Consider the following 69,566-nt stretch of genomic DNA (forward strand, 5'->3'; position numbering starts at 1 on the left):
TGGATAAATGGATGGATGGATTGTGATGGATGGATGGATGATGACAGATGAGTGGATGAGTAACTGTCAAGAAGAAGGAAGGAAGGAAGGAGGGAAGGAGGACAGGGGAGGAAAAGGGGAGTGGCTGAATTCTGTCTTAGTCTAGCAGGGCTGTCCTATCACAGAATTCCAAAATGTCCATAGGCAAGTGGCTCCAGGATGAAGGAGAACTTGGTCTTCTCGGACAAAGGGACGTGAATGGATTTGTTACTAGCAATCCTCGCAGGGAAGAACGGCTAAAGGGAGTTCCCCGAGGAGAGAGAAGCAAGACAAAGCCCTGGAGCTTCCTAAAGGAAGGAGCATCAGGCTGGCAAAACCCGGGTGAAGCCACGAGACCAGCCTCCTTGTGAGAGGTTTCAAATCATACTGATCATTGAATCAAAAATGGTAACAACGAAGAGGGGTAGGGTGGAGCTCAGCGCTGGAGCGTGTGCTTGGCCTGCACGGGATCCCGGGTTCAAGCCTCAGTACCTCCGCTTAAAAAAAAAAAAAAGGAAACAATGGTAACAATGCTTTGAAAATCATACCAATGTACTTATTTACCAATCAGAAATAGTCTCACACACATAGAAGACAAACTGATGGTTCCCAAAGGCGAAGAGGAGGGAGGGATAAATTAGGAGTTTGGGATGAACAAATGTAAAACAGATAACCAACAAGGAGCTAGTGTGCAGCACAGGGGACTATGTTCAGTACCTTCTAGGAACCTGTAATGGGAAAGAATCTGATAAAGACTAGATTTACATGTATGTACGTATAACTGAATCACTTTACACTTGAAACATTGTAAATCAACTATACTTCACTTTTAAAAAGGGAAAAAAATGGTAACAACGTCTGATGTGTTCGATGGACGGACGCAGAGGAAGTACTTACTTAAGGTGGTGGTAGTTAGAAAGTGGGGAGGACAAAGGATCCATCCATCCATTTATCCAGCATCAACCCTCCTTCCTTCCTCCCTCCCTCCCCCTTAACTTTCTTGATAACTGCATGTGTGTGTGTGTGTATGTGTGTGTGTGTGTGTGTGTGTGTGTGTGTGTGTGTGTTGTGACATGCAGAGGACAGCCCCTAAGAAAACTCTCCCCCTGGCCCATCCTTCCCTCCCTCTCCCCCTCCCCTACTCCTCCCCCCCGCCATTCTCTGTCTCTCTCTTTCTCTCACTGTCTTTCGCTGTCTTTCTCTCACTCTGTCTCTCTCTCTGCTCAGTTGCAAAAGATACACCACCCCTCCCCATTCCTAGAGTGGAGCCTACTTTCTGGTGACCTTGATAGCAGGAGGTGGGTCTGAGCCCAAGGCCGGCTGTCCTACCCTCTGTAATGGGATGAGCCATTTCTACATCCGTGGTGGCCTTCTACCCACCCACCCTTGGGACTTCCCCTTCTTGTGGGTCATTTCCAGGTGGTACGTCCTCATCCAGAAGGGGGAAGGTGAATCTAGCACTGGATGGTGACTGTAGACATCTCAAGGGAATTCTTGTCCCCCTGGGTTTTCCTCTAGGCGACCAACCCCGCTCAGTCCCAGAACGTCTCGGCTGGAGGAAGGCACACAGGGCTGGTGGGTCAGAGCATCCTGGCCCCTGGCTGCTGAGATCTGGCAGGGAATGAAGACTGGACGTGATACGTGTCCACCAGACCCAGCTCTGGGACACTCTTGCTGGAGCTGTTGATGGGAGAGAACGGTGTGTCACCCCTGCTGAGACAGCAGAGAAGCCGGAGCTGCTGGGGACCATCTTGTCATCACAAGGAGAGACAGAGAGGAGTGACGTCCGATGCTGTCCGGATCCCGGCCCCACGGGCCACTGGCCTGGAGCGGTGTAGGGGTTCGCACTTCACAGGCAGGAACCAGCCTGAAGAGAGAGTGCGAATCTCCCAAGGCTGCCCTGCCCCTCGGGTCTTTGACATTCTGCTACTGGGCTCTGACCACTGAACAAGCTTGTTCAATTGAGCCTTCTGCCCTGGTCCTCCTACATTATCTGACCCCACATCAGTGGTGTGGATTTAAAGCTAGAGCTGCCAGATAAAATACAGGAGACCAGTTACATTTGAATTTCAGGTGAACAATGAATACTTCCTTAGTATGTCTCAAGTATTGCATGGGACACACTTATACTAAAAAATTAAGTAACAGATATTGTGGATCTGAAATTCAAATTTAACTGGGTATAAATTAGGTGTTTGGGATTAACAGATACATACATTACTATATATATAAAATAGATGAACAACAAGGACCTACTGTATAGCATGGGAAACGTATTCAGTATCTTGTAATAACCTACAATGGAAAAGAATCCAAAAAAGAATATGTGTGTGTGTGTGTGTGTGTATAACTGAATCACTATGCTGTAACCTGAAACTAACACAACCTTGTAAATCAACTATACTTCAATTTAAAAAAACATTAATGGCATGCTGAGTTTTCTTTGCTAATATTGACAACACTAGCTGAGGCAGGGAAGGGAAACACAGCCACGGGGTAGGGCCACCTTCCTATGAGGAGGCAGGGCAGGGGGTGGGTGCTAAGATGCAGCCTTAAAAAGTAATCTTCCCCATTTCTGGCCAGAGAGCCCACAGTATCCATAGAGACAGTCATTATGACTTTGGCAGCCCGGTGAAGAGAAAATGTGACCTGGAGCAAAAACATATTAACCTCTCACATTCTAGTATGAATTACTTTACAATGTTGTACATTTACTCATTATTGTCAGCTGTGCTACAGGGAGGGGACTCCAGAGAGGAAGGCACTTCACTTTCCCCTGAAGTGTTTGTCTCCAGAGTACAAAGGATTGGATGTTTCTCTGTGGTTCTCAACCTGGGTTGCGTAGATGAACCACAGGAGAGCTTTAAAAAATCCTTAGGTGGAGGCCACACTCACTCCAGTGAAAACAGGATCTCCAGAGGTGGGGTCTCATTATCCTACCCCAGGTGATTCCAGTGTGCAGTCTGTCAACTGAAAAAACTGCACAGCCTAGCAGTTGGGAAGTACGTTTTATTCCGCAGGCTCTCTGAGGACTTAAGCCTCTCAGATTGCTCTGAGGGACAGCTCAGAAGAGGTGAGGGAGGAGCCAGGAGATGTAGGAGTTTTTGGGGAAAAAAAAAAAGCCCAGGTAGGCACATCAAAACATTAAACATCAAAAGATTCCTGTTAATTAAAGAAAAACCCGACATCTCAAGTTAAAGAATTTAGCGCTTTTCGATGTCTGGGAAGATGCAAGAGTCTGGGCTCATTGAAATCGTTCCTTTGATGTGCACCTCAACTCTCTAGGGCCAGAATCCTGCTTTTCTCCATCCTCAGCCCCCTACAGCTGCAGAGTTGGGGTGGCTGCAGTGACTGCTGGCTTGGCCGAAACATCCTTTGTTTACTGATAATGGCAGGTGACATTCCCTCAGCCCTAGCCGAATTTGATAACCAGTGGAAATAATTATTCAGGGCGGAGAGTTCTAGTCTGGGTGAGGGCTGCTGTTGCTGGCAGCCCATTCTGTACCCGGCACCCTGCAGACATAATTCCTCTTGATTTTCCCAACAGTCCCTGCAATGCAGACATTGTTTATCTCACCCTTTGTACAGGGTGCAGACTCAGAGAGGTGACACGACTGATTCAAGGTCACACACCTGGTTAACAGCCTGAGGATTCATTGCCGGGATGGCCTGACCCCGTACTCCTCCCGCCATGCTGCCTCTGGGCTGTGCAACTTTGGGTCAGTGTCTTCCCTTCTCGGGTCCTGCACTCCTGCAACCATAAACAGGGCTAGAGGACGCTGTGTCAGCAAGTGTCATGCAGTCCTGCCTGCCTGGGACGGCAAGGACATTGAAGAGTTAGAGGACATCTTGGTGAGCAAACAGCAGGGGTCAACTCTGGGCACCTCGGGCGTGTCATCAGCGTGACCGATGGTTTAAAGGGTGGGCCCCCTTGTTGGTGGGGTGCGAGGTTCCTGGTGAGATGGCTTTCATAGCCTTTAACAATGATCTCAATTGTTTAGGGGCCGAGCTAAGCACCTGGTAACCCCCTGCTGAGCGAGGGCCGCAGACCCTCGTCCTCGCCAGGCAGCGTGCTGCTGTTCTGTCCTCGGCCCGTCCTGGGCCCACTTTGCAGATGAGGAAATTGATGCTTAGAAGAATGAACAGCAAGGAGGTGGGGGATCTGCCGAGCCTCTCAGCCTGCGCCATTAGCCAGGCTGCCTCTGTGGCCTGGACGGGCTCTCAGGGGGAAAGCGATGGTGGTTCTGATGTTGCCAGAGAACAGGTTGTTTTTGCTTTGAGGTTTGGAGGGGTTATTTTTTATTTTGAAATAATTGTAGATCCACAGTAAGTTGCAGGGTCGGTACAAAGAGGTCTTTTGTCCCTTTGGCCCAGCTTCCCCCAACGGATACATCTTAAGCAAGCCTGGCTCACTGAGGCTGAGCAGGGCTTGGGGACCAAGGCTCCCGGCTCCTACCACGTCCACTGCCTCCACTAGCCTATACGGTGCCTTTGTAACTGAGGACAGGGCATCCTAGCTCTGGGCAGACTCAGCCCCGCACCTGGCATCCAATTCGGTGGGCAGGCTGGACTTCAGCCGAAAGAGCCCTTGTGCAGGACACAGCCTGCACAACTGTACAGGGCAGACCTGCCTGGGCTTGTGTACAAGACTGTGCACTCATGTGCATGCATGCGTGTGCGTATGTGTATGGAACGTGTATCAGTCCAGTATGTGTGTAGTTTTGTCATTTTACCCCATGTGTAAATGTGATGCAACCACCTCGTGAGTTGCAAAGTGGACCCACCATCACCTTCACAGACACACCACCCCAACCTCTGGCAGCCCCTAAGTTAGTCACGACTTTTAACACTCATTTCAGGTGCTGATTCCACATCCCTGTGCTTGCATTAGGATGTGGATCTTGTGTAACGTCATCCCATGGATAGATACCATGCCACTGGCCCCTTCTTTTTTATGCTAACAGATCCCCTCTTTGGTCAGAATGGCAGCGTGTCCCACCTAACACCTGCTTTCCCAGCCTGCCTTGCAGCTGGGGGGCATCGTAGCTCATTGGAGGTTAAGTGGCACCTGCTGGCAGGTCTAAGAAAGCTTGTGTCTTTGCAGATAAGAGGCCAGTGCAGCAATGACTCCTTGTTCCCGGCTTGAGAACCGCACGTTTCAGCTCAAGGCACCGCAGCTGTGCTGAGACCACAAAGCCACAAGACAGAGACCCCAGCAGGGTGACGGAGAACACAGCCTGGGTACCCTGAGGTCCTGAACGATGTCGCTGCCTGCTTTCACACTGGACAAAAAGAAATCCTGCATGTTTAGGCCAGTGGCTCTCAATCAGGGGTGACTTTGCCCCTCAAGGACACGCAGGAGCATCTTGTCACGCTGGGGGGGGGGGGCTACCAGCATATAGTGATCAGAGGTGGGGAAGCTGCTCTTTATTCTAGAACATTCAGGAGCACCTGTCCCCAACAGAGAATTACGTGAGCAGGATGACAGACACCTTGACTTAGGCCACTGTCAGCTGGGGTTTTCTTCCTGCAGCTGAAGACACTTGTCACACAGTGGCGTCCTTACCACCGACTCTTGGCAGAGATGTGGTGGGAGGAACCTGGCACCCAGGCACAAAGGGCAGCTGGGTCCAGTCCAGGCTTTTCTTTTTTTTTTTTAAGAGTATTTTTATTTTGTGGGGGGGAAGGAATTAGGTTTTATTTATTTTAACGGAAGTACTGGGGATTGAACCCAGGACCTTGTGTGTGCTAAGCACAAACTCTATCACTGAGCGCAGTCCCAGACACAGCAGACAATCAGAAAGTCACCCCCTCGCCCCCGGCCTTCCCCTTTATCCCATATAAATATTCTAGTTGGATAACGGAATATAATTTTTGATACAAACTTTAATGTAGAAAAAAAACCCCTCATGTACATACATAAATACAATTTGGGGGTATAAATAAAGTAAGAAAATAATGAGATGTACATAGCAAACAATAAATTACTCATAAATATCCTGCTGGAAACCAAGTGCTGGGGAATGGACTTGATCTTCCTGCTGCTTTCAGCTCTTCCTTTTCCCGGCTTTTGAATGAAACATTCAGCTTTACCTAAAGGTGGGAGGCTGCCAAGTCCCGATTCACAAAATGACCAGGGCAACGGGCTGGAAAGAGGGAGGCAGCTCCTGGAAGAGGGCGGTCTGCTCTTTTCAGGTCAACATCCACAGCTGCTTAAGAAAGGAGGGAGAGCCAGACCTCCCCACCATGAGGCGGGAGAACCAGGAGGGGGTGGGTAGGATGTGGGGGTCCCCTCTCCAGGGGCCCTCATGTGAAATCCACACAACTTGAAATCTGATTCCCTGGAAACCCCGGTCACAGTGGTAAGGCAGGACTGCTGAGATGGGCTGTCCCTCTTGAGCAGGTAGCCATGTGGCCATTCACTTTAGAGGAACCAGCACAAGCCTGGGCAAGTGTTGGCCACATGCAGGGTACTGGTTGTGGGGTGGGGATGGGGAATAGCTGCTCTCTGCCTTGCGCGGAGTCCAGCGGAGGTTATCCATCCCAGAACCAGCCATCACAGAGCTCTTAAGATCTACCCAGGCTGGAGGGAGCCTCTGGGCTCCCCCTGCTCCTAAAGCCTGTGGGCAGTGCCTGCACCCAGTTAGTTCTATCCTGGAGGGAACTGGAGAGGGCCAATGGTCCCCCTTGGAGACACCATCTGGAGCAATTCTAAACTCCAGCAGAGTCAGATTTACCTGGGGTTTCAAAGTTGATCACCTGTACATAAATTTAGAATGCCTGTTTTCTTCTGGTTGCCCCTGCTTGGAATTGATGGGGAGAACTGCAGAGAATGTCAGCTTGGCATAAGAACTGCACCAAAGGTAGTGAGTTCCCCATCAGTGGAGGTATTCAAGGGTAGTACAGCAACCTCTCCAGCAATGGCAAAGGTGTGGGGGAGGGGGGCTCTGGGGTAGGGAGAAGCTGGGCGGGAGGGGGAGCGGCTTACAATTTTATGATCATACAAGTCTATCCACTAGAAACTGGCACCGGCAATGCAAAACTTTGTATATGTACAAGTTCTAAATGTTTCTTCCTAAAGCTAAATAGAACATGGATTCAGGATCCTACTTGTAGAAAATCCACTCTTCGAGCACCACAGCCTGGGGTCCTGGTCTCCAGGGGCCGAAGGGAGGACCGAGCCTCCGTTATTCGTGGAAGCTGGGACTCTTCACCACTCCCAGTTTGGTGGCGATCCCAAAGGGGTCCATGCTATCTGTTTCCAGGGGCAACGGAAACAAATTGGGCTCCAGGTGGTCCTGGAGTTCCTCGGGCTCTGCTGGGATGCTGGAGAGCATGGGCAGGAAATGGGACAGGGGCAGAAAGCCCTTGCCCTTGTACAGCTGCCTCTGCCTGGAACTGCTCAGAGAGACAGGGAGATGGTGTTTCTTGGACCAGTACACGTTGTAGCCATCGGGGCGCATCTCCTCCTCGAAAGCACAATCCTCGGCCGAGTACTCAGTCTGCAGAGCAAACAAACAGCCTGTGAGCAGCAGTGAGTACCCACAGGAGTGTGATGCCAGCAGAAGTAGCGGAGAGACGAGGCACAGGTAGTCGTGTGTGCTACATACTGCTGCTCGGGTCTACACCATACGCCGTGTGTATGTGTACGTGTGCACATAGTTAAAGGTTATAAAGTATGAAGGCATATATGGTACATATGTATATATATATAAACTTATATCTATTTAGTATAATGTTTGATATACACATATATAAAGTATAAAGCAAATATTAGAGTAATATATTCATTAAATACATTACATTGTATTAATACATAAACATAATAAATTAAATAACATTAAATACATGTTCAAACATTAAACATAATAAACATACGCTTTATATATAAATATGTGTACTTTGTATGCCTTTATACCTTATAACCTTCAACTTACACACACACTTCAGGTATATTTCATGTGTGTTTCATGCATATACTCAGACATACCTCGTGCAGATCCTTTATTTTCTTCACTAAACCATGTCACTTTTTAAACTTAGACTTGTTCTGAGCAGTAGCCATTAAAATCATAGGCATGGCAGGCACACATGCTTCCCATAATTATTGACATTAAGAAGTCCCTTGTATCCACTGGCACCGGGAAACACTGCTAAACTGTGTTATCCTTTTAGGATCAGGCTTTTAATTAAGCAACACAAGTCATCCAATCTGGGGCCCAGATTAAAGAATCCATTCCCCACTTAGATCCAAATGACTGAGCGGTTCTGAGCCTTTTTTGTCTGGTGCCCTTGTCAGAAACCTCAGCCCCCCCACCCCCGGCTTCTTCATTCAGTAGCTGGGGCCCTCCAGGCAGCCTGCCAGGATCAAGATAAAGGCAGCCCCCTCCCCCCAGGCCAGGAAGAAGCCTGCACCCCGTGGGTGGCCGGAAATGTGGCCAGAAGGACGGAAGGAAACCAGTCCGTGGTCCCAGAACACTGGTAGCTGAGATGCCAGTGAGAAAGTCATGTCCCAAACTGAGGAGGGGCTTGACATCTTGGGGACACATGGAGGACGGCCAAAGGCAGGGAGCCAGGAGGACTGGGCCGTAAACTATGCTGGGAGGCACCCGGTCTCATTTCTGCCCAAGCCTACAAAGGTCGCTGAACTGCAGGTGGGTGAGCACTGTGCTGATAAGGCCCTGATAAGGCCCGCATCTAATGAAGCAACACGCCGGGCTCGCGCTCAGGGAAAAGGTGGCCAGACAGCAGGGGAAATGCAAATTCATAAACAAGGGAATTAAAGCCAAGTGGGGCGACTGTTTCACTCTGCTGGTTCTTTGGGAGAAATTAGCATCTCATTTTCTTCTCCACTGAGAAAATGGAAGGATTTCGAGTTTCTAGGAGAAGGTGGAATTTGGTGGTGTTTTTTGTTTGTTTGTTTAATACTCAAGTTTTGCTAAATCATGACCATGGGATCTGGAGGCATAAGAGAATTTTAGGTGAAGAGACCCTTGCCCCACAGTTTGGACCAAAATAGTAGGTTAGATCCATCTGCTCCTGCAGACACGCCACTGGTGCCCCACCCATAAGTAAATGTCAGGGTAACAAAAGTTGCCATTGCGGGTTTGCAGTGGCTCTGGGTATCAGCTTTCAGCAAGAGCCCATCTCCTTCCTTGTCCTTTTCACTCAGGACTCTCCCATAAAACTTGCAACAGACATTCTGGACAAATACAAAAAACGGCGACCTAGAGCCACAAAACAGTATTGAGACACTAAAAAGATTCGTGCTGCGGAGACCCGGCGTCTGCATCTTTTCTGGAGGGCGGGGCATCCCAGAAGGAGCGGTCCCCTCCCTTCCCCCTCGCCCCTGCGCTTCCATCTGAGCCCCCGGCGCAGCGGGGCTGCAAGGAGGCCCTGCGCAGGGCCTGGACCTCACACAGCCTTCTCTGTGCGCCCGGGGGCGCGGGCTCCCTTTGAACTCTCAGCCTTTGTTCTGGCGACCAGAGACCGAGCATCTGCACACTTCCTGCCCGGAGACCCCTGTGGTTACCTGAGCCTCCCCAACCCGCCCCCGCCCTCCCCCCAAAAGCCTTTGCACTACAGGTGAGCCCAACTCGAGGATAAGCACACCCCCGGATGTCCCCCTATGGCGTCTGCAAAATACCCGTTTTTCTAGTAGATGAAAATTAATAAAAAAAAAACTCTTCAATCCCAAATATGATTTTTCTTCTGACTTATTGGAAGATTGACTTAAAAAAAAATCCAAGTTGTGGCTACACACTTTTGCTCTCTTTCCTCCCTTCCTTTTTTTTTTTTCTTTTTCTTTCTTTCTTCTCTTTCCTTTTTTTAACACTGCAGGGAGGGAGCCGGAGGCGAGCACCACACATGCACCCGAAAGGCAGGAGGTGGGCTTCCCCGTTTAATATCGAAGAGCCTAGTAATGGGTTTCCTCCGTCCAGCTGGACCCGCCTTTGGCTCCAGTGGAAATGCAAAGGCGGGTCTCACCCGTTCTCCAGCCATAAACTTCCATATTAGAAAGCTGGACGTTAGCTTAATCCCGCCCTTGCAGTCTTCCCCTCCGATCTCCATGCGGGCCCCGGCGGAGGAAACGAGGAAACTCTGGATTCGTTCCAGAGTGCCCTCCTCCCCTGCAGGCTCCCGCCCGGGGACCGGCAAAGATCCCGCCAGCGCGTCTTGCCGGATGGAGACACCTACCAGCCCTTCCATCTTGCCGTCGGCGTCCATGCAGAGGTACCGGACGCTGCGGTCGCCCTTGATAGCCACGGTACGCAGAGCGACTGCCCTGATCTCCATCAAACCTGGCCGAAAAGACAGCAAAAAAACTGGAGCCGGGACCCGCGGGGCCCACAACACGTGGATGTGGTTGGTCTGTGTACGGGCCGGTGCCCCCCACCACTCCCCCAGTTTCTCTCGAAGTCTGGGGACCTAGGAGTTGGGGGGGGTCCAAAGGAACCCAAGGTGGGGCAAGGGGAGGGTAACGCGTGGGTGCAGTAGGTCCACGCGCTCATCTCCCCTTCCCCCAGCTCCTTCTGAGGCCGGGGAGTCCAGGAAGGGAGTAGAACGCAGAGGGGCCAAGACTTGGGGTTCCTGGTGGTGGGGAACTCGCGGGAGCCTAGGCAGGTAAAGGGACGAAGGGCGCTGTGGTGGGTGAGGGGCCCGGCGGGCACTCACTGTGCGCGCTCTGGCCCCGCGCGCAGTCCACGGCGCCGTCTGAGTGGATGCGCAGGAAGCAGCTGAAGAGGCCGTTGGGACCGGAGGTGTACAGGTGCCGGAGGCGGACGGACTCGCCCCAGCCGTAGTGCACGTGCGGCCCAGCATCCGAGAAGGCTAGGGGGCGCCCGGCTGCGGCCAGCCAGAGGCCGGCCAGGACCAGGGCGCGAGCCACGGCGCACCGGCTCGGAGGGCTCCGCATGGCACCTCCTTCGTGCTCGGGGCGCAGTTCTGGCGGCGGGGGTGCGGGAGAAGCTGGGCGGCAGCCGGGACGCTCTGCGGGGCTCAGTGCGGAGGCGGAGCGGCCGCGGCCCTGAGACGGCGGTGCGCTCCGGGTACCGAGGCACTCCTACTCCGACGGCGCGGCGGCTGGCGGCCAGCGACCTTATATAGCGCGTCTTGCCCCCGACACCAACCATTTCTTATCGGGATTGCATCAGCCCTCCGCCCCCCACACACACCCACTCACACCCCGCCTCCGACCCAGCCCCTCCCTGGGCCCCGCCCGGGTGACCCCGCCCTGGCCGCCCAGATCTGGGGCAGGAGGAGGCCCCGCTTCTCGGGAGGCTTCGGGGGAGCTCCTCCCCGCGGCGCGGAGGCGAGGCCGGCGGCCAGGTCGCTCTTGGCTGGGCGAGTTTGATTTTATGAAGGAAGAAGACAACAGAACCCGCCTCCAGGCCACGGGCTCCGCAGGGAATTGGCTCGTCGCGGGGCGCTAGCAGGGACGCGGAGCTGGAATCCCGGGACCTGAGGCTGGGGGCACTGATTTTTCCATCTTTCCCTCTTGTCGGAAAAGCCTCGCCTCGGCTTTGAGCCCTCTACCCTTAAAAGCCCACATCCACTCCCTCCCGCCAGGGTCCCAACCCTCAAGTCTCCAGAGGTAAAGCGGTCCATTAGAATTTCCCCTGCAGCTCAGACCCTCTCACGTTCTCCAGCTTCCTGTTCTCGCGAGCCCTGCCCGCACCCTCCCTTTTCTCCTGGTAAATTGTCCCCCGACTGGAGGCCGGGCGCGACCTCCCCTCTCGGGGAAACAATGGAGGCGCGCGGGCGAGCGCTAGATGGCGCTTCAGCCCGGGTTTCGGCCTGGGGCTGGCTCCGCGTCCCCTCGCCGCCCCGCCTCTGCCCCGGCCCGGCCCACCGCGGTCCCCGGAGATGGAGCCTGGGAGGGCGGTCTCGGGGAAGGCGCCTTTCGGGGACAGGGCGGGCTTGCGAGCTGCAGTAGGAAACCCTGAGTTTACAGGGCGCACGGTGCAGGGAGGCTCCTCTATTTTGGAGGTGACTTTTGTCGGAGATCCGGTCCTTGGGTCCTTGCGCGCTTCTCGGGTGCCAGGGTGCGATACTTGCGGAGGACCAGGGGAGCGCCTTACCTGATGGGCAGGGGCAGAGCAGCAATGATGGGCGCCGCTAGGGTCGGCACAGGCACCAGATGGGGAATTTGGGGCCACTCGACGAAGTGGCTCCCGCAAACCAGATACCTTCTCTGATGAGGCTCTGGGAGAGAGACAGCATCCAGAGGATGCTCGCTGGCGGGAAAGAGGGCTCCTCCTGGGTGCTTTGGCGCAACACTGATTCTTTCTCATTATTCCTCCAACTCCCACCCCCAAATCCTGGATGTGGGGCCCCAGGAGGCTGGCTTGGAGGGAAAGCCATACTGGCTCAGGGCAGAGGCAACGGAGGACAAACAGTGGAGACACACGGAGAGAAAAAGCGGTGCCAGGTCTAATGAATTTCAGTGAGCAAAGGCCATATTCATACCCCCGTCGGTGACTGGCGTTAATGATGGAGCGTGCAGAAAATGTCACCAGGAAAGTCTTTGCAAAAAGACATCATCTCGAAAGCTTTATAGACCGGGGACCCCCACGCGGCGTATCCTGGTTCAGAAAGCCGCGGCTTCTGTTAAATCTAATTACTTCCCCCCTGTGGCTTTAAATCGACAGCGGCTCCTATTAAACTTAATTACCCTCCCCTGCAGCTTTCCTTTTAAAGACCCTGGATAAATTCGGGGCACTGAGGAGGGTGGCAGAGGCTGCACTGGGGGCCGTGCCCCAAATCTGGCTGGGGGAGGAGAGCAGTGGGGAGGAAGGGGGGACGACAGCCTCTGGTTCCACCCCTATCCCTCTGCTGCCCCTCCTGAGGCCATGTGGGAAGAGAGTAGGCACAGTGACCAGGGCTCAGGAAGCTGGTAAAAGCGGCAGCTTCCTACGCCCGGGCCCTGTGCTAAGCACGGGATGGGTGTTCTCGGCTTAAACCTCCGCGGCACCTGCCCGCCGCGTGGAACAGAGGGGGCCCCAGAAGCGTGTTAGCGTGACCCCAGGCTGCACCACCTGTAAGTGGCGAACCTGGAATTTGAACCCAGGCAGTCGGACTTGTCAATCCAGGCCGAGCCGAGTTTCAGAGGTGGTGTGGCCTCCTCGCAGGGGCGCGGGCTCCAGGGTCAGACCCTGTGCGGCACAGATCCACGCCGGGCCACCCCCTGGGCAGGTCATGAACCTTCTGGGCCTGTTGCTTCCTCCTGCCCGCTTTCAGCCTTGTCCTGGGTCATCGGGGAGAGTGGACACAAAGTGCTACGAGAGGGACGGAGGAAAGGCGGCGCTGGCCAGCAGGGGGCGCCGCTGCCACTGTCGGGCTCTCCAGGTGAGAGCAGGGACCGCGCTGGAGGTGAGGACCAGCTCCAGAGCCGCTCAGGGCAGGCCCGCCTTCTGACTCGCGCTGGTGAGCAGAGCGGACAGCCAAGCAAGATCCAGTCACCCCGATGCCCCTCAGCCCACGCAGGGGCCCAGGGGTCTCAGACCCAGATGACCAGAAGGGCCTGGTTTGGCGGCTTTGTTCTGGACTTGACGTTAGCTGGGATCTTTTAAACTGCCCTAAGTCCTTCTCCTGGGGCTTCCCGCCTTCATCTGAGCTTGTTGGAGTTGTTCCTTCTGATCTTGGTGTAAATGAGAGATTCTCCTCATTTCTAAACCCACTTCCCCACAGCTAAGAAAATCTTGTTTAGCATCACTTCAGTCTTTGCATTGTGAAAGTAATGGCTTTTCTTTTCACTTTATGGTTGGAAATTTACGTTACAATGTCAGACGTGCCTTCTTAAGTACACAAGCACTTCCCTGTGCCCTTCCCAAATCCCCTGCCCCCGCCCCATGATTGAGAAGTATTTTGTAATTACACAAACTTCTGTTTTCATCAGAAAAAAAAAATACGAACTTTGGGGGCAGAAAGTACTGTGAAGACTTGGGTGGGGGTGGGGGCCATGCCATACAGCTAGTTCTTGGCCTCGCTGAGACTGGAACGTGGGGCACCTGGGTCTCAGCCCCATATTTGTGCTAGAATCTTCTAGAACATGCTTCATTTTCCCCAAAGCATTCTTCACCAAGGCCCATTTTTTTTTCCTCTGTTAGGATTCCTATTCTAAAAAGAGGGCATCCCACTAGCCCAGAAATTGGCAGAGGCCATGTCAGAGCAGAAAAAGGAGTCTCCATTTATTTGTGAAACAGAAAAACGAGTGCTTTCAAACTCCAGGAGAGTTAATATGAGAATGGGAAAAGATACGTCGCGAATGACTATGTATAAAACAGATGAACAACAAGGACCGACTGTAGAGCACAGGGACTACACTCAGTTCCTTGTAATGACCTACAGTGGAAGAGAGTCTGAGAAAAACGTACACATGCAGGTGTGTGTGTAACTGAGTCGCTTTGCTGTGCACCTGCAACTCACACTGTGCATCAACGACACTTCAGTAAAAAAAAATTTTAAAAATTAAAGAAAGAAAAGACCCCTCTATCGACTGAGGGATCGGTGTCTATGCAGGGCCCACCCCGCGTATGTGGGCATGTAACAGGCAAGGTATCTATTTACAGGCCGCCCTCTGGCTATCTTTGCCACATTTATTTATCTTAGAATGCAGGGGGAGGACATAGCTCAGCGGTAGAGTACGTGCTCAGCATGCGTGAGGTCCTGGGTTCAATCCCCAGGGCCTCTGTTATCAATAAATAAATACACCTAATTGCCTCCATCCCCCCCAACAAAACAAAGTTTTTTTTAATGTAATGATAATACTAGAGAAAAGACAAATCTAATGTATAGTGACAAAACGCTGGCTGCCCGGGGCGGGAGGTGGGTGGGGCTCTCCTGGAGAGGCCCAGAGGAATCTTTCTGGGCTGGTGAGAATTCTTTTTCTTGACTGCTGTGAGTAACAGGCAGTGACATTTGTCAAAACTCATTGAACGGTGCCCTTGAAATTAGGCAGCATTTTATTCTAAATTATGCCTCTGTAGAGTTGATTTTGAACATTTTCGTTGCAAAAGCAGAACTTGTTCCTGGCTGAAAGTTTGGAAACTTTGGGAAAGCACCAAGGACCGTTTTGAAACCTGGAGCGTTGTGACTGCGTTACTAGCCGCTGGCTACTTGGGTGAATTTCTTCCTCACACTTTTCAAAGTGTGTGTATATGTATTTTTCTTTTCTTTTCTTTTTTAAGTTTCTGAATTGTATCCTCCTCAGGCCCCACTTACTGGAAACATTTCCCATGGCATTAAAATAACCTTCTGCAGCAGGGTGAGCAGATCTGAGTGGGGTACCCCGCAGTGTGCAATCTGTCCCCTTCGGCCGGACATTTAGCTTGTTTCCGACTCGCTCTCCTCCATCACACGGGGGAGGACATCTGTGGAGGTACATCTCACCCCTGTCCACTCTTGGAGCAGGAGTTACTGGGCCTGCGGTCTCTCTCCCCACGTGGGTCCTGTCAGCACCAGCAAGCAGACACTAGATCAGGGCATGCCAGGCTGGCTTCTCCTGGAACTCGGAAACTACCCAGCTCTGTCCACACTGAGGGAGGTAGAGTGTCCTCCCGACTTCACTGGGTGAACCTGACACCATGTTTAAGTCCCAGCCACCAGCAGTCACATGGCGGGCACAGGAGCTGGGATTGACAGCCTCTATTGCTGTGGATTCAGACACCCCGCCACCGCCACCCCCACCCCCACCCCCGCGCCCCACCCCGACACCAAGTGGAGCCTGGGTGTGGCTGTGCTTCACTTTTGTCGTTTGCCACGACCGGAGTGGCCAGTGCTTTCCGGGGCAGATGAACTCCTGCCAATATATGGCCATAAAGCCGATTTCTGTCAGTGAATTCTATCTTCCCAGTGACTCATCATCAAAACAGAACTGTATTCCAGCGGAAAATACCTCGTCCCGTCAGTGCAGTGGTCTAAGAAGGCTGCAGCGCTGCAAAGGGCACCTCGCCAAAGACAACAAAAAGCAGCTGGATGATAAGCCATGGCCCCGCTGATAGGGATGCCCTGGAAATCATGCAACTGACATCTTCAAATCAGAAAGTCCTGAAAGGCCAGGCCTGCGACTTCCAACCCAGCCTCCTCCAATGGACGGTTCTTCAGACTTGCTGCCCGAAGTCGCTTGTTTTCTCTCTCCAAAACAACTTGCTACGCCGCGTTTTCTCTCTGCCCCCAGGGGTTGTAGGAAAGCCTGAGCCCCGCGGGGCCAGCACAGTCTGCTGGACCCTCGTCCTGTACGGATGCTGGGCTGTCACGATGCTGCTGGCGGCAGCGGTGACGATGTTGGCAGTGGCTGACCCTTGTGAAGCCCCTACTGTGTGCCAAGAAGTGTGCTGGACCCTCGATGCTGTCGTGTCTGACTTTCATGGCACCCATTTTAAAGATGTGGAAACATTTTAAAGATGTGGAGCTCAGTGGTAGAGCACGCGCTTAGTGTGCACATGTTCCTGGGTTCCGTCTCCAGTACCCTCATTAAAAAAATAAATTTAAAAAAATCTAATTACCTCCCCCCCAATTTTTTTTTAATTTTTAAAAAGATGTGGAAAGCAAGCCTCAGAAACTGCACTCTGCCCAAAGACACAAAGATAATAAACAGCAGAATTGGAATTTGAATCCAGTTCTGTCTGAAGTTGTCATTAAACTCTTTTTTTTTTTTTTTTTTTGGTAGGAGGGTAGGCAGTTAGGTTTATTTATTTATTTATTTATTTAACTGGAGGGACTGGGGATTGAACCCAGGACCTCGTGTACGCTAGGCATGCGCTCTACCACTGAGTTGTACCCTCCCAACCAAGTCATAAAATTCTTAATCATTACACTGTATTTTTTTATTTTTGGCCACAGCAGTACTATTTTTTAAAATTGAAGTATAGTTGATTCACAATCTTGTGTTAGTTTCTGGTGTACAGAGTAGTGATTCAGTCATATATACACACACACACACACACATATATATTAATTTTTTTCATATTCTTTTTCAGTGCAGGTTACTACAAGCCACTGAATACAGTTCCCTGTGCTACACAGTAGGACCTTGTTGTTTACCTTATCTGTACTAAACTATAATTTTTAAAAAGAAAGAAGGGAAAACCCAAACAGACTCTTAGAAAGCTAAGAGGCCCGGCCAAATTCAGAGCCGCGTCCTGGCGTCTCAGCCCCATCACCTGCCTAGGGACATCTGAGCCCCTGCATTGATTCCAGCAAGACGTCAAGAGAGGTACCCTCTTCCCAGGAGCCCCAGTTCGGTCACACCTGGCTGGTGTTTCTTGGTGTCATTATTGCTCTGCCACCTGTTTCCTCCGAGACACATCTCCTCGGAGGTGGGGGACGCATCTATATGGTTGGCAGCCGGGCCCTCGGCGCCTTGTGCAGATCCTGACACGTTGTCGGTGGTCAAGCAATACAGTGTGAATCACGTAAAGGAACCAAGGAGTGTTGATGTGGCCGTGAATTCACTGGATCCATCCGTTTGTCTGTCCTTTCCGACTTCATTCTGTCCATCCTTCCTTCCACCCTCCCCTGGCTTCCATCACCATATTGGTTTTTCATTGATCTGCCAAGCCTTTCTGATGGGTCAGACCTCAAGTGTTGGACCCTCTTCCTGCCCTGTGGTTCTCCAGAGGCAGGGCTCCCCGGGCTGGGGCAGTGTGCTTGGGGCATCCGGAGGTGCAGACAGGGAGGCCCCATGCTGGATGCTGTGGACCAGCGGGGCTAGCACAGACGAGAACTTTCCCCAGAAGCCCGAAGCAGCAGAACAGCCTCTGGTACCGTACCCACATCTCAGGCAGCACCGCTGGGCTCTGAAGTGCCCACTGTCATTTTCATCGTGCGCTGGGAAGTGCTGCCGTTCCTCGGAGACACGTCTGGTAAGAAGGGAAGACTGCTGGTGTCAGGAGAGGAGGGGCAGAGACAGTCAGACCCAGACACTTTGCTGAGGCTCACGTGTGAGATCTCACCTCTGGAGAAGGGGCTGCAGTGAAGGCCATCATTGCCCAGAATGCGTCCAGCAGCACCGAGAGCTCGCTGTTGTCCACTTGACAGATGAGAGACTGAGGCTCAAAGCCAGGCTGGCGATAAAGACCCACAGAAGTGTAAGGGAACAGGCTCCGGGAAAGGAAGGGAACCAGTCACCAGGGAGCGGACTCCTCCTGCCCAGCCCTGCTGCCCTCCAGGCCTGGGTGGCGATGGTCAGGCAGGACAGATACCCCCGGAGGCTAAGCTTTGTATGGTTGAAGGTACTTTGTACGTTGAAGGTACTATTCCAGGTCATTTGAAATGGATGGGCTCAGAATTCTAGGCTTGGACAGGACCAGCAAGATGACTTCCTAGAAGCCCCTTATCCCTAAATGAACAGAATAAGGACCAGACAGGGAAAGTCTTGGCCCAAAGACACCCAGCCTGTGAGCAGCAGAGAGGGGATGAGCACGCACTCCATTACAGCAATGTTCCCTCCCTGCTCACACACACACACACGCACAGAGTCCAGTGTGGCATTTGACCTGTAATAAAGTCTTTTTTTAAAGGAAGCTCCGCACATACTGAAAGCACCTCACTGAAAACACCTGCCTAAGCGGACCGGCCGCTGCGGGGCCGGGGACACGGGTGACGGGGACGGCGGCTCAGCGGAAGAGGGCTTTCCTTTCAGGGCAGAAAACGTCTGGAGACGAGGATCACGGCGGTTGTGAATGTGCTTTTGTGCTGTGTCAATTTCACCTCCAAAAACAGGGAGGAAAGTGTGAAAGGAAAGTGGACCGCTGTAAAGGGCATTACTGGGGCCCTCGGGGGAAGCTGACTGTGGACTGTGCGCTGGTTAAACAGTCTGCGGTGGTCAAATCCTCTGGGCTGGATCTTTGGATTGTGGTTCCGTAGACAATGTCTTTGCTTGCAGAGTATTTAGAAATGAAAGTGTCTCATCCACAACTAACTTTCAAATGGTTCGGGGTGGGGAGGATGTAGCTCAGTGGTAGAGCACATGCCTCGCACACATGAGGTCCTGGGTTCAATCCCCAGTACCTCTGTCAAAGAAATAAAGAGGTAAACCTAATTACCTCCCCCTGTAAAAAAAATAATAATAATGATAATAAATAAATAAATAAATTTGATGAAGTGGTTCAGAAAAGCAAATGTGTGTAGGAGATCCCAGTCGTCAACCCCATTTTCCAGAGCAGGAAGCTGGGGCCTGGGAGGCCGCGTGGCTGGCCCGCTGCACCCCGGCACAGCACCAAGCAGGCTGTGGAGAAGTCGGGCTATTTCGGGTTTTCCCGGGGGCGTGTCTCCTGGACGAGCAGGAGTCCTGTTGGGTCCCGATGTCACGGGCATGGACAGACTTTCTTTCCAGGCAGCCGCTCCCTGGGGAATGATCCCGGAGCCCCTCTGGTCCCTGAGGAACTCTTTCCCCATGCCCTCTGTGCACTGGACAGTGGCTCAGTCTGTCTTCAGCTGGTAGCTTCCTTTCCATCATGAGCAATGCCATTTTTATTTTTATTTATTTTTTAATTAAAAAAACTTTATTCATTTGTGGATTTTTTTTGCTGCATTTGCATTTTAATTTTACTTTTGGAGGGGGAGGTAATTAGGTATATTTATTTATTTTCTTGTTCACAGAGGCACTGGGAATTGAACCTAGGACTCATGCCTGCTAAACACACTCTTCCGCTGAGCTATGCCCTCCCCCAGTGCCATTTTTAGAAGTGGGAAGTCACTTTTACAAGTTTCCTGGTTGGGTCTCGTCCTGTATTGGACAGTCAGCCCTCCTTTTAGAAGAAGTCACTCTCATATCTGACCTGAGAAGCAAACCCATGCCCAGACCACAGGGAACAGCCGTCTCAGGAGTAAGAAGATCGTGAGAAGGCCAACTTTAGCCCAACGTTCCAGAACATTCTGCACTGTTTATTACTGTAGTCACCGTTGAGCTGAACACTGCCGGCGCTGAGCCAGACATCGCGTCTGAGCGTGTGCACGCCCATAAACGTGCATGCGTGTGTATGAGTCTATGTGTGCACAATGCGTGCACCTGCACATGTGTATCAGTGTGCATGCATCGCAGGCACCTGCACACACGTGCGCCTGTGCCCTGTGCCTCTTGCTGTGGCAGCTCTGAGGGTGTCGTCTCCGTTTCACAGCTGAGGAAATGAAAGGACTTTGCCTCTTTTGCAGAACTTACGGTAATCATCATCAAATGATGATTTGTGCGATTGGCTCAGGATTTCCCTCTGCCTGGTGTCTGTAAGCTTGGAGGTGTTGGTCACTACCGTACCCCCCAGGCCCAGCACAGTTCTGGCGTGTCCCTGGGGTGACAAATGTCTGTTAACTGAAAGCGGGGAGAGGAAGGGGGGTGAGGAGGAGGAGGGGTGAGAGCGGCCTCCCCAGCCTCCTGGGCTTCCAGCCCTGCCTTCCTGGCAGGTCAGCAGAGACCAGAGGTATTTCGGTTTTGAGGCATTTAAACAGATGCTCCGAGCTCAGTTCCGGCTAGGGTTTCTGGCTGCACATACCACAGATCAAGGGGGTTGGAGATTCCTTCCATAGGCTCCCGCTGTGTGCCTGGGGACCAGCACTTGACCAGGCTTCCCCATCCAGGAAATGGGACGAGACCCGGCTGCGGAGGGTGCATGACTACAGAGGGCTGGGGAGCTGCTGGAGGCTCCCACGGCCCCGGATGGGCCAGGGCATGTCTGGAGGGCAGGTCCCCTTGGCCCCTACCCAGACCTCTTGATGCACTGAGGCTGCCACAAGAAGGCGCCTTTTCCCAAAGCCCCGTCCAGGGCTGCTCTGGACCTGGACGCTGCCAGGCGGCTCCTTAACCCCACCACTCAGTCCCCTGGGGTTGTGACAGCCCTGCTGTCCATCCCAGGCTGGCCCATTAGCTCCTCTCAGGTGACATGCCCCCTCCCCTGCCCCCCTTGTGTCTGTTCTGATTCCTGCTTCCCCACTGGCAGCGGACACAGCATGTGTGCGGGGCTGACCCAGGCTGTGTGCTGGATCTCCCCACAGCCCACTCCGCAGACAAGGAGACCGCGGCAGGGGACAGCCAGCTGCCTGGCCCTCACCAGCGGAGGTGGAGGGGTGCCCCCAAGCCCTGCTCCTCCAGCCCCACCTCATTTCTCCCCCTCCCCTCCACTCCCCCCTCCCCTTGTATCCATCATTGCACCTGTCCCTGTTCTCACCCTTCCCCGCAAATATCCATCCAGGGCCCTTGTTCAAGTCTTGACGTCACCCTTGGGTTCCCACAGAACAGCACTGGTGAGTTTCTGGTCCGTGGACCTGGACCTGTGAGCACCCTGAGGTCTCACATCCAGCTTGTCCGGGAAGGGTTGACCCCTTCTCCAGGCTGCTCATGACCCTGGGAGGCCAGGTATCGGTCCTGAGGATGGACTGGTTCCTCCTCGCTGGAGGCTGGCCTTGGAGGGGGCCTGGCTGTGCCCGGCTGACTCCGGCCACTCCTCGCCAGCGGCCCAACTCCACGCCGGCGGGAGGTTGACTTGAGCCTGGGCGCGGCCGTGCGGTCACCCCAGCCACTCATTGTGTGAATTTCCCTGAGGGTGTGTGGATGTCGGGGTGTCCCCTGGGGAGATGCTGGCCACTGGGCAGTGGAGGGAACACGTAGAACACCTGGCCTCTGGGGGACAGAGCTTCCTCTTCCACCTTCAGCGTCTGAGCCCCATGATTTTGTGTGTCTTACTGGTTCCTTCTAGAAGCTTCCTCACAAGACAGTTGGAGTCACTATCTCTGTTCCCCTTGAACTCAGAACCAGTGACCCTGGATGTGAAACTGGGCAGAGCCCCGGATCCTCTGCCCCTTCCGATGTGGGGGTCTGTTGCCAGGCTGTGGCACCGCCACCTGCCTCCCACCAGGTCACAGGAGATATTTCCCAGGAAGTTGATTGGCCTTTGATCTGCTTTGACCACAAACTGCCACACTCCTAATGGCCATTTCTGGGCACCTTCGACATGCCAGGCTTCACAGCCACCTCGGGTCCTCACACCTATTCAAGGGCGCAGGTATCCCTGCTCAGGGCCACACTGCTTATAAGCGGTCTCTTGGGACTCAAAAACAGGACCGCTGGACTCTGCATGTTTCCTGGGGTGGCCAGAACAAATGACCACAAATTGGGCGGCTGACACACAGGAGTCTGTTCCCTCACAGTCTGGAGGCCAAAAGCCCCAGATCCACATGATGCAGGCTGGTTCCTTCTGGAGACTCAGAGGAAGGATCCTTTAAGGCCTTTCCCAGCTTTGGGGTCCAGGCGTCCCCAGGCCTGTGGCTGTTTCTCTCCAGCCTCTGCTTTCATTGTCTTGTGGCTTCTCCTCTTTTCCTTCCTCTGTCTCCAAGCTCCCTCTGCCTCTCTCCTATAAGGATGCCTGTCCCTGGATGGGGGCCCACCTGGGTAATCCAGGACGCGCTCATTTCATGATATTTCACTGAAGTCCACCTGCCAAGACCCTTTTCTAAATAAGGTCACATCATGCACCACTTCTGGGAGGAAATAGCTCCTGGGGACACCACCAGTGCCCCCATCAGGCAGCGCTATCTCCCGCTGTCCCGCTGCAGCGCTCTGACCCCCGGCTGAGGTGCCGCCTCCTTTGCCCTGAGAGAGGAGTAGTGGGTGGCTGGTCCCAGACTGTCCCCCAGCAGAGACAGGGGACACAGCTGTGTCGTGTGTCGGGGGTGGTAAAGGGGGTCCTCTGGGTGGAGGCAGCATGGAGAGAGCCAGCAGCCCCCGAGTGTGGCCACAGACTTCACCTGGGCAGAGGCCAGGGGTGTTTTTCAACACTGCTTCACTAAGGGGGTCCTCTCCTGGGGGCCGATGGGCATACTGGCTAGCTCGCCTCCATCCTGGCAAGCTCAGAAAGCATACTCCCCTGGCCCCCTCCGCCCTCAGCCCCGGAACATCACTGGCACAGTCCCACTGGGCCGAACCCCACCATTGGAAGCTGGACCCCAGCTTCCCACGGCAGGCAAAGCCTGGGGAGAGAATCCATGAGTCTGAGACAATGGGGAAATCTACGTATTTGGTGCTACAGATGCGGTCAGGTGAGCGAAGATGCACCCAAACTCTCGTGCCCCCAAATAAAACCCTCGCCATGTGAGGCTACACAAGACACCTGCTAAATACACGGCAACATTCTGATTGTGTGAAAGCAAAAAGGGGCGAAAAATTTTTAACGTGCATAGAGATTCCCTTTAAAAAATAATCCACGCATTTTATTTCTGTTTTTGTACGTCTCAGCTTTTCCCTAGCTTTTCTCTACTGGAAATGGAGAGCTTTAAAATCACAGCCCAGAAGCTACTGAGCTGACCAGCGCTAGTTCTGAGGCGCAGATTCGGGGCCCCAGAGACAAAGGACTCCTGCGGCATGCTTGAGTGGCTCCAGTCGGTCAACAGTGAGTGGCCACATGTGGGGACGTCCGTGCAGCTTCAGTGGTCAAAGGTGCGCAGACAGTGCGGTCTTACACGTCCCCAAGTGTCACCTTCCTCCCAAACAATCCCCAGGCTCTGGCACAATGGCCTGATGCTCGGGTCCCACCAGCCGGAACCTTCTCGATGTTTCCTTAGAGGGTCAGAGGGGCTGCCCTCTGGGGATGGAACCCATGCCCGACCGCCTGCCCGCCTGGCTGCCGGAGGCTGTGACCTCCATGCAGAGCCAGGCTCTCCAGGCCACTTTGTGCTGCCAAAGGGGGCTTTTAACTTGGCTTGCTTGCAGTTCACAACGATGCCTCCTCCAAAGGGCTCCGTGAAATTCTCGGAGACCCGTCACACCCAGTGAGTCCAGGAGCACTTTGATTTACGAGACAGATGCTTGCCAGCTGACACTTGGAGAGACTCAGGGAGGCGGGGAGGAATTAAATAAGAATAGGGATGTCAGCTCCCAAAAGGTGGCATATCTCTGCTCTCATCCCTTGACGCCCAGTGTGGTTCAGAAGTCGGGACCATTAATGGGCAGGGAACAAATTGGGGGCTGCCACCTGTGGTTCTCCCGAGGCGGGAGGGAGCACCCCCTTTACGGTTCTGGGGCCGGTTTACTGGGAGGCCAGCAAAGCCCAAGTGCCCCTGGGTGTGACGCTGGCCTGCTCTGTGATGCTCCTGCCTCTCCGAGCCTCGGTGACCTCCTCTGGAAAGCAAGGCTGCTCTGAGCAGGGAATGAATGAGCACCTGGCACATAGTAGGTGCTGCTGTTTTCCAGTCCTGTCTGCCAGCAACCCAAGCGGGCCGCTGGAGAGGAGCTATTGCCCTCCCCGAGGGCTCCTTCCAGGATGCAAATGCTTCTACGAAGGATGGATTGGAAAGACACCCGGGCCTTGGGAGGCTCTGTTTATCAGCTTCCCCGTCTCTGTGAGTCGAGGCCCTGGCCCAAGGCTGCTGTGCACAGTGGCACAGGTTGTGTGCTGCACAGCTCCACAGATCTCAGGGTGATACAATCTGGCAGCTCCATCTTAGATAACCAGGCTCAACCACAGAGGTGGGAAGGGGGAGAAAACAGACACCAGAACACCTTCTACCCTAACAGGGCACGACACGCCACAGCGTCTTCATCTGTATGTTCATTTACTTAGGATGTCTCCCCTGCCCATGACTGACGAGGGCAGGACCTGGCCCCCTGGAAATCGCTGTTTCCCCAGCTGTAAGGTGATGGCCCTGCTCTTCACCTGTGCCTGGGTTCTGAGCAGTCGAGGGAAGACCCTGGGACCCCAAGTGCAGATCTTCAGTGCAGAAGTGGATATAGAACGGGGCAGGGTGGGGGTGCTTCCAACTCAGGACAAACACACACCCAGCCTGGCAGGGAAAAAGGACCAGAGGAAACAGCCCGGAAGCACTGGCACTGGGTGGGGGACCTGTGGTGGGCTCCCCTGCCCTTTTCTCTTTCTTTTTTCCCAATTCCCATGTTTTCTCTGAAGACCATACACTACTTTTATAAAGTTTATTTTTTAACTATTGGAAGGGAAGGAAAGATCATAAAAATGTATAAGAATCTGCATGGGTAAATTGGTTAGTCTTGTTCACCATAGTAAAAATAGAAACCAACTTCAGTGTCCAGCTCTTAGGGACGGTTTGGCCCTCACACCGAGGGCAGCCATGCAGCCGGGAACAAGGTGTGTTGGCAGAAACTCATAGCCCTTCATCAGACCAGGCTCCAGAATGACACCCTGTGTTCTGTGTGCGTGAGCCTGTGCTGATTATAAAACAAACACGCTCTGGGTGGCACAATTAAACAACAGGGAAGGGCCCAAGCTGACGCAGAAACGCAGCCTCTCCAGCCAAGCGCAGCTGCTCCACGGCCAGCAAATTTTGGCCAAGATGTCTCCTTTCAGATATGTTCTCTGTACACACAAGCACTTTGTGGGGAGCCTTTGGTTTTGTATCTGTGTCGACACAGACTGCCCCCCACTATGATTTTTCAAAAACAGGTGGAGAGCAAAAGTTGGTCTAAAAAGCATGGCTGGCGTCCTTTGGTGCAGGAGGTGCTCGGTATGTCCGACCGCCAATTCCACTGCCCAGCGGACCGCCCTCCCGCGGGCCCGTCCTGAGCAGCTGCGTTCCTAGAGCTGCTTCTGAAACAGTCCAGAGGTCTCTCTCCGGGCGGGGGTGGGTGGGGGGGGGGACAGTCACGCCGTGGACTATTACACAGCAAAGCAAGATGAATGACCTGTAAGTTCATGCGGCTGCAGGAATAAACCTCACAAACAAAACGAAGAGGAATAAGGCAGAACACGGGGAAGAAAACTGGCATTAAGAAGCAAGTCCAGGTTAAGGCAAGGAGATTATTACTCTTTTTAAGATTTTTTTTTTTCTGTTAATGGAAGTACTGGGGATTGAACCCAGGGCCTCACTCATGCTAAGCACATGCGCTACCCCTGAGCTATACCCACCCTGCCCCCGGCAAGGAGATTATTATTGCAAAAGTCAGAAGGGAGTGGAGGCTGGGCGGGGGCCGGATCAAGGCAGGAGGAGGTTCTGGGTGCCGAGGGTCTACCTCTTGCCCTGCTGTTGATCCTGTGGGCCTTTGCCTTAAAATTATGAGTGAACTGTCCTGTTCTGTATGCACTTTCCGTATGTATGCTAGTTTCCACAAGAAGAAGAAGAAAGCAAAAGGGCCCAAGGAGAGACTCCAAATACGAGCTTGGCTTGTCTCTGGAAGGTGAGACGCTGGGCAATTTCCGCCTTCATGTTAATAAAATCATAACCATTCACTGAGTGCTTGACATCTGTCATCTAATTTAATCCTCACAACAATTTTGAAAAGCAGCTTTTATTACCCCCTTTCACACCAAAGAGAGTCTGAAGCACAGAGAGGCGGGTGGTAGTGCCCAGAGAGGCGGGCTTCTCGCTCCCATCCTTCTGGGGGGGCCACGGGCTCGGATGGCTTTACTTCAAAAATGACCGTAGGTGACTTCTGTCAACACTGCCAGAAAAGGGGCGGGAGGAAGGGCCACCACGGCTCGGCTGGGCTGGGGGTCCAGGTGGCCAGACCTGGGCTCCCCTGGCTGCCCCAGCCTAGGGGCCAAATGGCGGGGCCACCAGGCTGTCCAGGGGCTGCTCCCTTCCTCAGTGCTACAAGCAGGTTGTAAAGCACTTTGGGGGCCAATTGGCACCAGGGCAGGGAATTGCACCCTCGAGGTGGTTCGTGACCCCATAAATTGCCCCGAGGTGGGAGGCAGCTGGGAGGCCCCAGGAGCAATGCAGCCAGTTCACTGCAGGCTGTGACTCTTGGAGGTGCTGCATTCCGCAGGGCTATGGCTCTCGGCTCCGGGGGAGAACCTGGAGCAGAGGTGGACGGGGATCACCCTCTGCAGGAGGAGGGGTTGTAGACTGGGAGCCTCGCAGGGGGCACACAGATCAGAGGGACCACAGCAAGCACCCGCGCCTTCTGGGTGGTGTCCAGCTGACCAGGAGCGTGGGCGATGTTGCCGAACAGGCACCGACCGCTCCCACCTGCCCTGCCTGCTTCCGGGGCCCACAGAAGTACCAGCATTCCCCGACGTGGTGCCTGAGCAGCTCCTGTGTGCTGGGTCCTGGCCATCCTGACGTTTAAGGGATGGAGGGAACCTCACGAGCTCCTGTTTCCAAGCAGGAACCTGAGGCCCAGAGAGCAAGTCTGGCTCAGCAAGGTTGAGCAGGGCTTGGGACCCAAGGCCCCGGGTTCCTACACGGCCAATGCCCCCACTAGCCTATAAAGTGTCTTTGTGACTGAGAAAGGGGTGTCCTAAGTCTGGTAGACACAGCCCTGCACCGGGCATCCAGCTCGGTGGGCAGACCCGACTTAAGGCGGAGGAGCCCTTGTGCAGGACACAGCCTGTACAACTGTACAGGGCAGACCTGCCTGGACTTCTGTGCATGCATGCATGCACGTGTGCACTTCTCTGGACAGTCTGCTCACCACTTTCATCAGGTTCTCAAAGGGATCTGTGACCTCAAAAGGAGAAGGATCTTCAGAACCCTGGGGATCCTCGGCAGCTCCCTGAGTCAGTTAAGGTCAAGAATGCTTCTCCAGCCCTTGTGTCAGGCCTGCCTGGGGTTGGGCAGACATGGCGGCTGTGGACTGCCCACGAGCTTGGATTCCTTCTTCCCCATCTGTGAAAGAAACAGTGCACCATCGAGTCATCCAACACTTAGAGTGACACTACCAAACCGCACGTGCTGGGACGCCCCTCGGCTGGGAGAGAGGAGACTGAGGCTCGGATGGGGGGAAGAACTTGCCCAGGTCCAAGCAGCAGGCGAGCAGTGGTGACAGTCCCTGCCTCTTGCCTCCTGTCTGCACCAGGGGTCCCTGTGGCTCAGGCCGCCGGGGTCTCGGTGGCTCCAGAGCTGATGCCCACGGAAGTACACGAGGACACAGGCCTGCAGCCCGCCAGCCCCTGCGGGAAGTGCAGGGGGCTCCTGCACGTGAGAGCCCCTTCCCGCTTGGTCTGAATTGCCAGGGTCAGGTTTAAGAGCTGGAGGTCAGAGGCTGCCCAGGCCCCCATGCCAGGCCAGAGGGCTGACCTTTATGTGACCAAGTCGAAGCCTCCAGGGGCCTGAAGAGGGGCTTCAGACCCCTGGCCGCCATCTGAAATGCTGCTTGGGGGTTGATCCTAATCACCCCTAATTTAGGGGCCAAATGGGCAATTAAGGGGCCGTTTGAGAGTCAGAGAAGCAGAAGATGAACTGAGGAGACAGATGAAGCGCAGCTGATGTCCTGCTGCCCGAGCTGGTCACAGGGTTCAGCCCCGGAGGGAGGGCAGTGCCTCCTCCCCCAGCATCCAGGGACCCTGGGGGCCTGTGTCCCTCCCCCGGGGCTGCTGAGGGCCCTACGGGGCACCAGCATCCTGATGGCAGCATTCCCATGAGGCTCACTGCAAATCGAGCCCCCTGCTGCCTTTTGGCTTCTGTCCACTTGCTGCCTGCTCCGAACCCCCAGTGTCTGAACCCCCATCCCAGTGCCTTTGCTGCACCCAAGCCGCCAGGTGCCCAGACTTGTCCATCTGAACAGAGCAGAGTCTCTGCCCTCGTGGAGTGCCAGTTCTAACGTGCATGTGCAAGCGAGTGTGCATGGATGCTTGTGTACAAGAGAATTTGTGAGTGTGTGTGCAAGTGTATAGAGCACGTATGTGCGAGTGTGTGAGAAAATGAACGTGCGCATGGGAGGATGTGAACGTGTGTGCCCACATGTGTGTGTGTGGCAGTGGTATATCCAAGAAACAAACAACAAATCCACAATCCATGGAAACATCAGACGGTGCCACCCCCTAAACTGAGTGGCTTCATACCACCGCCTCTGAGGTGGAAATCCCGTGTCCAGGAACTGAGGACTCTGCCACGTCTGCTCACGTGGACCAGTGGGCTCCCCAAAGGACTTTGTGCACAGGAGGCTGGGAGGAGCCCATGGCCACCCTTGTGACCAGAGCCTGGGTGCCTCGGCCTCCCACCCCCATGTGGCCCCTCTCCAGCTGCCTCCCTTTCCAGGGCTTCGGTCTCCCCCTAGCCCAACCTCTTTGGACCTGAGCCCACATCCCGAGTGCTCAGGGCAGGGGCATGGACCTCACCTCTGGAGACCATCACCTCTGGAGGGCACCACCTCTGGAGGGCTTCACCTCTGGAGGGCATCACCTCTGGAGGGCTTCACCTCTGGAGGGCATCACCTCTGGAGGGCTTCACCTCTGGAGGGCATGGTGGGCATGTTAGAAAAAATCCACCCCAGAGAAGTTTTCCATATCCATGAGGGTCTGGGGCCCCTGGCGAGGGGACATTTGTGCAGAAAGCTGGAGGAAAGGAAGGGTGTGCCCTGGGGTGCCCAGGAAGCTGTTCCAGGGAAGCTCAGAGGTCCCAGAGTGGGAAGGGGGAGTGGGGAAATGGGGGGCGAGTGGAGAGAGGCAGGGTGGAAGGGGCCCAGGGACCAGACCTCCTCAGGTCTCTGAGGCCTTAGAGCATTGGCACTTGCTCTGAGGGAGGGGTCCCAGAGGGCCAAGTACAGGAGGGAGCAGGCTGGGTGGGGCGGGAATCCACAGGGAGGAGGTGCAGGTGGATGAAGGGGGCGGTGGTCAGAGGTCCATCCAGCTGAGGGCTGAGAGGGGCCACCGCACATCCTGCAAACAAGTGAGAAGCAGCTGGAGGAGGGGTCGAGGGGCTGGTTTGGGCTTCATGTGGGATGTCAGAGCAGGTCTGTGGCTCGGGACGTGGAAACTGGGGGTGCGAGGGAGGGGCAGGAAGGGAGCCGCGTCCTGGAGCCCCTGGAAAAGGGCTGCCACCAAGAGTGGCCACAACAGGGACAGGAGGCGGGAGGGGACGGATGGCGGGGAGTGACTGTACACAGGCTCTCTTCCAAGGGCACCGTGTTCTCCGTGAAACTACAATTGCAGTTATCAAGAGAGACTGAAGAGGGGAGGGATGATGGGAAAGACTCTTCTAGAAGGTTCTGTAGACCAGGATGCTTCAGCTCAGAGAGATTGCATCACTTGCCCAAGGTCACACAGCAAGGACAGCATGTGGGCTGGGCATCACTCTCCCAGCTGGGGAACTGTCCCTGGAGAGCTTTGGAGTGGAGCCTCGGAGGGATGATGGCGGATCCCCCCACCAGGCCCTCCTCACTGTTTCCCTACTCCTGGCAGGACCCCTGGCCTCCTCACCGCCCCCTGAGGCAGGAATGAGGACAACCAGCTCTGGCCATGGAGACTCCCAGTATCACCCAAGCGTGGAGGAAAGGGCAGACTCTAGCTGGGGAGCGGAAGGTTCTGGGCGCTCAGCAGGTGTGCTTGCCTATGCCACCCCATCCCTCGGGTGCCTGCTGGGCAGGCCCCTCCCGCGTGTGCGGGGGGTCCTGGGGCAGAAGCCACGGCATTCCCTGCACTGGCCTAGCCGGGTCATGGGCTGTGCACAGAGTGGGTGTGCACTGGGCGCCTCCCGAGTGAGTACATGAATGAATGGCATGGGGAGAGGGAGGGCTTGGTGTAGAGGAGGGAGGAGATGGGTCCCAGCTCAGCCACACTGTAGCTGTGTAACTTTGTCTCGGGTGACCAATTGTCAAGAGGGACTGAGGGAGTCCCCAGGACATGGGACCTCCACTGCTAAGACTGGGTTGACTCATCATCCTATTTGTGACATAGCCAATGAGACTCAGTGCTCCCCTGTCGTAAACCAGGGATCAAAGCCGTAGCCGCTGGAGGCCGTGCCTGTGAACCGCCTGCGTCTATAGACAGAGGGAGACCCGAAGTCTGTTTTTTTTAATCGAAGTACCATCAGTTACAATGTGTCCATTTCTGGTGACCAGCACAATGTCCCCGTCATGCACACACATACCTATGTTTGTTTTCATATTTTTTTCATTAAAGGCTATTACAGTTATTGGACATATTTCTCTGCGCTATACACCATCTTTATTGAAATAGAGAGGACACCTAAGTCAATGCTGAAACCACAGCTTGGCCAGGACACACCAGTCCCCTGCTCCCCAAAACACACACCCACTCCCAGCCCTGGATGAAGGCATTACCCTTCTATTACTGTAACAGGTGTTCCTCAGCCCACCTTGCTGACAGGGGTCTCAAGGGATAGCAGAGGCCAGGACCCGCCCCCACATCCCCGGGACCAGCAGGGTCCCTCCCACACCCCCCCCCCCCGTGGCTTTGCCACCTCGGGGTCTTAGCAGTTGCTCCTTGATTGAAAGTGATTTGTTTTGGCTGAAAGCAATTTGGTTTTGAGGTTAATTTGATTATCTCCTGGGGGTGTGTGTGTGTGGCTTCCTACCTGCCCCCTCCCCAGGCTGCTCACAATTACCATCCATTACCATAAAGACCCTCTTCAAAGGGCAGGCCCCTCCCCGCCAGGCCAGCCCATTAGGCTGAGCCCCTGCGGGCTGCAATAAACTTTCTGACGTTAAATGATGGCTGAAGTGTCAGACACAGGTGACGGGAGCTGCACCCTCCATGGTTTATCAGGGTGAGATGCCTGCTAACTGGGATCCCCAGGTTCTCTGCAGCTCTGTGCAGCCCCCAGCGCCAGACCCTAGAGGCAGCACACAGGATCGGCAGCTGACTGCCCACCGTCCACTATATCAGGCTCCCAAGTGAGCAGGCCCTCAGATACAGTCTCCTGGATCTTCTCGAAAACCTGTGAGGCCGGGTCATTTGTGCCCATTTCACAGATGAGGAAACTGAGGCTCAGAGAGGCCCTGCCCAAGTCCCCCAGAGAGGAAGTGGAAGATAACAGGATTGAGAGGCAGGGCCGAGCGCCCCACACTCCATCCCGAGACCATGGAAACAGGAGTCACCCAGTGTGCGCCCGCGGCTAGCTGGCCAGACCACTACAGTCCCAGCACCTCATGCAAATGTCAGGGCTCCAAAGGGATCAGGCCGCAGAATGTGGGAAGAGCCCAAAGTAGTTGGGCCTCTGTTAACCAGACACCTCAGGAGTGGCCAGGATCCCTGGAGGAGAGTGGCCTCGGGCGCTGGGAGGAGTTGTGACCAGGCTGGAGGACAGCAGTGTCTAGGCCCTGCCGGCCAGTGCCACCCACTCTGTGGCTGGGAGCACTGGGTGATGACGTCCGGTGCCTCCTCCCAGCTGTTCCTGGGGGGCACCATCCATCTTCTGAGACTACCTGCAGAGGCTTGAAGCCCCAGCCCCGGGTGACATTTAACTCTGTTCAAACCTCAAAAATCCACTAGAAAAAGGAAGGACAGGGAAGCTGGTCTGTTCTCCCTCGGCACCGAGTCCGCCCTCCACTATGGCAGCCACTGTTTGGGTGGTGCCCCGAGAAGAATAAAAACCTTTCATCGACGCACTGGCGGCACAAGCGCACTGGAGGAGTGTGCAAGACGTGACCTTTCGCAGAAATTCTCCCTTCTCCACCCGCCCAAGACTCTGCTGCCTTTTCTTGGGGCTTTTCCGGGGGTTTCCTTGGAACCACTTCTTTTCCTCCGGTTGGAACGCCTGGAAGGACAGGCCTCTCCTGTCAGGGGACCCCCATTGGGGGGCGCGGGCCAGGGACCCTCTCAGGTGTCCCCTCCTTGAAGATTAATTGAACCAGCGTCCAGCGTCAGCTTCCCATTCAGGGTACAGGTGTCCTCCTTGGAGAATCGAGACCCAGTGCTGCTGCCCGCCTCCCCCATCCCCCACCAAACAGAGCCTGCGTGGGTGGGGACGGGGGAAGCCAAATATACATAGAGGTGAAGTCTGGGGCAGGATGAAATCACAGTTACTTTCATTTTCTGGCCAGCTTTTAGGGTATTTACGGGATTGCTGACACTCTGGTGAGCTCTTACTACAGGACAGACCACCCCAGAGCTTAGCGGCTTAAACATCCCATCGATTCATTCACTGTCCTGCAGTCTGCGCAGGGCTGGGGGAGTCCTGTCCACTCCAGGAGGTGGGCCGGGCCACTCCCATGGGTGCCTCCAGTTGGGAGCTCAGTGGGGACTAGAACTTCCAGGATGGCTTGACCCACGTAGCAGGTGCCTCTGCGGGGCTGGCTGCATGGGCTGGGGGCTGCTGGGGCCCTTCTGTCTCCCTGCGTGGTCTCCTCAGCAGGGGCACTGGACCTGAAGGATCCCCCAGAAGGATCATGGAGGCTGGCAGCCCCTTAAAGCCTAGGATGGGAACTGGCCCAGGGTCACTTCCGCCACATTCCATCGGTCAAAGCCAGTTCCAGCCCAGCGCAGATTCAAGGGATAAGGAAGTAGACTTCACCTCATGATGGGAAGTGCAGCAAATAATTGATGGTTTGGGACTTCTTCCTCAGAATCCTCCATCTGCCCTGCTGATGGCTCATGCGATTGGTAGGTCTCCCACTTTGCCAACACTGTTTCCTCCACTGCCTCCCACTCCAAGGCACTGCGGGGGCCCCAGAGGCCGGCGGCCCCAACTGCAACAGCCTCACACAGAGGGAGGGAGTTCGCAGGAGGCTTGCACGGGGGGGACCCACTGTTGTCGGCTCTTGGCCCCGGTGCTAAGGTCCCAACGGACCAAAAGTACATGGGGCCCAGGAGAATCAACCAAGGGGAGAAGGAGCCAAGGCGGGCAGCTGGGGGAGGGGCCCCATTCCAGCATCATCCAATTTCTCCTTTTTTTAACTTGAAGTATAGTTGATTGACAATGTTGTGTTAGTTTCAGGGTACAGCAAAGTGAGTCAGTTATATACACATATATACACACATACTCTTTTCCAGATTCTTTTCCATTATGTGTTATTATAAGATACTGACTATAGTTCCCTCTGCTGTACAGGAGGTCTTTATTGTTTATCTATTTTATATACAGTAGTGTGTATCTGTTAATCCCCAAATTCCTAATTTATCCCTCCTTCTCAGCCCCCGACCCCTAGAGGTATATTTTCAGTTATGGACCAATTTGGCACCTGACGAAGACCGCAGACCCTGCTTCTCCGAATAACATTTTTAGGTTTTTAAAGCAAACTGCATAGGCTGACGATGGCAACCAGTGATACTAAAACGCTGTTATCAAAATATATCTGAAATATAAATCGGTGACTTAGTCAAACCCATGCTTCTTTACTGATACTTTAAATAGCAAGATCTCGTGGATCTCGTGGTGATGACAGAGACTGACATTTCAAGATTATGCAATAACCGTGATATGACATGAAAGGATCTCAGGGTGACGGTCAACAGTGTTAATAGACAGTGGGTTCCCACATGTGTAAAGAAAATGGTCAATTTCATTAAGGTTAGAAAGAATAAATATGTCATCTTTTTTTCTCTTCCCAGCTCAGAAGTCCCATGAATTCCACCTACAGGTTCCCGAGGGGAGATGGGATGATGGGATGGGGAGGGTTCATGGCGCCTTCTGATGGTTCCTTCCCAAGAGGAGGTTATGAGCAAGGACCCGTCGGCCTTTCTCTGCTCTGGGATCCCAGAAGCCTCCTTGGCCCTGCAGGGCTTGGGCCAACCCTGTCTGGCTTTTCAGAGTCCTGGAAGCCAGAAGTCCAAAATCAGAGTGTCAGCAGGGCCGTGCTCCCTCGAAAGGCTCTGGGGGTGGATGCATCCTGCCTCTTCCAGCTTCTGGTGGTCACCCACACTCCTAGGCACTCCTTGGCTTGTACATACATCACCTGATCTCTGCTTCCGTCATCACGTGGTGCTCTCCCTGTGTGTCTGTGTCTCTGTTTTCTAAGGGCACCAGTCATTGGACTAGAGCCACCCTAATCCAATATGACCTCAACGTACTGATTACCTCTGCAAAGACCCTGTTTCCAAGCAAGATCACACAAGGTAGTGGGCTTGGGACTCGAGAATATCTTTGTGGGGACATCATTCCATCCACAACACCGGCCTTGGCCAGTTACAGGGGACCAGAGGAGTCGGGATCTCTAGAGAGATGCCCCGTCTTACAGGCTGGGGGGAGAGACGGAGGCTCAGAGGGAAAGAAAGGACTGGTTCAAGCTTCCAAAACGAGTCAGTGGTAGAGTCTTAACTACCTCACCCACTGCAGGACCGCTGAGGCCAGAAGTCTCAGTCATTGCTCTGCCCCAGCACCTAGCTCGTGCTTGGGGAGCAGTTGCTGCCCAGTAATGAGATCTGATGAATGAATGAACAGAAATCGGGTCCCTGACACCCCCAGGCCAATGTTCTCACTGTCCCGTGGCTGTTGGCCTCATGTTATCACCAGTGAGTCGTAATTACTATAATGCCAGTTTCTGTAACAAACTCAACGGTATAACGTAATAACAGTTTATGTCTTGCTCACCTGACTGTCTCCTGTGGCTGTTTCGCTGGTGGGAAGCTACCTGACGACTCACAGATCCAGGTTCCTTCAGCTCTGGGCTCCACCATCTCCTAGGAGAGGGATGAGCAAACTTTTTCTATAAAGGGATAGATAGGAAATATTTTTGGCTAAATGAGCCCCAGTTGTTTCTGTCCAATGTCTCAAGCCTGTGTCGCATCAGCACAGCAGCCAGAGATGATACAGAAACAAACAGATGTGGCCAGAGGTGCCCCATGGCAAGTCAGAGCTGGTCCATGGGCCATCATTTGCTGACCCCTGTCCTAGGGCCTCAGGGTGCTTTACTTTCCACTGAAAGAGAGGAAGAGAGAGTGTAGAGAAGTCTTACCAGTTTTTTAATCATTGTGGCTCTTCCACTCACATCCTATTGGCAAGAAGTACTTATAGGGCTCCACCCAGATCTAAAAGAGGCTGGGAGATATACTAGTGGGTGGACAACAGCTCACCAGCTACAACTTGACACTGTGGATGATGCAGCCGTCAGGAAAGCCTAGGTTATGCTGCAGTAATGAACATCCCCCAAATCTCAATAGCTTGAAATGACAAAACCTGATCTTTCAGTGCCTGTGTCCATCCACTGTTGGCAGGAGACTACTTGTTTGCTGCTCAGAGACCCATACTGATGGAGGGCCCACCTCCCCACGTGCTTCCATGGTTACAGAGGCAGGGGCACCGTGAATCACTGGTTCTTAAATCTTCTGCCCTGAGTGGCCATTTTATTAGTCAGAGCAAGTCACATGGCCACATTTGGGTTCAAATGTTACCAGGTTCCCAGAACGAGAGAAGTGAGTGTGTGTGAACAGCTCAGTCACAGCCACAGTAGGACCCTGAATTTCTGGGTGCAGCAGACTTCTCTGAGCCCAGCCATCACCAGGTGCATACTCTAGGAGAAAGACCCCAGTCTTACTTGTCCTTGTCATCAGAAGTCTAGGCCCGAATCAGTTTCCAATATAGGAAAAGCCACTACAGGGGAGGCTGCTGGGAGTTGAAGACCCCAAATATGGACAACTGTGAGTCCCATCTGGTGCAATTTTGACTTCATCCTGGAAAGAAGGCAGCCCCCAAGGGATGGAAGCTGGGGAGAGGCATGATTGGTTTTAAGAAGACACACTGGCCCTGTGGCCAATGTCAAGTGTCAATTAGTTAGAGTCTTTTCAGTAGTAAGTGAAGGAAAACTCAACCCAAACTGTTTAGGAAAAAGAAAATGGAGGGAGAAAATTATTGACTCATCCAACTGAGAAGTGGGTGGAGAGGACAAACTTCAGGTCTCGTTTGCTCCAGGAGTTCAAAGGGTGTCACTAAGATCTAATTTCTTTCTCTCAGTCTCTTAGTTCTGCCTCCTCTTGGCTGGTTCCAGGCCCAGATAATTACTTCTGAATGATGTAGCCCCCAGCCCCCGTGGACAGGGAGACAGCGCCTCCCCAAGTCCTACTTTCCACAAACTGGATGAGATTGAGTCACGTGCCACCTCTGAACCAGTCCTTGCTGGAGGGGGAACGGCATGCACTGGTTGGCCAGGCCTGGGTCGCATGTCCCACCACGGGACTGAAAGTGGCGGAGGGGGCTTTCCTTATCACATGAAACCCTAAAATAAAACGCCACCTCTGACATCACAGCTGTGCCCCTTGAATCACAGTCCTGACCCTTTCTCTGGCGTTAGTTTTCCCTCTAGCACGTTGTACCATCTGATCTGCTATGTGTTTTTGAAAACTTTGCATGTCTTCCCCACCAAAACATGAGCTCCAGGAGGAGCAGAGATTGCTGTCTGTCCGCTGCTGTCCTCACACAGTGGATGCTCAGGAAATGACTGTCGAGTGAATGAATGAATGAACGAACCAAAAGTAGCTGGCAGGCACCATGAGGATGACAACAGTGGGCTTTCCTAGCACGGCCTGGATGCCACACGTCGATCGTCCCAGGGAAGCCCCCAGCAGCCCTCCCCAGTCTCAGATGAGGCTCAGAGAGGAGCCGTCACCTGCTGGAGGACACACAGCATGTGGAACCAGAGCCGCCTTAATTCCAAACCCACCTTCTCACCCATCACGCGCTGCCTCCATGGGAGCTCCTCGGGCAAACAGCAGGCAAGGGGGGGTGTACCCACCCTAGGATCAGCTGCCCAAGAGGACCTGATGAAGGTATGCCCTTCCGGACTCTTTGAGACGGCTGATGGAAGTTTAAACTGGCAAGAAAACCAGCTGGCGTTACCTGGCACAAGTGAGGGCAAGTGCATCCTTCACCTGATGACTCAATTCCTATGTGTAGGTGCCCTGGGGAAATCCATGCACTGCAGCACCAAGAGGAGACCAAGACCCAGGGGTGGGGTCACATGCTTTGTGCTGCGGTCCGTGGGCGGCAGCGACCGACCTCACGTGTGCACTAGCGTGTGCGAAAAGCAAGTCCCCAGGTTCCGCACGGCGGTTACTCCAGGGGAGAGAGGGCGCCTGCTGCGCCCAGCTATGGGTGGTGTTTTGTTTGTGGAGCGTGGTGGTAGGTATCTGGGTATTTGCTTTTTGCTGTTCTTTATACCCACATATGGTCACGTGCGATGCCCTGTGTACAGACGTCCCTCGGTGTCCCGGACCCCTTGCCAATAGCAAAATCCGTGGATGCGCAAGTCCTTTATATCACAGTGTAGTATTTGCGTATAATCTGAACCATCTTCCTGCAACTTTAAATCATCTCTAAATTTCCTGTCATACCTAACACGCTATAAATGCTAATGCTACGTGGATAGTTGCAGGCAGGCAGCAGATCTAAGGTTTGCTTTTTGGAACTTTCTGGAATTTTTTTCTGAGTATTTTTGATCCTCGATTGGTTGAGCTGGTAGATACAGAGCCCGTGATACAGAGAGCTGCCTGAACGTGGAAATGTTCATGATTGAAGAGATTCTGGTGGTATCTGTGCTCAGGCTTGCATGTCAATCACACGTGCGCACTGGTACCTGCCCACGCCTTCACGGGCACACCCACGTGTGCACTGGCCCTCACGCGTGCACGCTCACATGACACACTACTGTCAGGCTTTCAGTCCTGCCCGTAGCCCCCCAAGAATATCTCCCCAGGCTCCAAGCCTGATGCGCCTCGAAGGCTGGGCTCCCCCGAGAAGGGGTAAGAATCCTGGTGGGCTGCTGACTTGGGCCACGAGCCAGATGTCGGCATTAACGAGCTTTGTGACCCTATGAAACAAACAGAAAATGCTGGCCCTGTGTGTCCGCGTGGGGGAGACACAGTGAGACGTGGAGAGGATTTAGACAAATGAAATTATAGTCCAGCTGCCGGGCATGTGGCCAGATTAGCCTCCCAGCTCCCAGGAGGCTGGGCCCAAAGGCAAGTCTGGACAATGAAACCACCCGTCAGTGTGCGATCCTGACGCCCGGGGTCCCTGAGAACATCTGGGTCTTCTCACCTCCCCGGTAGCCAGCCTCCAGGGCAGCCTCCGGTGCCCCTGCCGCCGGGATCTGTGCCCTTGTGTGGTCCCCGCCCCCCCCCCACCGCCCCGTAGCAGGGCTGCTCTGCGCGGCCGGCAGAAGTCACAGTGCAGGACCGCCTGGGAGCTACTGCCACCGCCTTGCCCTCTCTTGGGTGGCTTGCTGCAGGGGACACCGGCTGCCACGTCACGAGGTTGCTCAAGCAGCCTCGTGGGGAGAACCATGTGGTGAGGAACTGAGGCCTCGTGCAGACAGCTGTGTGAGCAGACCCCCTTGGAGGCACAACCCTCAGCCCCGGTTAAGCCGTCAGATGAAACAGCTGCCCCAGCTGACGGCTTGACTCCAACATCATGAGGGGCCTTGAGCCAGAAGCATGCAGCTGAGCTTCTCCCATATTCCTGGTGCAGAGCTGCTGACTGTGGGGGTAATAAACGCTCCTTGCATTTTTTAGCCTCTAAGTTTTGGGGTCATTGTCTAGGCATCAATAAATAACTAATCCGACACCCTTTCCATTTACTGAACGCTCACTGTCGCACATCCTACAGAAATTCTGAAGGTGGGTGTAACGGTCCCCATTTCATAGATGAAGAGACTGAGGTTCAGAGAGGATCAGTGACTTGTCAAAGTCTGTGCCTCAGGCAGGGGCACAGAGCCATGCTTCAAGCCCAGATCTGTCAGCTCTAAAGCCTCATCCCTGTGTGCTCTGCTCCTTCTTCCTTCCCTTGCTTAGGAAGCAGAGGCTGCTGTCAGATGTCAGGCCTGGATTTCTGCTGGGACATTTCAGTTGCACAGAGAATTCTTTAGCATAACAGTATTTTCTATGATTTTCCCAGGGTTGCCATGACAACTGAAAACTTAGAGGCTTAAAAACCAGGAAATGCATTCCCTCCCAGGTCCAGAGGGCAGAGTCTGAAATCAAGGTGTGGGCAGATCCCTGCTCCCTCCAAAGACTCTGGTGAAGGGTCCTTCTTGCTCTTCCAGCTTCTGGGGCTCCAGGTGACCCCCGGCTTGTGGCCGAGTCCCTCCAACCTCTGCCTCAGTCTTCACACTGGCTTCCCTCTGTGTGTCCGTCTGTGTGTCCTTTTCTGTCTCTCAGTCGTTGGATTTAGGGCCCACTCTAACCCAGGACGACCTCCTCTTGGTCCTTACCTAGTTCCAACTGCAAAGGCCCTTATTCCAAATAAGGTCACGTTCACAAATAAGGTTCCAGGAGGACATGAACTGGGGGAACACTATTCAACCTACCGCACCCTGGTTTGGGGTTTTGATTTTCGTGAAACATCAGCGATTCTCAGTGACCCTGCAAGGAAGGTGCTAGTATTATGACACTGACAGTTGTAAGACAGCACGGCCTGGGGACCTGCCCCAGGCGTCCCAGCCAGCAGGTGGTGGAGTCGGGCTCCTTGCCCCGGGCTTGCAGCCCCGCGGCCGCACAGGGACGTCCAGGCAGCCTGTGCGCTCCCGGCTCTCGCTGCAGCCAGGCCTCCCCTGGACCTGCAACGGCTCGTGCTGCGGGGGCCGGAGGAGTCGGGGGGTGGGGGGGGCTCTCCAGGCGGGCTCCGAGGCCAGCGGAACCTGGTGATGATCGGGGAGCCCTCCACGCAGAGTGCCCTCATGGTCCATTAAAGGCAAGTTGGGACCGAATGATTACAGGGAAAGTTCAACTGGCTGCTTCTTTGAAATACACAAAGGCTGCTCAGGTAATGGGCTCGGACTGGCCCGTTTGAAGTGGCAGTCCTCCTGGGAAACATCTGGCAGGCGGTGCCGCCCGCACTACAAACACGCCGGGCACAGCTGGCCCTCAAAGGCTGCCCGGGCCAAACACCGGGGCCAGCTTCTGCTTTTTTCTTTGGTTTGGACTCGCCCCCAAAATCTCGGATGCTCCCTTGTGCCTTGCTTTGCGGTGGTGGTGGGGTGGGGGGTGTCTTTCTTTTTGTTTTTCTCTGAGCCGAACTTCAGAGAATATTAACACCAAAGAACCAGGGTCGCCTCATTAATTCAGGATTAGTGCCGAGCCAAGCGATTATTGTGGATTCTCACAATGGCTAAAGAAAATTCACAGTCGAGACCAGAGAACCACCCTGATCAGAGCCCTGTTGCAGGAGTCTGGGAAGCATTTTAGGGCTCAGCAGCCCCCCACATCTTTCTAATCATCCACGTATTGAACAAATGTTTACTAAGTGCCTGCCATGTGCCAGACAATGGGGAATAGCAAGTGCAAAGGCCCTGGGGTAGGGAGAGCTTGAAGCATTGGAGAGCCAGCTTGAAAGGGCAGCAGGGCTGGAGGGTGGAGAGCAAGGGGCAACAGGTGGGACAGGAAGTCAGAGGACACAGCAGGGGCCCAATCCCCTAGGCCACATGGGTTTTTGTTGGACAACACTGGAGTCTGGGGGCAGAGGAGTGACTAAAGTTTTAAGCACATGACTGTGAGTGTCTAGTTCCTCAGATGGCTTTCCCGGAAAGCACAGTTAGACAAGGAGCTCCAAGCAGGGCCCATGTCTGACTCTTGTCCAAAGCCACGGCGCACACCCCAGTGGCTGGCACACAGTGGGGCTCGTCAGCTTACCAGACTGGTCAAGTCCACTGCAAGGGAGCAAGGCATCAAAGGACCCAGGGGTGTTCTCCAAGGCTGTTAGAGGAAGAGGATGCGGCTGGTTTGGAGGGGACCCAGCCCCTCCCTGGGAGAATGCCCTGGATCTCTACTGCTGAAAGCAGCCAGCACCCCATCTCAGCGCTGGCGGGAGGAGACCAGCCACCCAGAACGCGGCAGGTCATTTGGAAGGAGTGGGGCCTGGTGCACAGGACTGTGGCATGCCTACTGTCCTCCCCTCGTGTTCCTGCAGCATCCCTACCTCAGCCAGTCTCCTGGGCTTCCCAGATCCTCACGTGGAGCCTGAGCAGACGCCTCACAAGTGAGTGAACAGGTGAGTGATGAGTGTGTGGAGAGTGAAAGCTGTACCACTGGCCCATGGAGGAAAGTCGTTCACCGTCCCTGGCCCTGGAGTACCTTCCCCCGGTCTCTCCAGATCCCTCCTTGGCTTTCGGCCCCCTGAGCAGGAAGGGACAGTGACTGGGAGATATGCTGCCCCCTTGAACTGGGGAGGGGCTTCCCCAATCGCCCCATCCTGGAAAGACGGACAGCACCTGCTGAGTCTCCCCACACCGCCGTCTCCCGGGATGGGCCGGGATGGGTGCACACAGACACACACGCATCAGGCCCGCTACGGCCTCCGCACCCAGAGACGGCCAGCAGGAGAATTTTGGTGCCCGTTCTTCCAGAACGTCCGTGCACAGTCACACATAACTAGATTTTCCAAACCTTTCTATCCAAACCAGCCTTCTTCCCCTTAATACCTGGGGAACACCTTTCTGCATCATTTCATGTCACAGAATCTAAACATGCTGTCATTCTCCAGCCCCTTCGGGGGGGCGGGGAACGGTTCCTCCTCTGAGTGTAAATAATTTTCTTATTGTGGAAAACACGAGGTGGACCATTTTAACCATCTCCAAGTGCACAGCTCAGTGGCAGCTAGTACATTCGCGATGTGGGGTGGCCACCACTCCTAATTCCAGTACATTTCCCTCACCCCGAGGAGTCAGTCGCTGCACCCAGCAGCAGCCACTGCCCACCTCCCTGAGCTCAGCCCCCCGCAGCCACCCATCTGCTCTCTGTCTCTGCCGACTGACCTGCTCTGGGCATTCCATACAGATGGACTCCTATACCATTTAGCCTTTTGTGTCTGTCTTCTCCAACATAGCAGAATGTTTTCAAGGTCCATCCGTGTAGCAGCCGGTGTCGGTAATCCAATCCTTTTTATGGCTGAGTAATACTCCATTGCATGGGTAGACGGGATTTTGTTTCTCTGTCCATTATTTGGGCATTTGGTCTATTTCTAGCTTTTGACTACCGTGAATAGTGACGGATGAGCGTCTGTGTGCCGGTTTTTGTGTGGACATACATTTTTACCCCTTGTTTTCATTTCATAGCCCTGGGAGTGGAATTGCTGGATCACGTGGTAACTCTGCCTTTAACTCGCTGCAGAACCACCAGACTGCACTCCATGGCGGCTGCCCCGCTGCGCATTCCCTCCAACACAAGTGTGACAACTCGTGTGCTGCGGTCACACCTGCCAGAGGCCAGCCTGGAGGCTGAGTCGCAGGTGGAGGCGGCAGGGCAGGAGGGCCTGCTTTCACTGCCCAGTTGCTCTCCAGAAAGTCTCAGCTCACACTCAGTCCCCGCAGGGCTCCCTCTGGACGACAGGCACCTTGAGGGTATGTGGATGGACCCAGTGACCCGGGCACATCCTGTCCCTCTCAGGAACCTCGTTTCCACCTCTGGGGTCTCAGCTGGCGCTATGTTTACAGAGGTTGCCTTGAGAGTCAGTCAGTTTTCCCCGGGGGTAAACTTGGAGGGTCAGGGCTCCAGCAGGGGGCCCCGGCTCTAGGGCTGGAGACAGGGAGGCTAGCCTCGGCAGGGTGGGGTTGAGGGAGGGCCCTCTAAGCACAGGCTCTTCCTGGACAAGCCCTGGTCATACCCAGATCTCTGATCTCTGTAAATTGCTAACGTGGAGGCTGGGAGGTGGACAAGGATGGGAGGCAGACAAGGGAGGGGATCGGAGCCGACGGCCACTGGAGGGGACGTGTGAGTCATTTCAGCAGGCACTTCCCCAGTGCGGTCGCTAGGAGCCTGGGATGAGATGGAGAGGAAAGAATGGAAGAAGGGGAGTTTGGAGTGTTCCAGACAGAGTGAGTGAGGTTGCTCCTGGGCAGAAAGATGCTTGGAGAACATCGATGCCCCCTGCAATGGGGGCGTGGGCAGGTCCAGAGGCCGCAGGTCACCACCATGCAGGCCCTGAAGGAGAGCAGAGCTTAGCAGGGAAGCACAAGAGCCAAGTGGAGGCTGGTGGCGCCCTGTACCAGGACAAAGCGCAGGCTGGCTGCGGCTGCAGGCCAGAGTCTGGGACGAGGTCCTCCACCAGCATCCAGCAGATCAGTGCATCCCTTCCTCTGCCCTGAGAACAGCCTGCCATGGACGCTGCGGTGCCCCGGTGCTGCCGGTGAGGGGACAGAAGAGGGCCGGTCACAGGGGCCTGTCGCTCAGAGACCGCCCCCCTCCACCAGCCCAGCCTGGCCTCAGCGCAGTCCTGGTAGGTGCTCTGGGCCAGGTGACCTTGGCCACCTCCTTGCTTCCTTCTTTCATGGTTGTCGCTCCCATCCGGGCCCGAGGGAGTTACAGGGGACACTTTGTACTTCAACAGGCGCTTTCATCTGCAGGCCTTGGCAGCCTCCGCAAGCCTGGCTTAATTAAGGCTCCCAGCACCCCAGCCTCCTAAGTGCTGTTTTGCAGCTGGATGGCGTACAGAACAGAGGGATTAAGTGATTTGTCCAAGATTGCACAGCAGAGCTGGGCAGACTCTGCCCCCCGCCCCAGGGCGGCAGGGCGCTCCGGGCCTCCGCCTGCCACCCTCTCTGTCCTCCTGTTGGGTCTCATCCTCCTGGGCCCCAAGCTCTCAGCTGATGGCCTGCGGCCCCTGGACATCCAGGCTGCCCCCTGCTTGCCAGCCGCCAGCCCACGGGTGAGCCAGGCAGGGGACCTTTCCCGGATGGGGTGGCTGAAGGCGAGGGTGGATCTCTGGGCCTGGAATCTGCTCCCATGGGGCCCCGGAGGGCTGCTGCTGGCTCGGGACCTCTGGGCACTGGACCCAGCAGGGGTGAGGGGGCTGGGCAGAGAGGCATGGCTATGGGGAGGGGGTGAGGCTGGCCTCTGTCCTGCTGGGAAATTCCTTACGTTCTTTGGGTCTGTGAGCTCATGAGCAAGTGTGGTGGGTGCATTTTATAGACCGGAAAATAAATCACTCATTGAAAAGGAGGAAAACAAATGCATTTCCAATCTGAAGGGGCAGTGGCCATCAAAGTTAAGGACAGGGAGGCGGCCCGGCTGTCTCCATGAGCTGGGCCACATGGTATTTGCAAAGAACAGTTCCCCGCTCTGTCCACCCGCCTCTCCCACCTCCCCACCCGGCTCCTCTCTGGTCCAGCCCCTGACCTGCAGCCTGGGTGATTTCAGGAGCCTCCAGGCTGGTCAGGACCTCACGCATGCTAAGCACATGCTCTACCACCGAGCTCCACCCTCCCCCGCCAGGGTGACCTCTCACAGTGCAAGTCATGTCAGGCCCCTGCTCTGCTCTAAATTCTCCGGTCGAAGCTCACATCTGCCTCTGCCCTCTGCTCCCCAACTTGCTCCTGCAGCCACCTGTCTGTGTACTCCTCCGAGCCCAGCCTCCTGGGCTCTGTCCTGGCTGTGCCCTCGGCCTAGCGCACCCACTCCCTCGATCCACCTGCTGGTCTTGTTCCCACATCAGTGCTCAGAGGCCCCTTTCTTTCTCAGCAAGGTTTTCCCCACCTCTCAAATGAAAATCACAGCCCCGGCCCCTGCGCTGTGCACACAGCGGCACCTGCCTTGGCCCTTCCTTCTGGGATGCTGTATTGTCTTCAAATTTGTTTTGTTTATTGCCTGTCCCTCAAACTAAGACGTAAGCTCCAGGGCCAGGCTGCCTGGCATATTGTAGGCAGCAGGAAGTGTTTGCTCCGTTCCCCAGGGCCAAGAGCTTTAAGGGCACCCTGCAGATGGGGAGACGCTCAGAGCCAGCTACGAGGCAGTTTGCTCAGAATCGTGAATCAGGCGCATCCCCAGGGATGGGAGAGAGACTCAAGGGTAAGGCCAGAGCCGGCACATCCCAGGGCAGGCGGGACCACCCCGAGCCCCGTCCTCAGGGAACGAGAGGCTCGACCGTTGATCTGCCTCCTGCCCCACCAGGGTTCGGAGGGCAGTGGTCCAGCCAGAGAGAAGGAGACTCCAGAAGACAGGAGAGCAGAGGGGCAGGAGTTAGCAGAGCTTTTGAGCAAAGGCCTCATCCAGTTGTGCCCGGGTGATCCTGGGGAAAGTCAGGGGCAGAGATGGAGGAGGGCCCTCAGGACCCTTCACTGTGCCCGCAGCGCAGGCACGTGTGATCCCAGGGCCCTGCAGCTCAGCCCCTCAAGAAACGTGAACCTCTCCCTGCCGGAGTGAGTGAGCTGCAAAAGGGTTCATGCACAGCGCCTCGGTGAGGACCACCCAGAAGTGGGACCCCCACAGATAAGGCCAAGCCAAAGCTCAGGCTGGGCCCTGCCTTTCCGGTCCTCGGTCCTCTCTTCAGGGTCACAGTCCCTCTGTAAGGCCGTCCCTGCAGAAAGGGGTGCAGAAGAGTCCCTGCGACCTGAGAGAAGAGCTGGGGGTAGGATGGCCAGGCTTAGCAAGCCCTTCTGCATCCCGTTCAACTGGAATTTCAGATAAATACTGAATAATTTGCTAGTATAAGTATTTCCCCAATTCAGTATAAGGATGTCTCGTGCACCAAAACGTCTGCTTCTTTGAAACTCAGATTGAACTGGGCATGCTGGATTTTATCTAACAACCCCGGAGGGGGCGGTACTTGAGCCTCCTGGGGCAAGAGGTCGAGGTCCGGGACTCCTGAGATTCTCAGGGCCAGAAGCAGACAGTAGAACCAAGCAAGTCTCATTTTACAGATGAGGAAACTGAGGACGGGGGAGAGGGGCTCACTGGCTGGGGCTGAAATGCTGGCACCCCGACTCTCTGTGCACACACCCAGTGCCTGCAGGGAGTGTGGACCAAGGTGTGAATGGGACCAGAGGCTGGGGCTGCGCAGCCCCCGAGGGTCCGCGGCCTTACCTCCCACACCAGCTGGTGAGAGATCCCTGGCATCCACTGGCTGGCCACCCGCCTGCCCGGCCCTGTCTGTCTGCCGGCCTTGGCTCCTGGCCCTGGGGCGGGTCTTCAGGCCCCTGTGCCCCTCACTCCCTCTGCCCCTTGCTTGTCAAAGCCCCAGCCGCTGGGGACCCCAGAGGCCCAGCGTTTGCACATGAATAGGTGGAGATTTCCTGAGACCATCTTGCCCATAGAAATGCACATTTCTCACCAAAAGGCTCCAAGTCTGCTGACACTGCAGCCAGCTGCCCGCTGATCCTGCCCCCAGGAGTCTGCCTGGCTCTAGCCCAGAGTCTATGGCGAGCCAAGACCCTGCCTGGGAGCAGACCCTCAGGGCTGTGGGTAAACCACAGACTGGAAAATGGATGGTTGCCTATGCTCACTGTCACTCAGCGCACAGTGGTCCCATCCCTGTGGAGTGCCGGGCGCTCCTCCAGACCCCTGGATGCCGGGACCTGCTCTCCTGGGCTCGGAGAGGTGGGGGGAGGCACACATACCACACATGTGAACTTGATGGTTTTGGTTGGGGGGCTGCGGTGGGGAGCTCTAGCTGGGGTCAAGGAGAGGTGGCTTTCAGATGTAAAGGAGCCCGCCTGTGAAGATCTAGGGCAAGAACACTCCAGGCTGAGGAGCAAGTGCAAAGGCCCTGGGGCAAGGTGGTTTGGAGGGGGCAGGGAGATGAGGGGGCAGGGTGAGAGGTGAGGCTGGGGATGTGATAGGGACCTTGAGGACTGGGTGACAGTAGCTGGACAGTATCTGCTTTCCTAGGATGTCTCTGCCCTAATGGCACAGACTGTCCACACCTGGCCTGGCTCCTCTGTCTGCTGGGTCTGGGCCGTAGCATCAGATGGGATCAGTCAGGCCAGCCCTCTCGGTCTCCATCCAGGCCCCAGGAGAAGATGGTTTCTCCTGACCCAGCCGGGCTGGCCAAGGTGGGGATGGGCTTCCACCTCCCCATCTGTATTGGATGGATTGGTGCCCCCTAGAGAGACACATCAAAGTCCTAACCCCCAGTGCCCGTGAAGGTGACCTTATTGGAAATAGAGTCTTTGCAGGTATAATTAAGGTAAGGATCTCAAGATAAGATCATTTTGGATTTAGAGGGGGCCCTAAATCCGACAGGTGTCCTTGAAGGGAGAGCTAGAAACAGACAGAAGGGAGAAGGCCAGGTGACAACAGAGGCAGAGGCCGGAGGGAGGCAGAGGCCGGAGGGAGGCAGCCACAGCCCAGGAACGCCCGGAGCCCCCGGAAGCAGGAACAGGCAGGAAGTCATCCTGATTTTGGATTCTGGCCCCAGAACTTGGGGAGAATAAACTTGTCTCGTCTTAAGCCACCTGGTGTGTCACTGTTTGTTACAGCAGTCCCCACGACACTCACATGCTGTCCCCTGACCTCTCTTTGGTCTGACCCGTGGTGATGAGGCTGAAACACCTGTCCATCTTTGTAGCCTGAACTACTTCTCCAGCCTCTCGTTGGGGAGAAGCAGTTGAGGGCAGTCTAGGGTTAAAGAGATTTGGGGGTCACTTGAGGCCCCTCCCACCAGCCAGGCAGGTAACGTTAGCGTGACGTTCCTCTCCCATGAAGTGAGGTGACCACACACGCATCGCCCAGGGTTGGCGGGCCTGCCTCTCTGAGGACCCCAAACCAGGATTTCAGCAAAGCTTCCGAGCTCTGGGGACAACGGCTGGGGCTGGGCTATAGTCACGTGGGAGCCCCCCAGGAGAGCGGCCGGGGGCCGGGGGCTGTTTGAGTCCATCAGCATTTTCTGGAGACAAATGCCACCCTAATCACGTTAGCTCTGAAGCACAAATCAGGCCCTGCCCTCAAGCTTGTTTCAAAGAGTCGGGGCTTGGCGGGTTCTGGGCTTTTCTCCAGGCACTGTTTGCTCCTCTCTCGGAATCTGCAGCCTCCTGGGCTGGTGTCAAGGAGCTGGGAAGGGGTCGGGGCGTCTCCAGGAAGTGTGAGCATGTGTAGGGGGCACGGACCAGACCAACAGGGAGAGAGACCATCGCCTCAGCCAGGGCGCATCCGGGGGCCGGAGGCCCGGGGGCCCCCACCTGGGTCTGGGTGTAGATGCGTCTTACGTCCTCCCTCGCCTGGGACTTGCGGGCGCGCTGATGGTGACGATGGAAGGCAGCCTCGCCTGCGGGGCTGCCGGTGGGCAAGCTGTGGAGGGGAGTGGGCGCACCTGGGCCGAGTGTCTCTCCCTCCAGCAGGGAGCCCGGGCGCAAGGGTCCCACGGGCGGGGAGGAAACGCCTGCTCTGATGCCCACTTTTCAAGCCTCTACTTGCATCAAGTCTGCTGACTGCCCCCTGCCCACAGCAAGCCGAACGGCCAAGCCCAGGTTCAAGGAGGAGCAAACCCCGCCCCCGGCTGGGAAAATGAAAGTCATGCTCCGAAGGAAGACACGGCAGGACGGGGGGAGTCCGTGGCCATTTTCTCCATCCAGCAGAGCTCTTTTCTTTTTTAATTTCCAAGGAGTGGAAATTCTAAAATTCACCTTAGATTAGTTCATTGACTGTCTCATTGCATTATAGTTTTCTTGGGGTAGAGGGAAAGCCGGGTACGCGATCCATCTACAAGAACATTCTGTGGAATACAGTCCACATGTGTAACCTCTTTCTTTAGAGCACAGGGGCTTCTCTTGTTGATAAATGACTCAAATTCATATCCTTTATGTCTTTGCTGACTTTTTGTTCCTACTTTAGTGTTTCCCAAAGTGCGAGCCATGGGCGCCTGCTGGTTTGGAACCCAGTGTGGATGATCAGCAGACACAGCATTAAGTCACCTGAATAGCCTGCTGGTGCAGGCAGTTCGTCCTCCCTCATCCTTCCGACTGGAAACAGGAAAGTCTCAAAGCCGCCCCCTCAGACCTTTCCAGGACTTGCTAATCCTCACTTTTTAGCTCGGAGAGAGCCAAGACACAGGCCGATGCTCTGGGGAGGACCGGTTTCCATCCGGAATTTAATCATGATTCTGTGTGTACAGGTTACTCCTCATCAGTGTCCAATTACAGGACGGATGCAGAGTTTCCGCTAAATAAAAACGGAGTTGATTTAAAGAAAAAGATTAAGTAAATGATAGAACAGGTTACCCAGAAGTGGCAACCATCAGTCCAGCTGATTATTTGCATTGATAAATAGGTTTCTTCTATTTCAAAGATCTGTTCTTAACCATATGTAACCACCTCCAGTCCAATGATCACCAGATGTTCAGATTCCATGTGCTCATTCAGTTATTCATTCAACAAGTACACGCCAAGTGTCCCCTGTGTGCACTGCCCTCCCTCTGGGGTACAGCATTGACCCAGAAAGACAAGGCCTGACCCAGGAGCTCACCACTAAGAGGGGGTGGGAGCAAATAAGTGTGTGCAGAAATAAACACAGTTAAGAGAAATACAGATTTCAGACAATTGCACACAAGAGGAGAGTGACTGGGAGGCCAGCTTATCTGGTGCGAGCTGAGAGCCTCCCTGAGCTGGGGCTGAGAGCAGGCCCAGCAGGGGTAGCGTGCAGAGGCCTGGGCACAGAACAAAATGGAGGCAGGGAGGCCGAGGAGAGGCCAGAGGTGGAGGAGGCAGAGTTGAGCAGGGAGAGGACTATAAGCTATTTCTTCTGGATGAGCCTTCAGATCTCAGACTCAGCCATCATTCTTTTTTTCTCCCCTAAAATCCATCTATTGAACATTTAAAACTCATTTTAAAAATTAATTGTTCTTCGTGCTCAAATTGCATCTCTTCAAGAGATGTCCTTCTTATTCTGGTCAGAGTTTCCACCTCCCGCTGGCTGGGCCTTCCTCCCCCGGCAGCTGAGGCCCCTTGGGCAGGCGATCATTTATCTTTTGTCGTTATCCTCCTGAGGACAGGAGATGCAGAAGAGAAGAAGGGAAAGGGGCCAATCGTCCTCCCCCTGCTGACCCCATGGAGTGAGACTTTCAGCTCCTGGGCCCCTAGTGCAAGTGGCAGCGCTGTGCCGGTTCCTGGGGTCAGAAACGATTCACCCTGTTAAGCGGCCCCTCCTGGTCCTCAGGGCGCAGAAGGAACTGACTGCCATCCAGGAGACCCACCAGGATTTGCACTGGCCCTTGATGCTGCAGTTCCCTCAGGGCACCAGAAAATCCTGGATTCTTCCAGAAGCTCCCAAGACAAGCAATCACTGTTCTCCATGGCTGTTCCCAGCTCCCCTCCCAGAACCAAGGAAGGAAAATGTGCAGCCAGCCGGCCTGCCTGGATGTCCTGTGGTTTGAGGGAGCAAGTGGGCTGCAAAGGGTGTGTGCTTCCGTCCATCTTCCCTGCCTCTGTCAGCACCTGCTTCTGTTGGCTCCTGTTCTCTAACCAGCTCCCTCCCAACTTATGGTACAAGACAACAACCACTGTGCTGGGCTAACCACTGATTCTGTTGTGAGGAACTCGGACAGAGGACACACGGGACGGCTTGTCTCCCTTGCACGGTATCTGGAGCCTCAGCTTAGGGGACAAGCAGCTGGGAGCTGGAGTCACCTGGAGGCTTCTTCACGTGGGATGAGATGGCTTGAGCTCCAGACATGGCAGGAACGCTGCTGGACGCCGAGAACACACGGCCTCTTCGCGCAGCTTGGGCCTCCTCCCAGTACGGCAGCCCTGGGCGGTGGGACTTCCGACGGTGCGGCTCAGGGCTGCAAGGACAAGTGGTCAGTAACTCAAAGCTGAATCGCCTTCTAGCCCCGGAAGGCACAGTGGCTCTTCCACCAGTGGGAGCAGTGAGGAGCCCACTCAGTCACAGGAGAGGGGACATAGGCGCCCAGCTCTCAGTGGGAGGAGAGTCGAAGAAGTCATGGCCATTTTTGAACCTTCACAGAGACTCATTCATCATTTTTTGTAATTAATGGAGGGACTGGGGATTGAACCCAGGACCTCAAGCATGCTAAGCACGTGCTCTACCACTGAGCTCTACCCCTCCTTCTCGTCCATCGTTTTATCCAAGAGTCTTGGCTTCTGCACAGACAAGCACGTGCCGGCAGGTCCTCGTAGAGAGGGTGCCCTGGGGTTTGGCTCCGTGTCTGCCCAGAGCCTCCGCTGTTTGGGCCCTTTTGGATATTAACAGGGTGTGTCCCAGTGCAGAGTGTCACACCATCCACCATCAGGAGAGGGATTTTAGATGGGACGGGGTGGGGGGATGGCATTAAGTCACAGGGAATCTCACAGCGAAGACACTCCCTTTCAGTCATTTTCATTAAGAGGAGAAAGTTTCTGTTTGGTGACAGTAAGTCCTTAACATATCTCTAACACTTGCAAATCCCCTTGGAAAAAAAAAGGGCAGCCCCTGGCTCAGAGCCTTCAGCATCTTGCAAGAATGTGTGAGCATCATTATGAGTTTGTTCTCTTGGGTTACCTTCTATGTGTGCTTGGGACAATGTTTTTCCATTTAAGCTGGGATTGTGAAGTTTTAAAACAGAATTATTTAAATAACAAAGGGATTGGTGGAAAGAAAAATAGCGGGTAAATAGAAGTACAGATGGTGTGTGGGTAGAGGTAAAATCATAGGGGGGGACCCAGGACCCAGGATGAAACGGCGCCCCCAAGAGTTGTGCGGCAGTAGCCCTGGTGGCACCTGAACATCTGAGGCCCTGGGAGCCCTGCCTCAACTCTCTTAACCCTCCTGCCAGCCTGTGAGGGGGGCTGTTACCGCTGTTCCCATCCTGCGGTCGCAGAGCAGAGTTCAGCGGGTGAAGCCTCATTGCTCAGAGTTCACAGCAAGTGCAGGGTGGCAGCAGGAGTCCTTCTCGCCTCCCAGACCCAGGCTTTCCTCGTAGGAGCCCTGGAGCTGGGGAGTCCAGGACTGACAACACTGAGGGACATTTCAGGACCAACCTGGGGCAGCTCTAGAGATAGCAACTGCCTGGGACCAGACCAGAGGGCACTGGGTGTGGGCACTGGGGCTCCAGGTCCAGAGGGACCACTTCTGAGTGGTGTCCTGGCCACCAGGCCCCAAGATGACCCCAAAGGTGCAGGTCCTGAGCCTCCTCGGGTCATCTGGTCAACCCCATGCACATATGTGTGCACGCACGTGTGTGTTGGTGAAGCAGAGGTCACACAGCATCCCCAAAGAAAGTAATGGGGACTGAGACCTATGTGATTCTTAGTCCTGGTTTGCTGCATCCCACAAGGATGGCATTGCCAACCCCAGCCAGTCCCAGGCACCAGAAGTGCGGAAGGCAGTCCAAATGTGTGGGGTCTGGGGTCTAGGGGCAAAACAGCCAAAGGCCACCTGCCCCCACATGTATATGCCAAGGGCCTCCTGGGTGAGGCTGGGCCATACGGAGTGAAAGTTGGCTCATGAAGTGAAACACACCACACTGCTTTGAATGTGATTGGATGTGACCACTGGGAAAGGAATCCCCAAGGCGTCTTGGTCTCCGCCCAGCAGCATCAAGGAGTAACCAACAGGATGGACGAGACCAGAGGGCTCCGCAATGCTCCAGCTCCACCCCATCCCAGGGGACACCCTCCATCCTGCCCCCGCAACCCAGCCGGGGGTCAGGGAAAACAAAAGTCATGGAAATAAGCGTGCTGTCTGCTATTTTGAAAAAAATAAGGGCCCCTGACCTGACACCATACACAGAAACGAACTCAAAACGGATCTTAAGACTTAAATGTAAGGCCTAAGACTACAAAACTCTTGCAAGAAAACATAGGGCAAAATCTTCGTGACATAGGATTTGGCAGTGATTTCTTGGATATGACACCAAAGGCACAGACAACAAAAGAAAAAATAGAAAAAAGGTTATTATGGGATTATATGAAATTATGTGTGTGAAGCTTTTGAAAATTGTAAAACATGATAGAATTTAAAGAATCTTTCATTCAATTTAAAAAATAGACAAAGTGGACTTCATGAAAATTTTAAAATTTTGTGCATCAAAAGATGCGATCAACAGAGTGAAGAGGCAACCCACAAATTGGGAGAAAATATTTGCAAGTCACGCATTTAATAAGGGATTAATATTCAGAAACTCGAAAGTAAACAGTGTGATTTTAAAAATGAGCAAGGGGCTTAATAGACATTTCTCCAGAAAAAAGATATTCAAGTGGCCGACAAGGACATGAAAAGATGCTCAACATCACTAATCAGTGGGGAAATGCAAATCCAAGCTACGATGAGATACCACCTCACACTTGCTAGATGCCTACTATCAAAAAAAAAAAAAAAAAGACAATGACAAATGTTGACAAGGATGTGAGAAAGTGGAATTCTTGTGCACTGTTGGTCGGACTGTAAACTGGTGCAGTCACTATGGAAAACAGTGTGGAGGTTTCTCAAAAAAATTAAAATAAAATGACCATGTGATCCAGCAATCCCACCTCTGGGCACGTGAAGTGAAAGCTGGGTCCTGCAAAGGTGTCACAGCAGTGTCGGTCGCAGCAGCCAAAAGGTGGAAGCAACCCAAGTGGCCACTGATGTCTGAATGAACAAACGAAATGGGAATATTATTCAGCCTTAAAAAGGAAGGAAATTCTGACTCGGACTATAGCATGGATGAACGCTGAGCACATGAAGCTCAGGGAAAGAAGTCAGATACGAAAGGACAAATACTGTATGATTCCACCTACAGGAGGTCCCTGGAGGAGTTAAATCCATAGAGACAGATGATAGAGTGCTGGGTTCCAGGGACTGGGGGAGGAGGGTTAGTGTTTCATGGGGACAGAGCCTAGCTGGGGAAGAAGAAAGAGCTCTGGGGATGGATGGAGGTGACGGTTGCATAGCATTAGGAAGGAAATGCCACCAAGCCTGTACACTTAAAAATGGTTAAGATGATAGATTTGTTTTATTTTACCACCATCAAAAAGAAGGGGGAGCCCTGGTCCTCATAGCTGCTTGGGGAAACTGAGAGTAGACTTGCTGGATGGGCTGACATCACACCTGGCAGTCCCACCGTTAGCCCCCAGCGGCTCCTTCACCACTGAAACCGGCCCCTGGTCTCCTGCCCGGCAGGGCAGAGTGTGGACCTGACCCCGGAGGTGAGGACACACACTAACTTACACCTATGATCCCAGGAAAGGCTTCCCCCACATGCCTGCCTGGAGCACCTCGTAGGTACACAGGGCCATCCTGGGTCTGGGGGATATTTGGATGGTGAGCGAATTTCAGCCCGTCCCTGCCCTCAAAGATTCCAGTCTTGGGCAGACAGAGAAAACAGTCCCACGCAAATAATTATTTAATTCATCAATCAATTAATAACCGTGGAAGGATTACGAAGAACTTCTGGAGTGGTTGATGCTGGTCCCCACCCGGGAGCCCTTCCCAGGATGGTACATTCATCCCAAAGCTGCTGGTGGCTCATCACGCCCTGCTCCTTACCTTTCCCAGAAAGGAGCTAGCTTGCCTGGTGCCTGGGAGGGGCTGCTCTCCCCTGGGGCAACCTGCAGGCAGCTAGGGACAGATAAGGGAGTACCAAGCCAGGCCCCCGGCTCCAGAGCGCCCCGCGGGGTCAGGCCAGGCCGGACCCAGTGTGGCCCCGTCTTTCTCTTTCCTGGTCCTGTTCTGCTTTCCTCATTTGCTTCCAGGCTTTTCTGGAGAGCTCCCCCCTCGATTAACCCCCCGCTAGGGAACCCTCATCCGGCTTTAGCTTCTAGGGACCTTGCCCTGAGACACCAGGGAGCAGTCACAGGGAACGTGGCTCCGTTTGGGGTGAGACTCAGCCAGAGAAGGCGCTGGCGATGAGGACAGCGGCTGAGCCCCCGAAGGCCGGACCCTGATCTTCCCAGCACTGAGCAGGTATCAATTCCTTTAGTCCGTACAGCAAATGGCCTTGAGGTGTGATTTAATAACAAATCAGAGTTAACTGGTGTACTGGGTTGATTAGTGCCCTTTGAGTTCAAGTCCACCCAAATCAGTTTTTGAAACAGTCTTTGCAAATGTAATCATTTAAGTTAAGATGAGGTCATACTGGCTTAGGGTGGGCCTGAAATCCAATGACTGATGCTCCGTAACAGGGACGGAAACGTGGCTGGAGACATGAAGAGGCCACGTGGAGTCAAGGCAGAGGCTGCAGGCACGCGGCCACAAGCCCAGAAGCCCCCGGAGCCCCCAGAAAAAGTAGCTGGAAAAAGCAGCAAAGACCTTCCCTCGGAGCCTCCGGAGGGAGCGAGGCCCTGCCTACACCTTGATTTCAGACTTCTGGCCTCCCGACGGTAAGAGAATAAATTTCAGTTGTTTTCAGCCACCTGTGTCATGGTCATTTGTCAGGGCAGCCCCAGGACGCTGACACACCTGGGTGAAGAGCTTGGAGCTGCGGGCAGAGCGTCCCAGGCCGGGAGGGCAGCATGGCAGAAGGCCGGCGGCGGAGCGGACTGCGCCTTCGGGCCCCGGAGCAGCCGTGCGGCGCGCACAGGGCCTCTGCACCAGGTGACAGGGGCTGGGCGCGCTGTGCTTTTCTCTCCCCTGGAGTCCGGGCTGGTCTGGGGGTGTGCGTGACCAGTGGCAGAAGAACATTCTGGAACTTCCCAGGCCGGGTCATAAGAAGCCATCGGCCTCCCTGAGCACTCTCCCTGGAAGCTGTGGGTTGCCGTGCAAGAGTTACGACCCCCTTCCTGCCCCAAGTTGAGTCCATCCAAAGACTGAGTCCTTCAATGCCATGAGAAGCAAAAGAATCAGCCCTTTGGGTCCTGTCCAAATCCCAGAGCCCCAGACTGTGAGGTTTATCCAACGGTTGTCTTCAGTCCTGAGTTCCAGGGCAGGCTGCTGTGCAGCAGGAAGCAACGAGAGCGGCGTCTCAGGCCACACGGAGGCTGCGATCTTGACCCAAACTGCGAGGGGGGCTGTGAACAGACTTCCAGCAAGAGGGCTGGGGGACTGGACAGGCACGCTGAGAAGGCCCCAGAGGACGGGACATCCGCAGGGGCCAGGTGGAGGAGGCAGGCCAGCTGAGAGCCACCTGGGCCCTTGCAGAGGTGACCGGCACAAAGGGTGCTGCCCAGTAGGTGGACAGATGGGTGAATTTCAGAGCCAAGGAGGCGAAACCAATTCTGCTCAGAGCAGGGACCGCAGGCCAGTGGGCGGCGGGGGGAAGGCACCCCAGGGTCTGGCCTGTGCTCCTGGGCAAGAGGAGGGGCGGGCCCAGCCAGCCATTCTAGGGCTCGGATGTGCAGAGGGTGGGGTGCTTCTGCAGCCTCCGAGTGAACAAAGCGTGAGGCTCGGGGAGGGGGGTGGGGCTGGGGGTGGGGGCTGGGCAGGAACGGTGTTCACTTGTCCAGCCAGGTGCCCGAGTCCCGGGCTCTCCTCTGCATCCTTGTGCACTCCCAGCGGTCCAGGGCAGGCGAGGTCCCCTGCCCAACCAAGGACGTGGCCCAGCGCGGGCACCCCTCCCTCTCCCCACTTTGCTGTTGTTGATAACAATGTCTTTTATTGAAGTATAGCTGATGTATAATACTACATAAATTATAGGTGTACAATATAGTGAGTCACAATTTTTAAAAGTTATAGTCCATTTATAGTTATTATAAAATATTGGCTATATTCCCCGTGTTACACTACATTCTTGTAGCTTATTTGATACATAATAGTTAATGCCTCTTACTCCCTGCCCCCTACCTCGCCCCTCCCCCGCCCTCTCCCCACTGGTAACCACTAGTTTGTTCTCTGTATCTGGCCCTACTTTTTTTCAGAGAAACATTTAGGATTCAAATGATAAATGAAGAACAATTACAATTTATTTGCATTGAAGAAGGACTCTGAGCTCAGGACTCCTTGACCCATCACACTCTAGACCCGACAGGAGTGGACCAGGGCGGGCTCCTGGCGGGGAGGGAGGCCCCCAGGGTCCCCTTCTGAAACTAGGCGAGCCAGCACTCAGAGAAGACCCCGCCACGCCCAGATGAGGGCCTTTGTTCTGCACGACAGTGACTCCTAACACTGGGCCGGGAAGCCATCCCATCAGCACTGAGATAAAAAGGACTGGGTCGTAAAGACTGTAATTAAGTCTCAGGGAGAATAACAGTGCCGACAGGGGATGGTGACTGTTGTACCGAGCACTGCACACCTGCCTCCGTCCTCACACCTGGCCTGTGAGGCACAGAGAAGTCACCTGCCTCGTCCAAGTTCACACAGCTGAGAAGCAGGGAGGCTGGCCTGCAAGCCCGTTGGGTCACTAAGGAGGGCAGATGTGAGAGCAGAACGGAGGGTGCGGTGCCCTAGGTGGCAGGTGGACTTGGAGAAACCCCAGCAGCCTCCCTTTACGCGCCCTGTGCCCCCTCTTCTATGAACTTGACGTCTCAGCACCCCTACTGCTCTGCCGCCAACGCTGACCAACACCCCCTCCAGCGCGAGTCCTCCCCTCGACCATCTAATCTCAGCCCGCTGGCTGTGTCCCTTCTCTGCTGGCCTCCGGGTGTAGAGATGGCCCCCTGACCCAGCCTCTCTGGCCTCGCCTCCTCCCTGGCCCCTTCCCCAGACTCCAGCCACCCTGGCCTCCTCCAGGCTCCTCCAGGCGCCAGGCCTTCTCCTAACACAGCGTCTTAGCACCGGCTGTTCCCTCTGCCTGGACGGCTCCTCCCGCATCATCTCCTACCTCAGCACCCTCACGTCTTTGTCCGAATGTCACCTTCCAGTGAGGCCGGGCTGCCTGTCCCCCCTCCCCCCTTCCCGGCCGCTGTCGCCCCCACTTTATTGGATGCTGATGCTCCTCGCCTGGTGTCATCGCCCTCCTGACCATGAGGCGTCCCTGTGGGCAGCAGCGATCTTGGTTCTCCTCACCTGCGTACCCTGCGCTCTTAGGGCTGTATTGTCTTGGCACACAGTGGGCACACAACAAATACACGTTACGTGAACGAATGACTTGTCAGTCCCCTGTGGACCGAGCATCAGTCTACGCTGGAGGCTGGGAGGCCCAGCGGGGACCAGCTCAGCTGACAGATTCCGCAGGCTCTCACCCCAGAAGCCAGATGAGACCGTGCGTGTTTGGCCAGGACAGATCAGGACAGAGATCTTCTGGGGACCTTGGGGACAACAGAGGACAGGGCCAATGCTGGGCATCATTCAAGGTTTCACTCGGTCCCCACCCCACCCCACCCCAGAGTGGATGAAAAATTACCCCTGTTTGTTCCCAAAGGGCTGCAGCCACACATACCACAAACTGGGTGGCTTAAAAAAACAAGAATTGATTGACCCCCAGTCCTGGAGGCTGGAAGCCCAAGGTCAGGGTGTGGGCTGGTTGGCTCCTTCTGAGGCTGTAGGAGAACGCGGGCTGGGCCTCTGCACACCCGCTGGTGTCTGAGCCCTTCTTTGGCTTACAACACTCCTCCCCTCCCTGGGCTCCTCCCCGTAGCTGTCTCTACACCATCTGCTTTTTTTTTTCTTTTCTTTCCTTTTTTAATTTAAATTTTTTTTCAGGTGGAGGAAGGTAATGAGGTTTATTTATTTATTTTTGGAGGCAGTTCAATACTGGGGATTGAAACCAGGACCTCGTGCCTGCCAAGCACGTGCTGCACCACTGAGCTCTCCACCCCCCCCCACCCCAGTGCTTGACATGTTTTTAATGCACCTCCTCCATCACATCCCGGTAGAAACCAGTTGTATATAGGTATACAGTGCTCACAAAACAACCTGCACCTTTACTGTGATTGACACCCTCGTGGAATTTTCTATATGATTTTATTCCGTTTTCTTTTTTTTTTGTACATGGCTAGTTGGGGTTCATTATATTGATTTCAAGACTGGTGGCGGTGTCTACTCAAGGATTCCCTTGAGTCACTCTGGGGGCTTCACCCCCGACACGCAGAAAAGGGCGAATCGCTTTCGCCTCCACCGGGCCAAGGCAAGGGGCGCAGAGCTTTCGTTGGTCCCCGTTCCTTGGGTGGGGACAGTGTGAATTAGCCCATCGGGAGAATAAACTGCGAGATTCAGAGTCCTCACCAAGCTCGGTGACACTCACACACCCCCCCAGGCTCCTGCCTTCAAGGCCACATTTGTGTGGACACAGCTGGCAACACCCCCCACCCCGCCCCAGCCAGGCGAGGCTCCCGGCCTCAAATAGACTCTGGAAGACAGGGGGAGAGAAGCAGAGCTTGGTGTTTCAAGGCAGGTTTTAATCGTTTGCAATACCTCTCCCAATTATTTACATGGGGTTCTCTTTAGACGCGATAAATGCTTTCCATTTATCCGTACCTCAATGTGCACAGCACATAAATCACAGCGTGGGTCAGCACCTGTATAAAACTACAGACAGATTCTGAAAACAGCAGTAAATACAGCAACCTCAGATCCCCCTCCCAGCAAGATAAGCACTTGACAATATTTCCAGGGGTCTGTTACGTCGCTAAACGCTTAAACCTGATTCACTGAATAAATGCAAGTCGTCAAGGATGGCGGAATTCTGCACTTAAGACTTCTGAGTTCCTGACCATCTGACTGGACTCTGAGACAAGACAGCGTGCAATGTGTACAGTATTTAAAACAATCTGGTTTGTTACTAAGTGAATACAGTAAATACAGAATGACCACAAATTCCACCCCCCCACCCCCACCCCCCGCAATCAGCACTTTGGAGCATCACTCCTGGAGTCTAGGGCGTGGTTTAAAACTTTTAAAAACATTTTTATTATATTGCATGCACAGCAGTTTGAAATGTATGGTCCTGTCTTAAGTGGCTTCTTTCTTCTAGGCCTCAGATTAAGAATAGTATTTTAAGTAGATGATTTGCATTCGAACAAAGAGTTTTAAAAAGGAATGTGAAAGTCAAAAAACTCCAATCAGATTTTCCAGTCTTGCTGTCTGTAGACTCCCATAAAGTTAATTCTGGAGACAGTTCAGAAACATCCTAGGAGAGTATTAAAGTCTTGGCGAAACATTCGGAGCATTTCTGGTAGCAAGCTAAGGTCATTTTGTATAAACTCTAAAAAGTCATTCATTAAAATTAAATGTTTGCCATCACCTCAGAACTTTTTTTAAACATCACCAACCCTGCCTCTTCCATCTTTTGCTTCAACGACAGGGGTTACATTTGCAAAATATATAAAGAAAAATATAAGGTTACTTGGTGACCATATAGTGCACTCTAACAGCTGTCTGCAAATATTTTCACCATGATTATCCTTACTAAAAGTAAATCACGGGGTAAAGATAGCTCAAACGTGACAAGGTTCGAATGGGGCGCACCGACGCTATCTGCAGTCCTTTTTGGCTACAAATGGAAAAAAAAGCCACTGGGAATGGCAAACTCCTCCACCCGGTCTGTGCTTTCTGCAGATTTTGCCAGATGAGTGGCTTTTGAGCTTTCGAGGTAGATGTTAAACCCACTTAATCAGGAATGCAGCAAGAGAGAAGCAGCGTCTCCCTCCACGCAAACCAAACTGAGGGTTTTTGTACAATTACAAGGTCGTTCCACCTAAAATGAGTAGCTAGGTCTAGCCCGAAGCTTCCCAAACACAGGGAAATGTGTGTGCATTTCTAAATATATATATATGCCATTACTTATCAAGAGTATCTGCTATCACAAACTGTGTTTCATTCCTAGGGTTTTGCTGGTGATTGTAAGTAACACCCATCTTGTCCATTTCCCGCCTCCAGTGGAATATCGTCCTTCACATCAGATTTACCGAATTGCTTTGTTTATGCCTTTTCCCCAACAGCCACAGAGAAACATGGGCTGCGGTTGATCCAGAAAAAGACAGCAGGAGTTTATAAAGTTGCCTAAGCGTCTCCCCCATCTGGTAGATCGAGGAAGATTGACTACAGCAGAGTTCAAAGGTCATTCTTGGCAGATCTAAAAACGGAGTGGCAGCAGTGGCCTCGACAGTGCACTTTCTGTACCCGAAGTAAACCGATATGTCCCGATTAACATCTCCAGGGCACAAAAGGGAGTGGGGCACTGGAGGATGCTAGGAACAGAGCCAAGACTGGGAGCTTCCTTAACTGGCTTCCAAAGCCCCAGGAAGCCTTTCCAGACACAGGGATGCTCGCCACCAAACCACAGGGGACGGTGCAAAGCAGGGCTGATGTCAAGGTCTGATGTCATCAGTTTTTAATACACGGAATAGCAGCACACTTGTGACAACTTTTCGACAAGTTAAGTAAGTCCAGTAGAAGAGTCTCTATTGTTTCACCAGAAAAGTCAGGACTTGGGGGGTTATATTTCCCCAGAAAAATACAAAACACACCCACAGAATCATAAATAATTTGGTGGCAATATATACACATTAAATAATTAATTTAAATATCTTACACCTACTGTTGCATTAAACTGTCCATCCAGAGACAGTGCACCAAGGTGTCCCTTGGCACCGCCTCCCCGGGGAGCTCTGCGGGTCACAGCCTGGGGAGGAAATGGGTGACCTTCATGGTGGGTGACACCCGGCTCCCCTTCTTGGTCTTCCCGTTTTTGCTTAGGGCAATGAACATGCCGGGGTACCTGAAGCACTCATAGGCGTTGTAGTTGTTGGGGAGAAGGATTTCCTTGAACTTGCACTCGTCTGTGAAGAAAGGCTGCGAGGAAGGAGGAGCAGGGTCAGGTGGGGCTAACTCCTGGACAAGGGACCTTGGGGGCAGCAGTCAGGGGCTCCTTTCCCTCCCCACCCCAGCCTGGCTGCAAGGTCTCTCCTGGGAAGTCAGAGGTGCCAAGACCTCCCCGCGGTGAGAAGAGGGACATGCCAGCCTGCAGCAGCTGCTGCTCCAGGCACCTGCCCAGCACCTGGCAGCCAGAAAATTTCATCTCTACTGTGTCCACCGTAAAGGCGGCAGTCCTGCCCGCCGGGACCCGCCCCAGGGGCTACAGGGAGGGGCGCCCAATGGCAGCCTTTGATGGACCAGCAAGTCCCAGCGCATGGATGGCAGGAACACTGCTCCTGTCTCGGGGCTGCGCCTCTTGTTTGGGCTGGCCTGGGGTCACCGGCACTGCCTCAGGACATCGGAAGGGAACCTGGCCCCAGTTCCACGATTCCCGCCTAGGGCGGCCTGGAAGCGTCAAGAGTCACGATCTTGCCCGGCTGCTCCGCCTGCCTTCCCACGCCAGGCGCCCCCCGCACCACCTCGCCAACCCCGTACTCACCGAGCCGTAGAGCTTGCCCCTGCTGCTCATGGCCACGAAGAACCGACTGGCCACGCCGAAGATGCTCACCACTCCCCGCTCCACCGGCGAGAGCTCCAGCAGGCCTGGGGGCGGGGCGCGGGTCATTCCCGGGCACCGGACCCTTGGCCCTCACTACCCGACTTGGCCGCGGCCTGGCCCCCTCCTCCGCCTGCAAGCCTCCAAGACCCCCATTTCTTTTTTTTTTTCAAGACCCCCATTTCTGCGGTGCAGGTGAGTGTAAAAGGCCCGGCTCCCTGGCGCAGGCCGCCCGCAAGGGGTCCCCGGAGCCCAGCGGGCTCGCCCCCTGTCCCTGCCCGCGGCGTCCGCACCCAGTCCCGGTCCACAGGAGAGAGGTGGCCCCGGCGGCCCCCGAGCCCGGCCCCGACATGGGCGCGAGTCCCGAGCCCCCGCGAGTGCCAGCGGCTGCGCCGCTCTCCCTGTGCCCACGGGCGAGGGTGCTGGAATTCCGCACCCGGAGCCCCGACCTCTGAAGGCGGGGAGGCGGGGCTCGGCCGCCCCGGTGCGCAAAGCCGGTGGCTGCGGCGACTCCCTGTGCCCAGCGTGTCTGCGTCCCCGGCATTCCCACGCCGGAGGGACGGGACCCCGAGTCTGCTCCGGTTCCCCGAGCCCACCAGCAGGTGCCAGCCGGCACCTTCGTGTGCGAGCTGGAAGGCGCGGCCGCTACCCCGGGCCGGACTCTCCCGCCCCGCCGGCCCCACTCACTGTCGCTCGTGTCCGCGTGCACGCCGCCGATGCGGCCGTCGGGGAGCACCTGGAGGTGGAAGCCGATGCCCACGTTGCAGTAGAGCCTCCGCAGCCGCTTGATGCCCAGCAGGTAGTCGCCGGCGCCGCTCTGGACGGCAGCCTCCTTGGGCTGCGCGGCCACGGGCAGGCGCGCCAGCGAGCGCGCCACCAGGCTCTCCCAGCGGCGCTCCAGCTCGGCCTCCAGCGTGCCGTTGGGTGCGGTGGGCGCGGCGGCGCCCCCTCGGCCGGCCCAGGGCGCCAGCACGGCCAGCAGCACCGCCGGGAGCAGCGCCGCCGCGGCCGCCCCGGGCCTCGCCATCCCCGCCCTCGGGCCGTGCGTCCGTCAGCAGGTCCGTGCGCCCGGGAAGCCGGGGGCCGAGCTGCGCCTGTGTGGGGCTGGCGGGAGCTCACGACCAGGGCCGGGGCAGGGAGCGAGCGGCCGAGGGAGGAGCGGGAGGCGAGCGAAGGGGCCCCCAGGTGCCGGGAGCTACCCGGGCTGCATGGAGAGGCGGGCAGCGGCGGAAGGACGCACGGCCGGGCCTGGGACCCTGCGGAGCGGTGCGCGCCTCCCTGCGCGCTGGGCCGGCCCGGGCCGAGCCGCTATATATAGCCGAGCGCCCCCCCACCCCGCCCCTGCTCCCGCAGGGGGCCGTTCGCGCTCGCCTGGGCGCCCGGGGCGCTGTGGCGCTCGCGGCCGGTCGCAGGCCGCCTGCCAATCAGGGCTGGGGGAGGGGAGGCGGCCGGGGACGAGCGCCGCCAGTGCCACCTGGAGGGTCCCCGGCCCCCACCCCTGGCTTCGCCCGGCCCACGGACCTGTTTGTCCCGACCCTTGCGTCTCCTCCACTCCCGTCTTCCAGCCAAAGTTTTGCCTCTTGGACTTTGTGCCTGCCTGTCCCGTCTCCATGGGTCCTTTTCCGCCTCTGCTCCAGCGGCCTGCGTGCCGCCCTAACCCGGCATCCTCAGCTCCTGAGAAGTCGCTCCTTGCGCTTTGCCTGTCAGGGACTCCCCAGAAACCTGTTCCTTTGCTGGGGCCCTGTGGACTCCTGGGAATGAGAGGTGGGTACGGACAGTAAGCACCAGGAAAGCCTGACCGTGGAAGGGAGAGTCCGGCGCTACCAGCTGGAGGGAGGCAAGGGCCTGGGTTTGGCCATCTGCGCTCTGGGTCGTTCAGGGATGGAGTTCTGTATACCAGGTGGAGGGATCGCAGAGCAGAGGGCCCAGGTGGGCGGTGCTGGGAGAAGACGGGGTGAGGTGTAAGGGTGCACCCGATGGCCCTACACACACCCACCTCCGTGGAAGAACAGGAGGCAGGGGCAGGGACATCCACTATCCCCCTTCCCTTTGATTCTGCAGCAGGAATATTCAAGTGTCAGTGGCCAGAACCCCCAACCTAGCAGGGACCCAGGGCCTGGTTTCTGGAAGGCTCCCTTCCCCCACCTGTTGTCCCCGCCCCCCACTGTGCCCATTATGGCCTGACGGGGGTGGGGTCTAGCTAGATGCTGGCTCACCTAGGTGTGAAAATCGCTGTCCTCTGCGGTACCTGAGGAACTTTGCTGTCACCTCCCAGCGGGTCCCGCCCAGCCACCACTGCAGGGGGCTTGGAGCCCACCCTACCCCTGCTGCCACCAGCACCTGTGACCGAAGACACCCCCAGGCCATTTTGGCCTCTCTGCCTCCAACCCCATTCCTGCCTAAGGAGTCCTGGGACCCGACTTCTGAACCCTGCCCAGGCTCATTCACGCCACGCAGGGGACCTAGGAGGTTTGAGGTCTCCGGCTTGAGGCTAGAAAGGGGGGCCACCCAGGACTCAGTGAGTGGCTTGGCAGGACCAGCACCCAGTCTCCAGGCTCCTCAGTGAGTCTTTGCTCCCTTCTGGGCCGGCAGCCTCACCAAACAGTGGCCACCTGGGGCCAGGCCTCCCCCAGAGGCTGGGTGCCCACTCAGGGCTGCAGCTCACAGCTACAAGGTACAACTCTGGGCTGCTTGGACCCTGGGCTCTTCCGACGGGCCTGCAGACCTGGTGCCAGGAAGACAATTCTAGACGGGGCCCAGGAGACCAGAACCTGCCCGAACTCTTCCCCCCTCTCTCCGTGTGGCCTGGGCAAGTCTTTCCACCTCTAGGCCCCTGACTCTGCATTTGCAAAACTGCTTGGAAGATGGGATCCCCTCCCTCAGTCCAGGTCCACGTGGGCACCTCCTCTGGAGAGGGGCTACCCAGGCCCTCTGAGGTCTCCCGCAGCTCCCGGACCCCCTTCGGGGAGCCCCCTCGCTGCCTCTGCTGTTTGCTGGTGAGCTCAGCGAAGGACCCAGGGCTGGTTCCACTCCCAGAGCTGCCGTTCCACCTGCTGAGCAGGTGCCGGTAGTGGCCGTCCTGTGGAGGAAAGGGGTGTGAGGAGCTGAGCCCTGGTTCCCCCTTCGCCACCACTCCCCGTGGGTCCCTGAGCCCGTCTTGCACTCGGCCAGCCTTGGCCTCCTCACCTGCCCAAAGGAGCCGGCAAAGGCTATGAGGGTTAAGCCAGGAAAACAGGCGGAGGATGTACCGGGGACACTGGCGGTGGGTATTTTCAGTAGACCCCCTCCGGGGCTCCCTCCTCACCCCTTGCCGAGCAGACACTCCCCGCTGGCCGTCGTCTCTCCAACCTCGTACCTGGAAGCAGATGACTTCTCCCCTCTCGGGGCTTCTCTCAAATGTCAGCTACTCAGGAGACCTGCCATGACCCCCCAGCCCCCCGCCTCTCCAGGCAGCCTCCTCTGACCAGTCCCTCTGGTTGGGGCTTCTTCTCAGCCCTTAAGGAATCTCTGTTTCTTGGCTGACCCTTCCCTCCACTGGGCTGTCCCCTGCAGGGAGCATGCCCCCATGTGCCTCGTTCTCAGCTGTGCTCCCTGCGTCTTCGACAGTGCTCGGTACACAGTAGGTGCTCAGTGGGTGTCTGGGAGTAAATGACCACCTGGCTCAGTGAGGCCCGAGGCCCCTCCACCTGCGGATCCCCCATTCCAGGAGCAGAGCCCTCCTGCCACTCCTGGGATGCACGGAAGTTACGTGTGAAGACTCCAGGAGCTCGCTGCCAGCTCCCCCGTGGGAAGCCACACTGTTCTGGGGCTTTTACCCTTTTATTTGTAAGGAATAGTTGAACTAAGGTGACTAATTTTTTCCAGATCCAGCCAGCCCCCTTGAGGATTGAAATAGGCTCTGATGAACACTTGGGAACCTGGTTTCCCAAGAACCTGGGATATGGGGAAGCCGGTAGGACCACGTGGAGGCTCTGGGCTCTGTGGTCCCCGCTTCAGGGAAACACTGAGTGGCTATCTCTGTTAGCCATACAATGTCAGCCTTTCACTGTTTTTTTGTTTTGTTTTGTTTTGTTTTGTTTTGTTTTTAATGGAGATACTGGGGATTGAACCCAGGACCTCATGCATGCTAAGCATGCACTCTACCACTGAGCTCTACCCACCCCCAAAGCCTTTCCCTTCTGAACATGCTCAGCTTCTCCATCTGTAAAATGGGCACAACAGTAACTACTTTCAGGGGTTGTCAACTTCAACAGGAGGGTGTGGGCCATAGGAAAAGGCTGATCATAGTCAGCCCTTCAGACCACAAGCTCCTTGGGAGATGGTTCCAACAGGACCCAGCTAACAGTCCACGTCCAGAGTGTGTAAAATAACAAACCCACGTTTTTATCCTATGGGAGGCTCCACCTCACATCACCAGCCATGACCGGAAGGGGTAAAGTGTGAGACTGAACAAAAGCTCAGAACTGAAACCAGCCAGTTCCCGCCTACAAACCATCCTACTGTGACCTACCAAAAAAAAAAAAAATTGCAATGTCATGTCTTCTGGGTTCCTTCTCCCTGGAAAGAGTGACAGGGCTTCTCAGAACAACCAGCCCAGCTGTTAAGAACTTACTTGGCTTAATAGTCATAATGATAATAAAAAGTGCCGCGTGAACATTCAATTCTAGTCTGTAGGGTGGAGCGGCAGGGCTCAGCCCGGGGGCAGGGCTCCCAGGCTGCAAATTTTGCAAATGCCTCAACTGTTTTCTTGTTCAACTTCCTTTTCTTGGCCTCAGTGAGAAGACCCTCACAACAGCATTGAGGAGAAGGGAGAGGCCGGTGGTATAGATGTGTCTACGATGGCTGCAGCCCCCGAAGAAACAGTCACACTTTTTTTTTTAAAGACCATTCGAAGAAAGGGAGATTAAGCCAATTTTTGAAAGTTTTTTTTATTGTGGGAAAAAATATATAATGCAAAATTTACCATCCACCACGGCTAAGTGTACAGTTGAGTGGCATTGAGAACATCCCCACTGTGTGACCATCCCCACCATCCATCTCCAGAACTTCTTCTTCTTCCCAAACTGGAACTCTGTGCCCATTAAACACCAACTCCCCATTCTTCTTTCTGTCTCCATGAATTTGACACCTCCAGGAACCACAGATAAGTAGAACCATGGAGTACTTGCCCTTTTCTGTCTGGCTTATTTCCCCGAGCATAACACCCTCAAGGTTTGCCCATGTCATAGCCCGTGTCAGGTTCTCCTTTCTGAGGCTGAACAGTCTTCGATTGGATGGATGGAGCACATTTCGTTTATCCAGTCTTCCGCTGACAGACACGTGGCTTCTTCCCACTTCCTGGCTACTGTCAATCGTGCAGCTCTGAACGCAGGTATGAAAATATCTGCTCAAGACCCTGCTTTCACTTCTTTTGGGTGTAGACCCAAAAATGGAATCACTGGATCATAGGGTGATTCTAAGTTTAATTGTTCGAGGAGCTGACATGCAGTTTCCCACTGTTGCTCATTTTAAGATCACCTTGATCCCAGAGCATCAAGGGGACGGACTCGGGGGTGACTCGGTGCCTACTTGATCCTTTCTCTTCTGTTGCTCTACTGTCCTCTCGTCCACCCTGGGCTCGCCCAGCCAGGTCAGAGTGACAGGCCCAGGGCCAGTTTTTACAGCTGGAAATCAGCAGAACCATTTACCAGGCAGACGCACGTGCGTGTGGGTCTCTACATATTTTAGGTACTCAAGAGGTGGGGAACGGGTTTCTTGGGGAATTAAATGAGGCCATAGGTGTTTAGCACTTAGAATGGGCTGGCAAGTGCCCACCTAGCACCACACAAAGTCTCTGTGAGTTGCCTGGTGCCGCTGCCCTGCCCGAGCAGGTGCCCCGAGGACAGCATCGCCCCGCCCTCCCCCCGCGTTTCCTGGGCAGTTTGCTTGGCTTCTCCGCATCCCAGGTGCACCTCCACACAGTTGTGGGGTTGATCGGAGGAATCAGACTCAGGAAGTGCCTGGTACGCTGTCGCCACTGTGAGCCATCAGGGACCGGCAGGACCTCTCCAGGTGAAGTCGCGCCTGGGACGTTTCCTCGGCCTGGGCGCTCCCGGAGCCCAGCGCGATGCTGGTGGACTTTGCGCTCACCCAGCCCTGGGAGGCGGGGCCGGGCTTACCATCACCATTTCACAGAAGAATCAACAGAAGCTCAGAGCCTTTGAGCAGTGCGCGCAAGGTCACCCGGCTGGCAAGCGGCAGAGGCAGGCGACATACCCTGACTGGGTGCCACCAGCCTGTCTCCTCATCTGCAAAACGGGGCTCGTGGCCCCGACCTTGTCTGTCTCCCAGGGTGTTAAAGGTCCAAACCATGCAGGTGGACATCTTCTGTCAACTCAGGGTGGCGATCCAGCTCCACATGCTGCAATCATGATCCCAGTAGATCTGTTCACTTGAAACAAACACACACTCAAGTGCCCAGCTCCCCACCTGCCCCTTTTAATACGTCAAATCAAAGACAATCAGAGCCAGAGAGACCCGCCCAGGGGCACTGAACCGACTCTCCGGCTTCCCAGCAGTCAGCAGGAGGCCAGAGAAGGAAAGGGCCATCCAAGGTTATCCTGGGTCCAACCCTCGGCATCTTCTCCCACGTTCTAGTCCTGGGGCTGCCTCCCTGCCCAGCCAGACAGCCTCTGACCTCCCAGGATTGACATCATAGGGGAGGAGAGACCCCAAACCAGCAAACCAGCAAGAGGTTGCAGCTTGGAGACCAGGGGCCACTCCCTGAGGACACACATGGAGGGTCCTGCGGAAGGGAAACCTCCAGGGCACAGTGTGGTGCCTTCAGCAGAGGGGACCGTGGAGCAAGACCCGCATGAGAAGACCCCTAGGTTCAAAAAGAGAGAAGAAGTCGGTGCTGGGAGGGGTGGGCAGGTCTGCAGACCCTAGACAGGGTTTGGACCCACTTCCAGGGGAGCTCAAGCCAAGCCTCAGTTCGCCCCTCGGGGCATGGCCTGTGGGCCGGGTAGGCGGACCACCGGAAAGGCTGGGATGGGGCACTGAAGGTAGTGAGGGAGTGGCCCACCCCACCGCCAGGCTCA

The 69,566-nt window shown here is 55.0% G+C and overlaps 2 protein-coding genes and 1 non-coding gene across 3 annotated transcripts; 1 reads left to right on the forward strand and 2 right to left on the reverse strand.

Annotated features, from left to right (window-relative positions):
* Positions 1-6,994: 6,994 nt before the first annotated feature.
* On the reverse strand, positions 6,995-11,082 carry FGF19 (fibroblast growth factor 19). Its single transcript, XM_006210771.3, has 3 exons — positions 10,693-11,082; positions 10,216-10,319; positions 6,995-7,520 (listed from the first exon to the last, which is right to left on the reverse strand). The coding sequence occupies exons 1-3, from the start codon at positions 10,931-10,933 to the stop codon at positions 7,206-7,208; spliced, it is 660 nt and encodes a 219-aa protein (XP_006210833.1). The 5' UTR covers positions 10,934-11,082; the 3' UTR covers positions 6,995-7,205.
* Positions 11,083-18,961: 7,879 nt separating this feature from the next.
* Positions 18,962-19,034, forward strand: TRNAA-CGC (transfer RNA alanine (anticodon CGC)). The gene has a single exon. It is a non-coding gene; the product is annotated as a tRNA-Ala (tRNA).
* Positions 19,035-61,447: 42,413 nt separating this feature from the next.
* FGF4 (fibroblast growth factor 4) lies at positions 61,448-63,836 on the reverse strand. The gene is made up of 3 exons (XM_031690568.2): positions 63,175-63,836; positions 62,431-62,534; positions 61,448-61,868 (listed from the first exon to the last, which is right to left on the reverse strand). The coding sequence occupies exons 1-3, from the start codon at positions 63,512-63,514 to the stop codon at positions 61,692-61,694; spliced, it is 621 nt and encodes a 206-aa protein (XP_031546428.2). The 5' UTR covers positions 63,515-63,836; the 3' UTR covers positions 61,448-61,691.
* Positions 63,837-69,566: the final 5,730 nt, after the last annotated feature.

This window comes from Vicugna pacos, chromosome 10, assembly GCF_048564905.1.
Source record: "Vicugna pacos chromosome 10, VicPac4, whole genome shotgun sequence".
In the NCBI taxonomy this organism is placed as follows: Eukaryota; Metazoa; Chordata; class Mammalia; order Artiodactyla; family Camelidae; genus Vicugna; species Vicugna pacos.

Bases quoted from the DNA above. Each gene is read 5' to 3' on its own strand.
- FGF19 (XM_006210771.3), bottom strand. From the start codon at position 10,933: ATGCGGAGCCCTCCGAGCCGGTGCGCCGTGGCTCGCGCCCTGGTCCTG. The intron at 10,320-10,692 runs GTGAGTGCCCGC...CTTTTCGGCCAG, and splicing joins GCGGGGCCAGAGCGCGCACA to GTTTGATGGAGATCAGGGCA. The intron at 7,521-10,215 runs GTAGGTGTCTCC...TTTGCTCTGCAG, and splicing joins ACGGCAAGATGGAAGGGCTG to ACTGAGTACTCGGCCGAGGA.
- FGF4 (XM_031690568.2), bottom strand. From the start codon at position 63,514: ATGGCGAGGCCCGGGGCGGCCGCGGCGGCGCTGCTCCCGGCGGTGCTG. The intron at 62,535-63,174 runs GTGAGTGGGGCC...CCCCGCCCCCAG, and splicing joins GCACGCGGACACGAGCGACA to GCCTGCTGGAGCTCTCGCCG. The intron at 61,869-62,430 runs GTGAGTACGGGG...CCTTCCTCGCAG, and splicing joins GGGGCAAGCTCTACGGCTCG to CCTTTCTTCACAGACGAGTG.